Below are 72,089 nucleotides of genomic sequence, written 5' to 3' on the forward strand. Positions count from 1 at the left end.
TTTGTGCACTGATTTGCCTGTTTTAAAGGTTAGACCTCTAGAGTCAGAGCGTGAAGCTGTTGCATGCAGAGTTAAAGAAGATGCCTGACTGTGTTTGACCCCACTAAGTAATGCTTACTGCTCCTGTGCTTCTAGCAACCATGGTTGGTTTTAATTATTACTAAGTTGCTGCTCCTGCTTTTCTAGCAACCATGATTGTTTTTCATTTTGACACCAGCCAAGAAATTAATTTTTTATACCTGATAATTGTTTTGGGATGTAGATGATGGTGGACACTACCGCATACAGACTAGTAATATATGCTATGTCACTCATCTGAACAAACACTAAAAACTTCACAAATAATTTTTAAATTCAAACAGAAAAGACTGCAGGCTATTTTATTTAGACAACAGGAATAAAATATTTTGTTTTGCAGTTGATTTTATATTACTGGAATTCATCAAAACAAAAAGGTCTTCTTGGGGTGCAGCAGCCTCAAACACAGTAGATTATACTGTTTTTGGCAAATAAAGAATATGGTGTTTTATAGTGATAGATTTCATAAGAAAAAAACACAACAGTGTTTTATTTAATTTTTTTAACACAGTGTCTCAACATACATAAGAGTATTTTATTTAAAAAAAATGTACACAGTGCATCAACACACAACACAGTGCATCATAACACTCCTGTTAATGGCACACTAATTATGTTATTTTTCAACAGAGTGCCTCAAAGTGATCCCTAGTAATGGCACCCTAGTGACATTATTTTTTTAACACAGTGCCTTAACAAATAACAGTTTTATTTTAAGATTTTTTAGCACAGTGCCTAAACACAAAACTCAGTGCTTTAATATTTTTAATATAGTGCCTGAAAAAACTACATAGTGCCTTATAGTGATCCTATTAATGGCATCAAAATTATGTTATTTTGTTTAGCACATTGCCTGAACACACAACACAGTGCCTTATAGTGCTCTTAGTATTGGCACCCTAATGATGTTATTTTTTTAACACAGTGCCTAAACACACAACAATGTGTTTTATTATAATATTTTTAACATAGTGTCTAAACACACAACACAGTGCCTCACAGCACTTCTAGTAATAGCAACCTAATGATGTTATTTTTTAACACAGTGCCTAAACAAACAACACAGTTTTCTATTTAATATAGTCCTTAAATACACAACAGTGTTTTATTTTAATTTATTTTGTTAACACAGTGTCTCAACACACAACCCAGTGCATCCTAGTGCTCCTAGTAATGGCACATTAATTACATTATTTCTTAACACAATGCCTGAACACTCATCAATTGTATTTTAATGTTTTTTAACATAGAGTCTGAATACATAACACAGTGCCTCACAGTACTCTTAATAATGGCAACCTAATGATGTTATTTGTTAAAACAGTGCATGAACTCATAACATAGTGTTTTATTATAATTTTATTAACACAATGCCTGAACACAAAACACAGTGCCTCACAATGCTCCTAATAATGGCATCCCAATGAGGTTATTTTTTAATACAGTGCCTGAACAAACAACACAGTCTTATTTTTTTTAATACAGTCCGTGAACACACAACAGTGTTTTATTTTAATATATTTTTAACACAGTGTTTCAACACACAACACAGTGCCTTAAGCTGGCCACACACTAGACCAACTTACATCCAACCAGCCAACTTGTTGATTGGTTAGAATGAAAATCTGGTAACGTATGGGAGTAACTGATGATGAGCAATTTGCTCCTAAATGTCAGAAAACATGAAAATGGTCGTTCAGACAAGTTTGTTAAATATTTGAACTAAACTATTTGTTCAAACAACAGTTATGGTCCATTTTCCAGCATTTGGGAGCAAATTGCTGATTGTATTCCTTACCAGATTTTCATTCCAACCAATCAATTAGTTGGCTGGTTGGACAGATAATCTTTAGATGTGTGGCCAGCTTTATACCGCTCCTTGTAATGGCATCCTAAAGACATTCTTCTTTAACACAATACCTGAACACACAACAGTTCTATTTGAATGTTTTTTTTAACAAAGAACCTGAATACACAACATAGTGCCTCACAGTGCTCCTCTGGCATTTTTGTTTAATAACACAGTGCCACTTTAACACAGTGCTCCTAATGGCGTTTGTTGTTAATAACACAATACCCCTGTAACATAATGCTCCTAATGGCATTTTTTAGTAGCTGAAAGTGAAGTTTTTTAACTAAGTGCCCAGCTCTGCACACACAACACAGTGCATCACAGTGCTGCAGTGCACAGTCCACATCCTCTTCCTCTGATCTCCTGTGTGAAATGGTGCATGATCAGGGAGGGATTTTTCTATGAAATCCAAAAATATGCCAGGAAGATAATATATTGCCTCATTTAGGGATCCAAGCTTGGCAGGAGGACCCTAGCTGGGGCTCAGTTTGACTCATAACCCCTAAGTTATTGTGCATTCATATTCCTGGAATCTGAACCCACACATTTCTTACATAAACTATTTCTATTCTGTTCTCTTTGAAGAATTCCTGTGACTGTTCATAATAGCAGTCTCAGACCTCACAGGTAACAAATGGTTTTATTTAACAAAGTATCTTAACAATGCCTCTTTTTTTCCAAATATAGAAAGAGGAAATTAAAAATCCACAGTTTTATAATCAATATATCCAACTTTACAATGAAAATAATTACCTCCATATCCCCTCTCTGTCAACTGTAAGTCAACACTATCCATGGAACATCCATCAACAACCATCAAAAACATTCTGATAAAGAAACAAACAGTAAACATAAATATAAATAGGAAACATAAATAGGAATCTTTGGAAGTAGATGTGGTGCTGTCACAAGCCACTGCTGTGACTTATTACCTTCATACCACTTCTTCCAGCCGCAGGATCTGAAAGCCTCCCCGGTAACCAGGAAATGTGGACGCTGAATTAAGATGGAACCCACAGGTGCTGGAAAACCAAGATGCTGAATGGACATGGGTGCTGCTGGGGCTGCCAGATAGTCAGGCAGCATCCCAGCTTTCAGCTATCACCATCTGTGCACTCTCTGCCCATTGGTGCAAAATCCTATATCAGTATGTTTGGACCAGCGTCAGATTGCTGGTGATCGTTTATGCTTTATGTTTGAATCCTGGTTCCTGTCAGTCCATTCCAGTCTCTGTCTGCTGGAATCCTGCCAGTTTGTGCTAATCTGCCTTTCCTGTTACCCAAGCATTCTCAGCTATCCCAAGTTTGGTCTCAGCCTTCATCTTCACCGCACCTGTGGCATTCACCTCAAAATGGCAACCTCCATCTTAGCTTGGTGCTATCTGCATTTGCTGCTCATGCCACCTCTATCTATGGCATCAGTTTGTGGCCTAGTGCCCTGTACAAAAAAGAACACACCACTGTCTCATAGGTCATACCTCAGCCCTCAAGGCTGTTCTCCTGTCTTCAAGGCTGCAACTTGCTGCACAAGTAACAACTCAGCCCTCCAGGTTGCACCTTGGCACTCAAGGCCACAATCCAGAACTCAAGGCTGCACCTCAGCCCTCAAGGCTGTTGCATTCCAGCCCTCAAGGCCACTACCAGCCACACAAGTCACACCTCAGCCCTCAAAGCCACATCCCAACCCTCAAGTCCACACCCAGGCAATCAAGTCTACAACTTGCCACACAAGTCACACATTGTCACACAAGTTGCATCTCAACCCTTTAGTTTTCAACTCATCACTCTGGTCACAATACATGACTAATCCAGCACAACAACTACCATAGTGACCTTTATCAGCAGCTTCACATCTAGTGATCACCAAGATTGCCGTGTAGGCACCTACTGTCCCGATTTTTAGACCAGGCAGCCACCTAAGTATTGGTGAGCATATCTAGCTTTATGGGAACAGAAGGTGACTCATATTGGCAGAAGACCTTGTCGGCATAACATGATGATTGTAACGGTGCTCACAAGAAAGTACAACATCAGATAACATATTCTAAAATTTATTTCAATATTACTATACATTTATTGCTGCAAAGCATTATAAGCTGGGGTAATCAATTTTGAGTTTCCTAATTGTAGGAGAAAAATTTGTAACCAGTTTGTTTCTGGGCTGGAGAAAATTATAAACAACTTCAAAGGGTACTGATTGTCTGTTTGTCTTTTTAATATGCTTTAGCTCATTGCTAAAGAGAATACAAGCAATCATAGTCAAATACAGTAATTTCCTTAATATTTTTCCAATGGGAATCTCATATGGATAAAAGTTAAACTGTCTTCCAGGTTTAATTCTAATGACATATTGCACTAAAGTGATGGCTTTTGGCAATTCCATTTTTCTATCTTTACATATCTTTGAAAGTTTGTTTTTAATTATACAATTGAATCTCTCTACTTTTCCACTTGACTGTGGGTAGTATGGCATATGTAATTACTGTGTTTTTTGTTTATATGTGTTTATTTAAGGTTTTTCACAGTTAAAGGTGCTGTATAATTTGCAAAGTTACCACATCTTTTTACAAACAAGTCTCTTGAAATGTGTACATTGATTTGAGAAAACATTATTAGGAATAGAATATATGCACACAAAATCTTCCACTTTTTTGTAACTATTATTGCTGCAATATTGCTAGCTGTTGCATAAGCATCTACCTATACAATAAATAGTCCAACATAACAAAGTAATATGTTATCATCATAACCCCTTGAAGTTGGATATAATCTTTTTTAATCACCTAAAAACAACCAGTGGCTTGAAGGAAATGGAAAAGGAATTTTTTTTTATTGGACTTTCTGTACTCTGTTTTAAACATATAATGCAAGTACAGTGTTTAGTAGCTTGAGTTGTACTGTATAGGTACCATCCCTATTAATTTTACAAAATACACATCATAGACAATTTTACTTAACCACAAATATATTTTCTATTCCTCAGGATGTTTCACTTTGCTCTCTGTGAGCAATTATAACTTATGCTTTCCAAAGATTCCCCCTAGGGATAATATAGGATATTTTGTGTGCCAATGTTTGAGAAGTTTAGCGCTTACTTTCTTATACATTTCATGCATTCTAAAGGCAGAATTTACCTCCAAAATCTCAAATTATAATTTTCCCTTCATCCATAATTGGTTTCAACAAGCTAAATCTTTATAGTCCTGTAACCTTACTGGTATGGTAGAAAGTACTTGCAATATACTAAGAAAAAAATACTCACCTTTCTTAATAAATGTGTCACATAGCATAACTGCTAATTTATTTTTAAACTCCACTATATCACTCACATATGTTAATTCACACTCTGCTATTTTTTTAGGTTTTTTTCAATATGACTGTGACATTGATCAAAGCAATCTGTACATCTTCACCTCAAAAGCAAATCTTACCATAAACAATCATCAAGACCCACCCACTCACATATCATAACATTTGCACTACAAACTTGTGGCACACAAAAAATCTAAAATATTTAAAAAGTAAAAATAAATGAAAATCGCATTTTCCAAAGTATTACAAAATATTACCTTACAAAAAAATAGCAAGATAATGAATGTAAAGACACAAATTTGAATAAAGAGGATAGTAGAAATCAGATTCTAAGAATCAATTTCCCTATGAAATTTGGACCCCTAATATCTTCAATTTCTTCATGTTAAAAATAAAACAGATCTTGGTGGGACCTCTAAAAATGTTGTAGAAAAAACTTTAGATCAAAAACAGAACTGGTAATTTTTATTATGTATACAGAGTACAGTATACTTCAGAAAAACACTTATAGAACAGAAAGGAGACAGGCAAATATCATTCTAACTTATATTTTTATACGGATAGTGATATGGACACGTTTTAACCAATCACATCATAAAACAATATATCATTTTTCTACATCTGGTATAACAAAAATTTCTGAAACTACTCTATTCAGTTATTACTGAAAAAAATCCTGTAGTGGAAATCAAGATCTCAAGACACACAGAAAACAAATCCCAGTTATTTTACATACAGAACATACAAAAAAACAAATTTGCCTTTATAACATACATTGTATTGAGAAGAAATGTATTTAAATCAATATCTACAATTGTATATCAAATATAACCAATAAATGAATATTTAAATAATCTCAGTACTTTTTTTCAAATCAAAAATTCATAGTAATGAGTCTTACTTATGAAATTTAATGTTACATTTAATTTATTTAAGCATTTTGAACTGTCCAATTTCTAAATATTTTCTTTTTTATCAGGTAGGAAAAGCTCAATATTTTTAATAAATATATGAATGACCTGTCAAATTTTGAAACTAGTTGACCATCTGAATTGGAGTTAGCTATAACTTGTACTTCTGGCCCTCTTCACCTGGAGAAAAAATATAAGGCATGTAAGCTCTAGCAAAGTATAGTAGAGATGGGCATATGTATGTATAGTGTGCCCTCTGGAGATGTAACCTCTTCCTAAATATTTTTAGTTACTTGGACTAAAGATCCCATCAAATATGCAAAAAGTCTACTTGTCTATTGAAGTTCTAGTTTTATGTCTTTTACACCATTAATTGGCCACATAGATGGTGTTGTTTGTTCTAGAATCAGTAGAAGTTGTAGTTCTGTATCTGTGGATAGAGGTTGTACATCAGAACTAATATATAAGGGTAGTGATATCATAATATTGTATGGTGTGCAAGAGGTTCTATCTATAAGAAATCTTTAATTATATATATATATATATATATATATATATATATATATATATATATACAGTACTGTGCAAAAGTTTTAGGCAGCTATGGAAAAAATGCTACAAAGTAAGAATGATTTAAAAAAAAGTTAATTTTTATCAACTTTTTAATAAAATGATGACTATTATCACCTGTCTGGTATAATTGGTTAATCATACACCTGACTATAATCCTACAAAATCTCTGACTTTGTGCAAGTGTACCTAGAAGAATTGATGCTCTTTTGAATACAAATGGTGGTCCACCAAATATTGATTTGATTTATATTCCTCTTCTGTTCATTCACTTTGCATTTAGTTAATTGATAAAAATAAACTATTAACACTTCTACTTTGTAAAGCATTTTTACATTGCAGCATTTTTTCTACACCCACCTTCAACATTTGCATAGTACTGTATATATACAGTATAGTATGAATGCTAATTTAATGCTGCTAATGACATATTAATATTGAAATCTGTGATACACATGTACATACATACTGTCACAGCATGCTGAACACCAACACGCAATTACTCGATCTAATCAACAGCAGAGCAGCTGGCAGGGAGTCTGTAACACCAGCTACTATGTCTTCCAGATTCCTCCCAAGCAACAGTACAGGCAGCCGTGGCTTCCCTGGGAGCACGCCAACCTGTGTGAATTTAAAGGGCAGGTGTGCCAAATGTGATGTCACATTTGGTGCAAGAATTGAACTCCTCCCTATAAAAGGTAGTCTCTGGGCACTAGACAGTGCCAGAGTTTACGCTCCCAAACCATACTCCAGCATGTATAATCAATAGTGATCCCTACTGCTCATTCCTCACCTTAGCTTTGCCTTTGATCTGATTCCATCTCCTCCCTGGTACTGCACTTGGTAAATCTGAATTGGCCTGTTTCTGTCTGATCTCTGGTACCATATCATCTATTTGATTTGGCTTGTTGAGTACACCTTGTATGCCTTCTACATACATCCTACTCACTCCAATGTACACTAGCATCTGTACTAAGGAACTTCATGAGAGGGCCAAGACCTGTGTGTTGGGTGCATCTATGTCCAAACATCCTTGCGGGGGTCCCTGGTGAACACTACCAACATGTTAGACTCTGCAACTCTGTACTGGATCTTAGCAAATCCTAAGTACAGACCAGCATCCACTATATATCCATGAGTTTGTGACAGAATACTCTGGCCCAAATGGATGCTGATAATAATCTTTAAGCACACAAGATCTGCTGGAAAACCTCCTCCCCAGAGTTGAGAAACAAGATTATGCAGTGGCTACAGATGCTTATCAATTGAGTCGGTACCACCCAGCCACCTCCGATACAACCAGAACCACCTGTGTGGCGCCTTTCAAGCTGCAGGTAATTCCACACCATTATGAATTCTAAACCCTGCAAAATTTGATGGGGATCCCAAAGGCTATCAAGGCTTTCTGAATCAATGCTTAACTCAGTTCCAGGTCCAGGCTGTGGATTTCCATTCCAAAAGGAGCAGGTGGATTACATCATCTCACTGCTGTGTGAACAGGCCTTAGCAGGGGCTTTCCCATTGTGAGAGAGAAATTTCCCACTGGTCAATAATGGTGCTGATTTCAAAGCAACTTTTTATAAAGTATTGATTAATCCAGATGAGGATCCTCTGCAGCATCAGGTATTCTGCAACTGAAGAAAGGCAATCTGACTAATGGACAGTACACAGAGCAGTTCCAAACCATTGCCTCTGAGTTGGGGTGGAATAACGATACCCTGGTTGCTGCATTTATGCAAGCACTTTCAGAACAAAATAAGTATGTACTGGTATCCAGAGAACTGCCAACATCTCTGCATAACTTAAAACCTTTGTGCATCTGGGCAGACCTTCAACCAAAGAGAAAGAGCATGAGAGAGGGAACAGTCTTGTCACTTCAACTTCAAACTTGCTCCTCGATTCACTGACCCTCTTGAAAAACCTGTGTAGATCTAGAAATCATGTATTTCTACAGTGGAAAGGGAAAGGTTGTTCGAGAACAAGCTGTGCCTGTACTGTGGAGAATCATGTCACCTCCTTACTGGCTGTCCAAAACATACGGGGAACAAGAGAGCCTAACAGATTGAGGGGTAGTCAAATTTGGTGCATTTCAGCACCTTCCAAAAGAAAGTGTTTCTAACCAGTACTCTATCAAAGTGAAGTCAGCAGAAACCCTTAAGGCCATCTTGCATTCTGTCACAGATGGCAACTTCATTACAGCCAAGAAAGTCCAAAAGATAGGAATAGCTAGAGTGCCTTTGCAGTCTTCACTCTCTATTATTGAAGTGGATGGAAATAAACTTCCTGTGGCTATCATCAACTCTCAGACTGAAGAAGTCACAATGCAAGTGGCATTCTTTATAAGGAATTCATTTCCTTCTGCATACTCCCATTAGCCAAAAGTCCAATCACCCTGGGTCTTCCATGGTTACACAAACATGCTCCCACACTAGATTGGAGTAAATTCCAAATCCTGTCATGGGGATCGCAGTGCCATCAGAGTTGTTTGTCCACGATCAGGCTTCCGCATCGAGTCATTCAGAGTTTAACAGTTTCCCCAAGTGTCCCCCTGCCAGCTCCGTATCAATCTTTCAGGGACATGCTCAGTAAGAATGCCGCTGAGACATTACCAATTCATCGGTAGTGGAACTGGTCTATCAACCTGCTACCTTGAAAAATGCCACCTCGTGGAAGTGTGTTCCCTCTGCTTCTGGAGACCCAGGCAGCATCTGAATACATCAAGGAGAACCTTGATAAGGGGTTCATTAGAGGGTTCAAGTCACGCAGGAGCTGGTCTTTTTTTCGTTACAAAGAAGGATGGAGGCCTAAGACTGTGTATTGATTACCGGGGCCTGAATTCCATCATTATAAAGGACCAGTACTCACTAACCCTCGGAACTCTTTGACCGTATAAAAGAGGCAACTATTTTTTCCAAGTTGGATCTTAGTGAAGCCTACAACCTAATAAACATTTGAGCTGGGAATGAGTGGAAGATGGGCTTCAACACTAAAGATGGTCACTATGAGTACTTGGTCATGCCTTTTAGATTAAATAATGCTCCTGCAGTTTTCCAAAAGTACATGAACAAAATCTTTTGAGACCTGTTATGAAAGTACATGGTGGTGTATCTAGATGATATTCTGATATTCTTCAAAGATATAGTGAGCCATAGCCAGCACATATGTGAGGAGCTGTCTTGACTCTGGATTAACCAGCTCTTCTGCAAATTAGATAGATGCTCCTTCAAGCAAAAAGAGCTGAGATTCCTTGGATTCATATTTTGGGTTCTAGCCTCCAGATGGACCCAGATAAACTTTCTGCCATTGTCAATTGGTCTTGTGCAGAGGGGTTTAAGAAATTACAATGTTTTCTGGGTTCTGTAACTTCTACTGGCAGCTCATCAGGAACAATTTGTCTGTTGCAGCTCCCATCACTGCTCTCAACAAAATAGGGTCAAGATACCAGGGTATGGCCTTGTGAGACAGAAGAAGCCTTTGCTCACTTAAAGCAGTGTTTTAGCTCAGCACCCATTTTAAGACAGCCTAACTGTGACCAGTCCTACCCTCAGCCCTGAAACTGGCTGAAGCATTCATAAGAGAAATCTTCAGATTGCACAGGTTCCTCAAGAACATCACCTCATACTGCAGGGTACAATTTACATTTGAATTCTGGAGGTCACTATGTAAGTGCTTTGGAGATAACCTTAATTTCTCATCAGCCTATTATCCTCAAAGCAATGGTCGGATGGAGCAAGTAAACCAAGATCTGGAAAAGTGTATTCAATTGCATGTATCAGACAATCAAGATGATTGGGTATCATTACTGCCATGGGCTGAATTTGCCCACAATAATCTGTTCCATGAGACATCAGGTCACTCAGTATGGTCTGCATCCTGTATTACTAGAGTTACCAGTCCTCCAGGCAGTTTCACTTCCAGTCAAGACATAAATGGGAATTTGTGCAAAGCCTATCCTAGGTACAAACTGTTTGAGGACAGGAAGATGAAGAAGGGTCCTTTACTAAGTCCTGCTGATAGAGTCTGGTTGTCAATCAAACATCTGTGATTGAAGGTGCCCACGATGGAGTTCATTTTCAGGTTCATTTGGCCCTTTCAGATCCTCCAAGTGATCAACCTGGTGGTGTACCATCTGAAACTGTCTGGCAATTCTAACATACTGATTGTTTTCCATATCTACATCCAGAAACTGCTGGTTCTCAATTGGTTTTTGACACCTTGCAACTCTCCTTTGTCTATTCCAGTGGACCATCAAGAGAAGTATGAGGTAAAACAAATTCTAGATTCTAGAATCTCTCAAGGTACAGTTCAATTCCTTGTGAACTGATATGGTCATGAAGAACACTGTTGGAAATTCACGCACCTCAACTTCTTTGGAAATCCCATCAGAAGTTCCCTGGCAAGCCATTTGTGGGTGTTCTGTTCCCACCCCTAGAGGAGGTGAAAATGTCACAGTGTGCCAGACATCACCACTCCATCTGTACTAAGGAACCTAGTGAGAGGGCCTAGTGAGAGGGCCATGACCTGATTGTCAAGTGAAGCTAAGTCCAAACCTCCTTGCGGGGTCCCTGGTGAATACTACCAATATGATAGACTACGTGCCTCTGTACTGGGTCTTAGCCAATCCTACAGAATAGCATCCACTATCCATGAGTTTGTGACACATACATAAGGAACATACTAATAGAAGTTAAGTTAACATACCTACAAAAAGATATTATATTATCTATGCATTTTGTGAGAATATATAATTGAAAATTTGTTGTGACATAACTGTAAAAGCAAAATAGTTTGACTTATAAATCTATACATGGGGTTGATTCGGAGTTAGAAGCAAAGCAAAATAGAGCAAGAAACTTTGTACCTCAATTAAACCATGTTGTACTGCAGATGGGGGAGTTTTAAAATGTGCAGATAGATTTAGATTTGATAAGGGCATGTCCTAACTGTATTCCAGTGTACAAATTAAAGCTGTCCAGCATTTGTTGACTACATGCAAAAGCAACCAGAATTTGCCCTGAGTGCAAAATAAAATAAATATGTTTGCACCCCTTGCATTTAATTACATTTTATTTGCTTTCTTCCAACTCAGAATCAGCCCCATGGTGAGTATGGGTTATTAATAGTAGATATATGTCTGCACTGTAAAATATCACTTTGATGCAGTGATCATTGGTGGAAATGTGAATGTGTTATGTTATTTAATATGGTAAAAGGACAGGAGTAGGCAATGTTTGATAAGAAACCATTTGTAGTAAGAGTGTGAGTAAATAGTGTTTGTATAATAACATATTTAATACTCACCATTCCCACTTCATATGGTGAGCCATGGCCCCACTGTTTTAATAATGATTTGAAATTATCATATAGTGGTAAAACTACAGTTATAATACAGATCAAATTTAGTAGAGCAGAGGGGATAGATAACAGGTACTAGAGGAAGTGAAAATGTATGTGCCTCTTAGTTGTAAAATTCACAGCATATCCAAGTAGTTAATGACTACCAGGAATTACTCTGAATTGTACTTCCATTATCATTCATTATATATTATGGACTATACATTACTAATATGGTACTCATAGCCAAAGGGAGAGCCAAACTGCAATTCACCATAGTATTTGTTTGCCCTTTGAGGCAGATGCCCAGAAAATTGTTAATATCCCTATAACAGAGTGACCAACATTGCCTGGCATAGACATGGCTTTTGTGTATTGCATCTTCCATAGTATTTGCAAGCAAGCATAGGTCAAGTACAGAAATAGCATGTTTGCATAGTTAATTATATCATGAGCATGATGGATATAATATTTTAAGTTACAACTGTCTATTTCCATAATTTACATTTTCATTTGGACTACTACAGGAAAGAAGAATCCTGTTTTTTAAATTAATAAACTATATATGTGGAGGTACTTGTATTTACTTATCTGTTATTTGGAAAATACAACTTTCACACTTACTAGCACAGCAACTATCAGGATAATAACCTCTCTCATGTTAAGATAATAACCTCTCTCATGTATATGACACTGCCATGCTTGAGCTAGATGCATCTTGAGATGCATCTGATTCAACATATACATGTAAACCTTTTTTAAGTATTTGTAAATATTAAAAGTGAAAGAAGTTAACAAAGGAGAGTCTTCAAATGTCACAAACTGAACTTCTTCATAATTTTATACCCATTCAAAAAAAATCTTGATTCATACTTGTGCATATTTCCTTAACATTATAGTGGGATTAATGTATTAAAATGATGAAATATATATTTTAAAATTAACTTTTATTAGTAAAAAAAAGGTTAAATTGATAATCGGGAAGCCCAAACATCCTGCTTCCTGAGGGGTTACTTATAGTACTGCAGCAGCAGATATTTATTGGTTTATGCTGACTGTGGCTTTCTGCAGAAGTAGAGCCAGGGATCAATGGAAAGATTTAGGTACAAGAATTTTAAATATCACAGGTGAAGATAACAATTAAGTTACTGGTAACAAGATCAAGCTGTCTACATAAAGTAGCAATACTGTATGTAACAATTAAATGGCTTGATGACAATGTCATAAATACCTGCTAATATTTAATTTTGCAGTGATTCTTTTTTTTCGATAGAAGAATATTTTACAAAGCCGCTATTTGGATGCACACAGGTTGTGTAACATAAGAAAAAAAATTGAAAGTTTATTTGCTCTGAAGCAACCAATATACAAACACTTGTCTATTTATAAAATTATATTTTCCTTATTTAGAAATTAAAACTAAGTTTTTTTATATTGATTTGCTGTGCTGCTAAAAGCAGGATGGTGGCAATGATTGCTGTACATTTGTATTTGTCATTGTTGACTATCTTGCAAATGGTTTATGTTTAAATGTGTTGAGTTAGTATGTTAATTTTTTGTGGTCCATTCAGACCTTGATAAGTAACATAATGAATAGAACCCTATGGCAAACACGGTTGATATGGCTACTCTGTGCAGGTCAGCATCTGTTTGTAAGTACACAAATATACACTAAGGCCCCTATTTACTACAATCCACATTTCAAATGCTGTTGTAGTGTGATAATTTCACCTACATTTGCATTACGAATTTAGGAATTATCAGAGGAATGTATAAACATTCTCAAGCAGGGACAGAGCTTGCAAGAAAGCTCTGTCCCTGTGAATCATCACTGCAGTGCCTCCACACATGCATTGCTGCACCTATTACTATCCAGTGATCAGCTTATTTAGACCACAAGGGTCAGGATCTGCTCTGCCTGTCAGAGACGAGCAGGAGTTGGGGTACCGGGAGGAACCCTGCTTATCACCATCTCCAGATAGTGTTGTTATAGCAGGGCCCCCACCCAGTATTTTTTCACAATTCCACCTTAGTACATTGGAGTAGTAGGTTTCTTCATGAAAATGTACTCTTCCTGTATTAGACCACCCCTTCCCTCTCCTGTAAAAATTCCTTATACTAAAGCTTGTGCATGTGACAGATGTGAGTAAACTTACATATGTTTGCAGTGTTTCTTATGTTGGGGGTATGTGAAGAATTAAGTTGTGGAATTAATTTTACGTACACTTGTGTATGTAAAATTCAGCAACAGTATGTTTATGTTGCAGCAACAAATGAATCTTTATTTGCAGTATTTTATACATGACTTATATTCTGGGTTTGAAACAGCTCATGTGCCCCTATGATTTGCTCGAGCTAATCTACTATTTTATCAAAATGTTGGCATGCTAAAGCCATAAATGACCCTTGTACCAGTAGTGCCTGATTTACTGATGCACATTTACTGAAGGCTGCTGTGAGCCCAGATGTTTATTTCAAACATAACAGCTGTGAAACTTCACATGTAAGAAAACTAAAAGGGTCTATACACCATTAAGAATTACAATTATGTACTATTATATCATAGTTGCTTTGTTACATAATGACTAATTGTCTTATATTCAAGATGCTTATATACTACAAGATATTTCACCCTAGAGTGAAATTGATATTTATCAAGGCATGAACCTTTACTATGTGCCATTAAGATAGAGATGACTGGGAATTTATGTTGAACAGTTGTATCACATAGTGTCCTTGGCATCCATTAATGTCACATATTAATATTTTATTTAATTTATGTGAACTGTATTTTGGTAATAATAATGTCATAAGTTTATTGATTTGCACTTAGTGCAGTTTGTACACAAATGCTCAATTTGGTGGTTTAACTTAACTTTGATAATGATTCTACAGTTATCCATTTTTGGAAACTGTGTCTTGATTGTGAGAGATTCATACATCACTTTACAGACCAAACTCACTAGTGCTATATAAATAATTTCATCCGATCATCATTAGAACACATCCCTAAATAGAAATAAAAACATTTGAAATCTGTAACCAAATTCTTCCCACCTCTGCTTCCTGCATAAAATAACAAACAAATTTATTTTATTACTATCAGTTACTTACATTGCACTATACAATTCGGAGAAAGACTGGTAATAATAGACAGACATAGAGGTAAGAAGGTCCTACTTGCAGGCCTAAAATATATAGGAAAATAGGCCTTGATACACAAGGATAAGTGCTACATATTATATATAAGTCCAGCCAGATTGCAGAGGTTCTTTAATGGCTGTATGATCACACAGGAATATTGGCCTATGGCAGGGATGGGGAACCTCAGGCCCGGGGGCCATATAAGGCCCCCGGAACCATTTGGTCTGGCCCTCAGTGCTTTTTTCTGCTAGCCTCATCAGCCAGAATATATGCAGCAGTGCCACCTGGAACATCCTTAGGATGCTTCAGATGATCACACCACTGCCCTTACAGCTCCCTGGTGCATCCTCATGATGCTCGGGGCATTGCTGTAATCACCAGCGATTGTGGCCCCACCCCTGTGTGACCTCACACGGAGGGGGCATGGCCTCCATCCGTGCCTGCTAATAATGTTATATATATCAATTTGGCACTCGGCAGAAAAAAGATTCCCCACCCCTGGCTTATGGTCAGGAGGATGTAAAAGTGAGGAAAGAGAAAATATGTAAGTGGTGAGATGACATCAAAGATGAAACGGCAGAAAGACATTCAGTAACTCAGACTAATACAGATGTTGAAAAATCTGAGGAGGATATATACAGTATATTTGAGTATCATATGAGTACAGATGATAATGAAATCCAAAATAGCTGATAACTTTGCCAAGAGATGTGGTAAAGATTGAGAAAAGCAGATGACCTAAGACTGAGCATTGCGGTACTCCTGTAATATTGCAATTTTAGCAATGCAATATCAGTGTCACTGAATGTCTTTCTGCCATTTCATCTTGGATGTCATCTCGCCACCTGAAACTTGATATTTCTAAAACAGAATTAATTATATATCCACCAGCCTGTAACAGTTACCAACCTGATCTCTCAATCTCTGTTGATAACTCGACAATCTGCCCTGCCCCACAAGCTCGCTGACTAGTGTCATACTTGACACTGAACTGTCCTTTGTTTCCCACATTCAATTTGTTTCAAATTCATGTTACATACATCTAAAAAACATATCCAAAATTCTACCATATCTCACACAAGACACTGCTAAAACTATAATCCATGCACTCATTATTTCCTGCATTGACTATTATAATAGTCTCCTTACTGGCCTTCCCAAAAACAGGCTATCGTCATTACAATCCATTATGAATGCAACTGCGAGGCTTATCTTCCTTGACAAACGTTCATCGTCTACTGCACCACTCTGTCAGTCCCTTCATTGGTTGCCGGTTTTCTACCGTATTCAATATTAAATACTTTTACTTACACATAAGGCTATTAACCAAACCACACCAACATACATCTCTTCACTCATTTCAAAATATCTCCCAACCTGACCTCTCCACTCAGCACAAGATCTGCGTCTCTCATCCCCATGCATTACTTGCTCCCACTCACGGTTACAGGACTTTCTTCGGGGTGCACCAACTCTATGGAATGCCTTACCACGCACAATAAGACTTTCCTGTAGTCTCCAATCCTTCAAGCGTTCCCTGAAAACTCACCTCTTCAGGCAAGCTTATCAGATTCCAGAACCGCCCACATAATCTTCAAAGCTTCCATATCTAATTACATGCCCTTTCATAGTCCACACAGAACCTCACACACTGTCTTTCTTTCACATCCTCCTGATATTTGGCCAACATTCCTGTGTGACTGGATCATGCAGCCCACCAAGAAACTCTCCATTCTGCCTGGACCAAAATTGCAATTTATAGCACCTATCCTTGTGTATCAATGCCTATTTCCCTATAGATGGTAAGCTTATGAGCAGGGCCTTCCTACCTATATACCTGTGTGTTACTACCCAGTTTTGTTCTATTTATGTTTACAATTGTAAAGCACAACGGAATATGCTGCGCTATATAAGAAACTGTTAATAAATAAATAAATCAGTTGATGTGTTAACGATACTGGATTAGAACTTCTATACACTCCTTCCTATACCTTCTAATATCCTGCTTATACCTTCTAAGGATGACGCTAATTTGTGTACGCAGTTTATACAGTAAATAAAGACTCCAGACTTGAAATGTGAGGTTCTGAAGCACAAAGTATTATTCAAGTAAAGATACAGTCAGTTACACGCTATTGATCCATAAACAATTTGGCGCAAAGGAATTACACAGACCCAAGTACAGTATACATATGCAGCGCTTCTGGACTGGATGTTAGCCATCAGCAAGAAACCCTTCATCAATCAGCATTCAGCATGAAGACTAAGACCCAGTGTTGGAGCACACATATTTATACCCCCCAGAAATAGACAACACAATAGAGAAGTTTGTTGCTGATGCCATTGGTCCTCAAGGGGGATGCATCTGTTACAGAGCATTTAACAGGCTGGTTCAAATAGACACAACCCAGCCACCAACAACTGAGGGTCTCTGGTTACCCGCCCCATGCAACATCCTAACAGTTGTTCATAATATACATTTTGTTGCTTGAAGTCTCTGTGGTCCATAAGTTGAGAATGCATGATGCGATCTCCACACCGATAATACCGGAAATCTATTGAAAAAGTTTGCATCAGTACAAAACCAAACACGGCTTACTTAGCATGCATAAAACCTTAGTTACCAAATAATCTGTATTTCACAGCATTTATACTAAATGCACAAACTTAAATCTTATACCTTAAAGCTTATGGAACCTTGTATGTGAATATGTAATGTGTGAGTATGCGGGGTTTGATGTAAAGATGCTAGTCAACTTGGAGCAGATGCGTGCGCATAAAGCTAATGAACAGAGTTTTTATATAGGATCTTATGCATTCGCTAATATGCGATTAGTTACCAGCGCAATTGTGCGTATTAATGTGTGTGTGAGAAATGGTGCACTTTGATCTCACTTAAACTAAGTGAACACCTAGCAGTGTGGAATGCTGAGCCTTATAGTTCCACACACCCCCCTCTCTCAGCAGCCCCCATCCTTCCCAGGCTCAAAAGTAAAGTCCTTTGTTCTCCCAGACTCTTGTGTAGATGCTAATTAGCCCAGCTACAAGACCCAAACCTAAGATAACGCTCTTGGCTTTGAAGATATTTTATTGCAGGAAGCCTGCTAATGTAAGGTGTGTATTCGAGCAGGGCCACCTGGAGTGAGAGCAGACGTTATATTCAGGAAGCTTGTCTACACAGGCTAGTTGTCATGTGGCCATTTGCTCTGTTTAGCTAATGCAATATATCCTTTAGGGGAATTAGAATAATATACACTTTATCCAGAGCACCCAAACTACGTAAAGTCATGAAATGGGCTTTTGGTGAATCGCCGTAACTTATGGCGATGGTCACAGATGCAATCGCATGATGCTAATAGTATTATCGCCACATGTACTAAAGTGTGAGTTTTTCTTAAATGGCGCTTAGGCGGCCATTCGCAAAATGGCGTCATGTGGCCAGTCGCAAGATGGTGGTGCTGCGATTCAATTTTAAACTGATCTTGTCTCAGCCAATAATCCAGCTTCGATAGTCCACCCTTTGATAGCGAACAACATGCTATAACAGTATGCTATTAGAATTTAATTTAGGCTAACATTTACATATTATTAAGTGTTATTATGGGATGGCACAAGGTGGTTCTTAATCCATCAATAATGTGTCTCTGAGTGGGGACATAAAACTACTATTATACGCACACCACGGATCTTGGAAGATCATGTGAAAGGTGTGGGGATGCACCAGTCTTATAAAAGCAGTCTTGAAGGGGAATTTAGTCTTTACATTATCTGAGGTGTTTTAAAAATAACATTTCAATAATACATTTTATGCATGTCTAAATATAATACATTAAATGATGGTATTTCCTAGTTCAGGGTTGTAATGCAGTTCTGTATTTACCTCGGTATTCATACTGACCAACATCATAATTTCGTTCTTTTGTTTTACTCTATTTTTAGCCTGTGTTGCACCAGTTCTTTCTTATTTGCTTGCAATTCTCTCCCTGTATACCTGAATGTGTCATCTTTATGCTCAGTAATATTATCTATCAATTTAGCAAGTTCCTGAATATATCTAAAATTTAGTGTTTCCCGAGCGATCCTGGTGGGATCCAGTGCTACTAAAACTTGAAAGCCAGTTGTCTCACTAATTAACTGAGTGGCTTTGTGCACATCACCAGGTATCATATTTATTTTGCCTCTGTGTTCATATTGCGTGTGAAGATATGGTGATGGGGTGTTTTTATGTATACCAAGCATTTCAACATGTGTAAGGGTCATAACTTCTGGAACTACTCTTCCCAGGTAACACCAACCTTCGGAACTCGGTGAGAGCCATTTATACGCTTTTCTTCCACATATAAAATATACATTATCAGGGAGAACATAAGAGATGGTATGCATCAGTATCATTAAGCACATTTCTCTTGCAAACAATTCTATTTCTGGGTCTTCCATCTGGTACATGCAAGTCTCTGGCTGTATTATTTTAGCACAATAACCATCTGGCACCTTACCAATAATTTCTTTGGTGGAACTCAATGTATACCGATACCTAAAATGTTTCCCACTAGATTTAATTGAGCGTAACAGATCATGGTTTATGGACTCATTATCATGTCTTTGTGAGAAGGTCATCGTCTGATTATTCCCCGTCACTTCAAAACTCCCAGGTTTATTGGGGTTGGTTATGTTTAAACACAAAAGTGATCTATCTACTTTGAATTGATAGAGTTTGAAATGAGGTGGTTTGGATGAAAGGAGTTTTCCATCCAATGTTTTCCCTTTTTGTAATTCTAAAATTTCCGTGATATTCAGTGGAAATGGCACCAACCCTATGTTATACTGTCCCTGTGGCACATGTGAACACACCAAGCAATCAGTTTGATTTAACAATTTGCCTACCATGCTATGATAATCCTCTAAAGGATACCCACCCCAGTATGGGTTATATTTAGGTTGGCACCGTTGGATACAGTTCTCATCAACTAAGGATCCACAAAGCTCACAAATAAAGGAGTCTTCAGACGATAAACCTCCACACCGTCCCCGAGTATCCGTAATTACAGCTCTCTTAACAATAACAGTACTAAGATTGGTCAGACACTCCCCTGATTGGCATTGCACTCCTCCTGACTCCACTCCATCAGCACTGCCATCAACTCCCATCTCCTCAATCGGTCCCCCATCACAGAAACTGGATATCCCTGAACCTACCAGGATGTTGAACACTCTAAAAGAGAATATGAAAATGAACACAGCAGGCCCGTCCATTGTCACAACAAGACCTGCAAATTCCTCTCAGTTCAGGTATCTCACTACGACCTTTTCAATCCTCCTGGAACAAGCTCGCGAGCGACAGGTCCATGCTATCAGCCTTGTCTCCAACTTGTTTCTCCACCGGTTGCTTGACCTTTTTGCAGTGAGTGGAATGGCCCCAGGTATCTCTCTCGGCCACCTTCAAAGATGTGGTACTTGTTAGCAGCACCTGGTATGGACCTTCCCACCGATCAGTCAAACAACCTGAACACAAGAAATTTCTGATCATAAAATATTCTCCTCATTCAACATCATGACAGTTAGTTTCAGGCATATCATTAGACAACAATTTCAGTTTCTGCTGCTGTTGCTTTAACTGCTTACTCATTGATATAAGATACTTTACAGTTACCTCGTTGTTACCCTTCAAGTCTTCCTGTGGACTTATAATCAAATGAGGTTGTCTACCAAATAGTATTTCAAATGGGGACAGATTTAGAGGGCGTCTAGGAGTGGTCCTTATGCTTTGTCGGACCAAAGGTAACGCTTCTGGCCATCCTAGTCCAGTCTCTGCCATAATTTTACTTAACTTATTTTTAATAGTCCCGTTCATCCTCTCTACCATGGCACTGGCTTGCGGTCGGTAGTGGGTATGAAGTCGGCTATTAATACCCATCAGCTTACACATATTTTGAAAAACATCACCTGTGAAATGAGTACCCCTGTCACTCTCGATGATTTTAGGGATACCGTACCTGCATACAAATTCCTGAACTATTTTCTTGGCAGTAAATGCGGCAGTATTAGTGGCCACTGGGTAGGCCTCAACCCAATTAGAAAATATATGTCAGTGCACACTAATACATACTTAAGATTCCTGCAGGGTGGTAATTGGATGAAATCAATTTGTATCACCTGGAAAGGTCCATCAGTCGGTGGAATGTGGGATGGTTCAGTAGGGATCGCTTTCCCTATGTTCTTCCTCAAGCAGGTCAGACAGGACATTGCTATCTTTTCTGCTTGTGTAGAAAAACCTGGTGCGCACCAGTATGCTCTCACCAACTTGCACATACCTTGTTTTCCCAGATGAGTCAGACCATGTGCTGCCTCCACCAGGCTGGGCTAATATGCCTTGGGGGCTACTGGTTTACCTTGTCCATCCCTCAAGAGCCCAGAGGACTCTTGCCAACATCCCTTGGACTTCCAAATGGATTTTTCCTGAATTGAACACAGATTTTGCATCTCAATTAATTTCAGCATATCAATTGTTTGGAAAGACATAATTTTTTCAGTTGGAGAAAACATTTTTAACCCTGCTGCCAATTTTGCAGCTTCATCGGCTCTGTTGTTGCCCAGTGACACCGGATCATCCTCACATGTATGGGCTTTACATTTAATTACTGCCACCACTTTGGGCAGTTGGATTGCTTCTAAAAGATGTTTTATGTGTCTGGAATGTGCAACTGGTGTGCCTGCTGCTGTCATAAAATTTCTCAGATGCCATAGAGCCCCCAAATCATGCACCACCCCGAACGCGTACCTCGAGTCAGTGTAAATGTTAGCAGATTTGCCTGCTGCCAGTTCACACACTCTAGTTAGTGTTACTAACTCTGCCACTTGGGCTGAGTGAGGAGGACCAATAGGTTTTGCTTCTATGATGTCTGTGTCATTTACAATAGCATAACCTGTACATAACTCACCTGTGTCTGTTTATGACAACTCCCATCCATGTAAAAAGTCACATCTACATTCTCTAAAGGTGTGTCATGTATGTCAGGTCTAGCAGTAAAGGTCTGATTCAGATATTTCATACAATCATGTGTATCATTATGTCCGCTGAACTCACCTCCTGCCAGCAACTCGTCTCCTTCCACCCTTTGTACTTCATGTTGTACATATGGTAAATACGTTTCTGGGTTCAGCGTGTTACAAAGTTTAACAGTGATGTTTGGTGGTGCAATTAGAGCTAGTTCCCATTTGGTAAATCTAGCTGAATGGACGTGTCTGGTTTGAGCTGAGTTCAACAGAGCAGATACAGCATGAGGAGTGTAGACAATCATATCATGACCCAGTACTACGTCCTCACTTTTACTCACCAATAGAGTGGTAGCTGCTACACTTCTCAAACAAGTGGGGAGTGATCTTGCTACAGTGTCCAATTGGGCACTGTAGTACGCTATGGGCCTACTGGCATCACCATGTTTTTGTATAAGGACACCTGCAGCACAACCATCGGCTTCCGTACAATACAAATCAAAAGGTTTTTCATGTTCAGGTATTCCGAATGCAGGAGCTTTTGTCAGACTATCCTTAAGATTAAGGAAAGCCTGCTCTGATTCCTCTGTGTGTATGATACGATCGGGCTTTGAGGAAGAGACTAATTCCTGTAAAGGCAAGGCCAAAATAGAAAAACCTGGGATCCACATTCTACAGTATCCACACATCCCCAAGAAGGTACGAATTTGTTGTTGATTCTGCGGCAGTGTCATGTTTTGTATGGCCTGGATTCTATCATTCGTAAGATGTTATAACCCCTGGGTTAGGCAGTGTCCCAAAAATTTTACTTTGGATTGGCATGGCTGTAGTTTGTCCTTAGCCACCTTGTGTCCTGTATGCGAGAGATGAAGTAACAAAAGTTTAGGATCATTCAAACATGACATAAATGAGTCAGAACATAGCAATAAGTCATCCACATATTGATTTAGAACAGATCCATTGGCAGGTTGAAAAGATTGCAAACAGTTGTGCAATGCCTGGGAGAAGATACTGGGGCTGTCTATGAAACCTTGGGGTAACTGTGTCCTTGTATATTGTACACCTCTGTATGTAAATGCAAATAGATACTGACAGTCAGGGTGGAGAGGCACAGAGAAGAAAGCAGAACAGAGGTCAATCATATCCCTTATGGGGATGTCCAGGTCTTCCCTGATTTGGGGTTCCTACTCTTTTTACTGTACAGTTTCTACTTAAGTGTCCTGTTTGTTTACAATTAAAACATGTTCGTGGATCGGGTGAAGACATGTGTTGTTGTGAGGTTTGAGCAGAGGGTAATGGTGGTGGATATGGGTAAGGATAGGGAGAGTAAAGGTATTGTGGGGGATATGAGGTTTGTGAGTAGTATGGGACCTGTGGTTGTATAGGGTTTGTGGAATAGAGCTGTGTTTGTTGTTGCATGGGGTTAGTGAGGGCATATAGCTGTTCAGGTGTAAGTGTGTGTGCAGGTGTGAGTGTGTCCATTGGCTGTGATGTTACCATCATTCCCTCCAGAGCTTGGATACTGACAGCCATTAGTTTTTCGCTCTGGGTCTCTCTCTTCTTTGAGATTTTTTTATCATGTTCTATGGCAGATTCTATGAGTGTATCTATTGTGGCTCCCCTCCAGCCTGGTTGTGAGGTCTGAACCCGAGTTTTTAAATTTTCTTTAAGACAGTCCATGAGTACTGTGACTATCATTCCCCTGTGGTGAGTGCTATCTTTAATATGTTCTAACCCAGTGTACCGGGCGATAGACTGCAGAGCCCGATCGCAATAATCTTCTGCAGATTCACTCTCCTTTTGCTTAATGGTGAAAATTTTGTTCCAGTTAACTACTACTGGAAAATATATACCCAATTGAGTTACAATGCGGGAAATGTTACCTTGGTTTACTTGGTCTGTTAAGGGAACGTCACCATCCAATACACAATCCGTGATAAATTTTGTCACATCGGTATTGCGTGGTAGACAAGCCCTTAACACCACATGCCAATCTTTATTAGTTGGTTCATGTGAACAACCCAAATTTCTCAAAAATCTTTGACATTTGGCTAGTTCCTTTTTGGAATCGGGGAAATCATTTATGATGGAATTTAGTTCTGCTCTTGTCCAAGGACAATGCATTACTACTTCCCTCATGGGCACTACACCGTTCGCATCTGCATTTCCATTCGGAACAGTTATTGTCTGAATGGGATGCAGACCAGCAGCACTGCTACCTTTGACCTTGTTACCTGGCTGGGGGTTTAATCTGTTGCTGCTACGTATGGTATTAACAACTTCCTCTACGGGTGCAGAGGGTGTTAGCACTTCCCTTGCTGTTACCGATGGAGATGGCGGCACCACTCGTGATTGTGGTGATGCAGCATCTATCATTTGCACAGCATGGGAAATGGCAGACATTATAATAGGCTCATCATCCACATCATGAACATTTTCTTTATGGTTGCTTAAGAGAGGGTACAAGTTGCTTGTTACATTTTTATGGGTATTTTTGGTAACTGTACTTGCACCTCCATCCACATAAGGTGGGGGAGGTGAGCGTGAACTGCTGGTAATACTCTCCACAATGCTACCTTGCCGCACGTGCGCGCCATTTTGCAGCTCGCCCATATTGCAATTTAGCGTCGCGGATGTATTCTCTGGCAATGCACTCGTGACGCTAGTTTGCGTCACTTGCACATTTTTAAGCCACACATCACCTTCATGCTGCCACAATTTTAAACATTCATAATATTTGACCTTTTTCTCTCGGGAGCGCATCAGACTGATGTGATCCCGGACATTATGTAGTATATTTTTATCAAAACTACCAATTCTGGGAAACGGTCTAACACTCTTCATCGTCATTTTAAACCATATATCACAATACCTTATTGCATAAGTACCGTACTTAGTATGCATAATACGAAGGGCCGATCCAATCGGCGCTTTCATTAGCAGCACATCATTGTCTAACATCTCTACTGTTTGCATGGCTCCCATTCTGAGACAACTCCTATGCTTTTCAATAAAGATTTAAACAGGTGAAAGACAATCAAGATACTTTCACTTACCTGTGGACGATTTAAACGGCAGCGCCCACACACCTGGATAAGATTGAAAAAGGCAACTTCCACACCCGGATAAGATTTAGAAAGGCAACTTCCACACCTGGATAAGATTTAAATAGGCAACTTCCACACCTTCTCTAGTACCTTCTAGTATCCTGCCTGTACCTTCTAAGGATGATGCTAATTTGCGTACACAGTTTATACAGTAAATAAAGACTCCAGACTTGGAACGTGTGGTTCCAAAGCACAAAGTATTATTCAAGTAAAAGTACAGTCAGTTACACGCTATTGATCCATACACAATTTGGTGCAAAGGGATTATAGAGACCCAAGTACAGTATACATACGCAGCGCTTCCGGACCGGATGTTAGGCATCAGCAAGAAACCCTTCGTCAATCAGCATTCAGCATGAAGACTAAGACCCAGTGTTGGAGCACACATATTTATACCCCCCAGAAATAGACAACACAATAGAGAAGTTTGTTGCTGATGCCATTGGTCCTCCCAGGGGGATGCATCTGTTACAGAGCATTTAACAGGCTGGTTCAAATAGACACAACCCAGCCTCCAACAACTGAGGGTCTCTGGTTTCCCGCCCCATGCAACATCCTAACAGTTGTTCATAATATACATTTTGTTGCTTGAAGTCTCTGCGGTCCATAAGTTGAGAATGCATGATGCGATCTCCACACCGATAATACCGGAATTCTGTTGAAAGAGTATGCATCAGTACAAAACCAAACACGGCTTATTTAGCATGTATAAAACCTTAGTTACCAAATAATCTTTATTTCACAGCATTTATACTAAATGCACAAACTTAAATCTTATACCTTAAAGCTTATGGAACCTTGTATGTGAATATGTAATGTGTGAATATGTGGGGTTTGATGAAAAGATGCTAGTCAACTTGGAGCAGATGCGTGCGCATAAAGCTAATGAACAGCATTTTCATATAGGATCTTATGCATTCGCTAATATGCGATTAGTTACCAGCGCAATTGTGCGTATTAATGTGTGCATAAGAAATGGTGCACTTAGATCTCACTTAAACTAAGTGAACACCCAGCAGTGTGGATTGCTGAGCCTTATAGTTCCACACACACCCTCTCTCAGCAGCCCCCACCATTCCCAGGCTCAAAAGTAAAGTCCTTTGTTCTCCCAGACTCTTGTGTAGATGCTAATTAGCCCAGCTACAAGACCCAAACCTAAGATAACACTCTTGGCTTTGAAGGTATTTTATTGCAGGAAGCCTGCTAATGTAAGGTGTGTATTCGAGCAGGGCCACCTGGAGTGAGAGCAGACGGTATATTCAGGAAGCTTGTCTACACAGGCTAGTTGTCACGTGGCCATTTGCTCTGTTTAGCTAATGCAATATATCCTTTAGGGGAATTAGAATAATATACACTTTATCCAGAGCACCCAAACTACGTAAAGTCATGAAATGGGCTGTTGGTGAATCGCCGTAACTTATGGTCACAGATGCAATCGCATGATTCTAATAGTATTATCGCCACATGTACTAAAGTGTGAGTTTATCTAAAATGGCGCTTAGGCGACCATCCGCAAAATGGCGTCTTGCGGCCAGTCGCAAGATGGTGTCGCTGCAATTCAATTTTAAACTGATCTTGTCTCAGCCAATAATCCAGCTTCGACAGTTTCCTCTTGCATCTTTGCTGCATACACCACGCATGGTACGAGGAGTACACGCCATGAATGATGCGAGGCATGCACCCACAAGCAGATACGTACACTGCATTTTCAGCCGCGACTCCATAGGATTGCATGGTGTGATTGCAGTGCGTGCTAGAGCATACCATAGCATATGCTGCTGTGTGCAATCTCATGGTGTGATGTGTGTGCATGTTTGTAGTACAATAGACAAGGCTGTAAGAGGACACATCTGCATATCATATGAATCCACTTACGCTTATACTCTTCTATGTAAAGTATACAAAGGAGGATTGATAAATAACACTTCTCAACAAAATGTAAAGAATTCTCTGCACCTGGCATGTGAATGTATGTTTTCACCTTATTTAGGGATGTTGAATCTACTGGAAACAGTTTCTCTATTGCATCAAATTTATTAGATACACACAAATAGCAAAACCTCTAATAGCTAGGTATCAAAAAAGTAATATAACTGAAAAGTTCAATTGATCTCTATTAAATTTAAATATTCTCATCATACGGTATTAATTTATAAAATACTAATAAAATTACAGAAACGCTTAAAAACTGCAGAAGCTAAACTTCAGAAACACTTAACAATTCATATTATCTGTAATGAAATTGTTAATAAAAGATAACATGTAAAGTCACTTTGTTTTATGGCAGGGCAGACACTAGCAACTGTTTCCGTAACACAGAGGGCCTGATTCAGAGCCGGACACTCTGAACGAGCGCCCCCTCTGAATCAGGACATGTTTTTTTTTTTCAAAGCGGCCTTTTGGACGCTCGCATAGCTGTGGGTTACCACCCACAGCTTATGCGAGCGTCCATGATGATGGTCACGATGGCCAAGACCATCGCGACCATTGGGCTTGCGATGAAACCCTGCAGTAGGGTCTCGGTGACCGCAAGCCCTGGAGTGATTTTGGCTCTATCAGAGCCAAAATCACTCCCACTGACATCACAGTGGGGCCGGACCCAGACGGTAGGTGTTCCATTGGGAACGCCTCTGTCTGGCAGCCACGCCCCTGGCACGCCCATCAAAGGGGGCGTGCTGTCACTCACCATCGACAGCACACCCCCTTTGGTGCGAGACCCATAACAACGACTACCCCGTCGTTATTCGGGTCTCGCGCATGCGCACGACAGAGCTCCCTCCGTTGTGCGCATGCGCACTAGGGCACCATCGACCCGCTTGCGAGTGCTCAGCGCTCCCGAGCGGGTCTGAATCAGGCCCAGAGTGCAAATGCTCTGTAGCTGGTACCATCGCCCCCTTCCCCCAGCCCTTGCTCCTGGACACCAGGGTGCCTGGAATAGCACCCTGCAGCCAGGATTGCCACTGCAGCATCCAGTGGACACACCAGACAGGCACCCTGCACAGCACATGCAGCTGATTGGATGTCCTGAGCACTTACTGAATCTACCGGTCACGTCCTCTTCTGCACGACATAAAGCAGCCTTTTTTAGTAGACAGAAAATTAACATTCTCATTTAGTTTCAATGAGGTTATGTGCTTGTGGACTACCCAATCCCCAATTTTCTTGTCCCTCCTATAGCCTGGCAGTAATCTTGATTGCTTCAATGCAGGTAAATCTTTATCTGTGCTTAATATAGGTCATAAAGATTTAGCTGATTTCATCGTGTATTACAATAATTAATCCAGACAATTGAATTGGACAAGCCTTTCTTGCTTTTAGATTTAAAGGTGTCTTCACCCAGGATTGAAAATACCTTCTGCTTAATATTCTTCAGCTCTTTAGGACTATAGCCTCTGCAAAAAAAATTTTTGATCATAATGTTCATTTGTGTTATGGTCTCCTGTAAGTTATCGGTGAACTCTTAACAGAGGAATACCAATATATATGTACACATGTAGAATCCCCAAAAAATGGATAGATGTGTACAAGAACACTGGCGCACCCACCCTCATATAAATATGAATATGTAAGGAAAAGATGGCACTACCACTTTAGTGTATAAACTAACCAATGTAAATGAGTTTAACTAGCAGTAATGAAAATGAATAGATGTTGGTAAAAGTAATCCACATTTATTTTGTTGTTTAAGAAATGGAGTCACAGTGCTCCAGTGTCCTGTGCGCAGATGCACATGTGGGTGGTATATAAATCATAATATACCTAAAAGATGACCTGATGAATGCTGAATGAAAGTCACTGAATGGGGGATGAGAGTATGGATGGGTAAAATGTGTAATGCAGTCAATATGGTCTGATGATACGTGAGGTGTGTGGGTCGTGTCTGGTGGGGCGGCGTCCCGTATCACCCAGGTGCACTAGACTCACCCTCAGCATCCTTTGTGTCTACCTCTTTGTAGACTCTGGATGCAGGAATGAAGCCTTGGAAATCCGATATCTTTGTCGCCGAATGGTGCAGCGCGCCATCCGTGCACTGTTGGGCGGATCACTCCACACTGCAGGGGCACGAGACTTCCGGGTCCCGCGATCTCGTGAGATGTCATGGGCACCAGGCTCAGCATCCTTGGCAGTGGCTGCACTCAGTCGTAGTGCTGAGGAGACTGTTGGAGAATATTGCTGGGTTGGTGAAGGAGATGTGCAAATGGTGATGGTCTTCAGAAGTCAGATGTCCAATGTATTTCAGCCTTCTCAGAGGCCTTTGTCAAGGATGCAGTATTGCATATGGAAGGGCATGTCAGAATCAGCACTGGACTTTCTGGGTGAGCAGCATTCTTCATTGGCCAACCATGACCATTTGCACATCTCCTTCACCAACCCATCAATATTCTCCAACAGTCTCCACGGCAGTACGACCAAGTGCAGCCACTGCCAAGGACACTGAGCCCGGTGCCCATGAGATCTCGCAAGATCGTGGGACCAAGAAGTCTCGCGCCCCAGCAGTGTGGAGTGATCAGCCCAGCAGCGCACGGACGGCACGCTGCACCATTCAGCGACCAAGACATCGGATTTCCAAGGCTTTGTTCCTGCATCCAGAGTCTACCAGGAGGTAGGACACAAAGGACGCTGAGGTTGAGTCTAGTGCACCTGGGTGATATGGGATGCCATCCCAAAAGACACGACCCATACACCTTGCATATCATCAGACCATATTGACTGTGTTACACATTTTACCCATCCCTAATCTCATCCCCCATTCAGTGACTTTCATTCAGCATTCATCAGGTCATCTTTTATATATATTACGATTTGTATACCACCCACATGTGCATCTGTGCACAGGACACTGGAGCACTGTGACTCCATTTCTTAAGCAAAAAAATAAATGTGGATTACTTTTACCAACACCTATTAATTTCCATTACTGCTACTTAAACTCATTTACAACGGTTACTTTATACACTAGAGTGGTAGTGCCATCTTTCCTTATATATTCATATTTATATGAGGGTGGGTACGCTGGTGTTCTTGTACACATCTATCCATTTTTTGGGGGATTCTACATGTGTACATATATATTTTCTAGAGTAGCACTACGTGAGTTATAGGACCACTCACACCACCAGGCTGCCCCTTTTCTCTAAATTTTCTGTCATATACCTCATCTCTATCCAATATTGCTACAGAGCACTTGTCCCTTTATAAATATAGAGGAATACCAATACCTTGTTTAAATGGTGCATGATGGTAACTGTCAGCTTGGAGTATTGTATTCTGGTCTGTCAGTTTAGTGAAATGTGTGGTGTGGAGAACATTACATGTCAGAGTCACCTGGACATCCATAAAATGTTATGGGACATGTGTTGTTATTAGATACAGTGTTCTCTGTTCTATCTCCAAAATATTATTTAATATTTATTTAACATGTCAGCCTATGTACATTAATCTGACTCAGAAACAAATTAAAATTATTTGTGGTGACATATGAAAGACCCCTATTGAGCACACTGCATTCAGCTGGAGAAAGGACTCTGGAGGATAAATTATAAATTGAGTCTTCTTTTTTAGTTGTATTTTGAGTGACCTCACAGGCTAACCTCTGAGTCTGGTATCCTTTCATCCACTGGTTGTTTTTGTGCTCTGGTTTTTACTCCAGCGGGTGGTTTGCCTAAAAAATGTTTGCTACTTGGATTAGCACATTCGGATTTGCTCTTGACAGTGTAACACCCGCTAGTCAATTCATTATCAGGTGGAATATGTGCAGAACTTCTCGGGGATCTGAATTTTGGTCTTCTGTCAACAGATTTATGGTTATAAACCCAACTCTTCACTTCAGCATAGCCTCTGTTTACTATGGCTATTTTTTTCTTTAAAATTTTTATATGTATCAATTTACATTTGTTGCTTTTCAATCCCATTTATAGAGGTGTCAGATGACAGTTTATTCAAATAATGTAGGTGCAGTTTCTACCTGATCCATGCATGTAGCATTATTGCAGTTCTGAAAAATCCCCTGAGTGCTGCCAGAGTGGGTAAATATATATATATATATATATATATATATATCTCTACTTGTGCGAACCGGCACTCAGGGTCCAAAAAAGTAAAACAGCATGCCCGGGTGCCCTCCTGATGGCTCTCTGTATATGTAGTATAGTCACCCACATGAATGACTGAGGTGGCACTCTGGGACTTGAACAAAGAAGTTTACTGCATAACATCAATGTTTACAGAGCTCTTTTGTCAAGGCACATATATATGTATGTATATATATATATATATATAAAAAATCATAAAAAGAGCCAGCACTCCGTAGCAAAAAACAAATACTTGCCCAGGTGCCCTCTGTAATTTATGAAAACTATACATATAGAAACATGGCAGCGGCACTCACAGCACTCAAAATCAGAAGAATGACACCATGCTGGGGTAGTGCAGTTCAAAGTTTCAGTCTAATGACTCTTATCACGGTGTTCTTGAACTGAACTACCCCAGCGTGGTTTCATTCTTCTGATTGCAAGTCCTCTGAGAGCTGCAGCCATGTATATATATATATATATATACAGGGCTGGATTAACAATGGGGCTGATGGAGCTACAGCTCCAGGCCCACCATCAGAATAGGCCCACTGATGCAGCTGCTAAGTATGCTGCTGTAGTTGGGAATCTATTTTTCCTTAAGCCTGTGCTGGAAGTAGCCATCCGAGGCCACGCCCCCCGCCCGTGAACACACCTCCGCACTCCCCTGCACGCTGCTCAAAAGCATAAACGTGCTTCACTGTAGCCCTCCCAGTACCAGTAACGCAGTGTCAGTAGTGACTCAGTGGTTATACCGCCGCTGCCCACGTGACTACATGACATCACATAGGTGCTGCCGGCACCACCGCACCCTAAACAAACAGCCCGCCTGGCCTCAGCTATGTCCACCAAGATAGGGCAGGCCCAGCAGCACAACAGCTCCGCATGAAGGTGGCCTGGCAGCAGCAGAGCCAAGGTGAGGTACTTGTCAGGCCTGGCTGCTGGTGTATAGTAATATACCTTTTATACATAGTGAAGGGTGGTCAAAGATAGTTCTGAAAGTTTAAGAATTATATATATTTTACATTTATAATATGTACACATATTTCAAATATATATATATATATATATATATATATATACACACACATACTGTGTGTGTGTGTATATATATATATATATATACATACACTGTACATGTATATAATAACTGTTTACATATATATATATATATAGTATATGTATGTATACAGTATATATATATATATATATATACATAGTACATATGTATTGTATATACATATGTACTATATACATATAGTACATGTATATGTGTGCATGTATAATATATACTGTATATATACAGTATATCTATATGTACAGAGAGAGAGAGAGAGAAAGTGCTGCTGCAGCTGGATCAATGAAGGGTGAAGATCATAATAATCAGTCCCCTTTAGCGGTGTCACAGGCCACAGACTACAGTTGTGTGTTGGCCTCCTGCCTTGGCTCTGCTTCAACTGCACGCAGCCGCAAGCTCAGTGTGTGTGTGTTGACACACTGGCAGCAGTGCACATGGTATGGAATGAGATGGGAGTGAAGTATGAAGAAGATAGCAGGGCTGCATCTAGGGAGGGTGGGCTAGAGGTACACGTGCATTGGGTGCCAGAATGTAGGGGGTGAAAATAGGCTGACTCACGGTAGCTTGGCTGCAGATTAAGAAAATGCCATCCAAAAATGGCCGCTGCCTAGGAGGAGACAGATGCTAGAGGTCCTTACTGGACCTCTAGTGTCTGTCTCCTCCTTGGCGGCAGCCATTTTTGGATGGCCATTTTCAGCAGATTCCATGCGGACTAGCCGTCCACATGGACTCTGCTGAAAACGGCCATCCAAAAATGGCTGCCGCCAAGGAGGAGACAGACACTAGAGGTCCTACTGGACCTCTAGTGTCTGTTAGGCCAGCGCAAGTGTTGGGAGAAGTTGCTGAAAGCTGCATCTTCTCCCATGAAACCCCCTGGCAATGAGCATAAACCCCATGGCAACGAGAATAAACCCCATGGCAATGAGCGTGAAACCCCCTGACAATGAGCATGGGACCCCTGACAACGAGCAGGTAATTTTAAAGCAAAGTAGAAGCCTTACTGTGGGGCATAAAATGGTGTCAGGCAAATATGTAAGTGGCACTTTGGTAATAGGCATTACCGTGTGTGGCATAATGTGTAATGGACATTCTGGTGTGTGGCATAATGTGTAATGGGCATTCTGGTGTGTGGAATAATGTAAGTCACTATACCAGGGACATCTGACTAGTGCACTGCCTTAAGGAGGAGCAAGAACAAAATCCAGGTACGGGAAGGGAGGGGGCGCAAAATTGCTGCCTTGCACCGGGTGATAGATATCCTAGTTTCGGCCATGGAGATAGGCGGGCTCGGGTCTGTGCTGTATTATCAATATAGATCTGTCAACTGCTTGCTATCTGATTTATCCCATTTCAGTGGCCATAGTGTGTGGCTGTGATGTACTCTGTATTTTTCTAGTGGTCGTTGGAGTTCTCTGTATTATATGGCACTCATTGCAATGATCTTTATAGTGTATGGCGGCCACTTGGATGCTTACTATATGGCGGGCACTGCTGTTTTGTATTATATGGCACTCACTGCAATGCTCTCTGTATTGCTCTCCGTATTATATGGTGGAGATTGCGACGCTCTCTGTATTATATGGTGGTCACTGCAATATTTTTTGCATTATATGATGGTCACTGTGATGTTCTCTGTGCTATATGGAATGCCCTCAGCATTATGTGGTAGTCCCTGTATTGCTCTCCATAATATATGGTGGTCACTGTAATGCTATCTGTATATATATATACATATATGGAAGAAATCCTACTAATGCGCATGAAGTCTTTTGATTGAAATGTCCAGAAATTATCTGTTCTGGTATATATGTAGCACAGCTGCATCCCAGCTCCAAGCCATGGAGCGATAGATTATAGAGGTGAGCAAGTTGAAACGAGAGCGCACTCGTGATTATGTGAAAAATAAAAATTTTACTTATAACATTTGCTCACGTACATCAAAGTTTAAAACATTAATCTCCTCCAGATCCTGGTGTAATCGACAGGCCACTCTGCAGACATCAATATAGAGGAATCTACAAGGACATCTAATAAAATAGATCACATAACTGCTACTGCATGAATGTTTATAATTGACTTTGAATTTCTTGACAGAGTGCTGTTGTACATAAATGTCCCCTCTCTCCAAATAGCCACACATTGTGCATCCGAGACACCTCACACACACTTTGCTGCATTATAGAAATTTATTATTTTCCACCACTTACCAGGAAAGATATTTTTATGGACCACCACAACACCAATATTTTGACCATGTCTGTAACAAGGTATCAACTTTGAATCTACCAGGTTGTTACCTTGTTACAGACGCGGTCAAAGTTACCCCTTACTGCCCTGGTCAAGTATTGCCATTATTTTCTTTTTAAAAAAAGGCAACACCTAAGAAGGCAGTTAATTTATTAATTTACTGCAGTGGCTAGGGATCTGAAATGAAAACGTATACAAATATGCCAAAATCAGTGAACAATTATTCTAGCAGTCAAGGAAAGGCAGACCATACAGTTCTCACCATTTCACAAAAATAACACAAAAGTTTTCTTGTTATAGCTTAAAGTGGTTGAAGGTAGGTGCCAGATATGTCCCCCATGGAGATAGCCACACCGCCTGTGTAGACCACACCCATGCACTCACCTCCATATCACTAGTCACACAGACACAGCACTTGGCACACACACCTGTGGCGGCACACAATAGGCCTTCATAAATTTCAGCTCCAGGCCCATGTGGACCTTAATCTGGCACTGTATATATATATATATATATATATATATTCAATAGACAAACAACCTTACGGTTTCACATGCCCCGTTAAGGCTGCTTAGACATGATCTGAAAATTCACAAAACCTATTGATTTTCTGCCACTCAAACTTCAAAAAGCAATGAAATTGTGATCATTAAGGCTGACGCCTTAATGGACGTGTTCCTTGCGCAATATGGATATGGTATGCCATCACACCCTGTTAACTGCAGATTCAGCACTCTCGCAGAATGCAGAATGAGATTGCTGTCACTCACAAAATGGTGGAGCTGATAATTCACAGAATTGTGTGCTCATTAGAATACACACATGCAGTCTAAGGAACTGAGGTCAAAGCAGAAAATAGAGATGTGCATACGGGATAAAAGTGGTGTGGATGGGGGAAGGAGACAGCAGCGTGGATAGGTAAGACACAAAGGCGTGTAGAGGAGGGAAGGTTAAGCAGTAGAGAGGGGGGGTAGCCAAAGTAATGCAGATGGGTGGAAAATAGTGGTGCGGATTGGGGGAAACAGAGTGGCACAGTTTGGGGGGACAGCAACGTGCACTCACCATAATAACTAACAATAATAATAATAATAATAATAAACATAATAAACAGTGGGGTATTGGTTGTGTGCTCTGTGTTCAGGTCAGCTGCACTTCTGGGTTTGTGGTGCACATAGTGTGTGGCGGCTGACGTCATTGTCATGTGATGCCGGCATCACTGGTGTGCGCCCTGCCTGGCAATGCTGCTGTGTTCGTCAGGTAGGACACTAAGTTCTTCACTATTTAAGGTAAGATTTGTCACCATGTTTGTTATATGCCTTGAAGAAAGATGTAATAAACATCTGAAATGTTGCTGTCAATTAGCTTTTGCTTGTCTGTTGTTTGTGGATTGCTGCCTAAACCAAGTCTTGTATTTAGTGTCTGCCCCTGTGCCAGGCTCTCTAAGGATTCTGTGTACCCCGGCTTTTTTGAAGATTTGAACCAGTACACGTGAGTGCCGATCCCTTGCATTGTATATACTGGAGTGGCTCTAGAAGTGCACTCGATAAGGCAACTGTATTGTTTTATGTTCTTCTGGTGGACTATTTTTAAAATTTTTATATATATATATATATATATATATATTCACTTTGCACTTTATTGATCATTTGGATCGTAATGACTGTATTGCTTGCACTTTCCTGCACTGCACTTTGGAATATCTTTGCTCTAAGAAACTTTTTTCTGATCCCTAGCGTTTTATATATATTTGACAGGCTGCGACTGTTTTTGTATAAGTCTCCTGTCCTATGACATTACTTCATTTGGTTCAAGTATTTGGACATATTCATTCCTGATATGAAGAAGCACTAAGATGGCAGAGATGGAGGAATCAAATGGCTTTACTCCTATTTTATTGCCCATGGGGCAGGTCCTCAGTTTCTCAGATTCTGAGGCTGACTTAGTACTTATCAAAACACTCTTAAAGAAGCAGCAGGGAGTGATTTTTTTTTTGCAGAGGATATTTTTAATACACTTCTAAAATTGAGAAAGAGGGAATGTGATTCTTTTCTCCATGGCGTCACCTTGTCCGACTATTATAGATATCATAAAATACCCAGGGGCTTCCACATCAGGAATGTACCTACCATTGGTAGGAACAATGTTGAGTTCTGCCTCCATTGGGTGGCAGTTCTCAACAAATGTTCCTTTGACCTTATGCTGTTGGTGGTTGAGAGTCCACTAGGGAGCTCACTGAATTAAAAAAAAAAATATTGGATTTGGAAACAACATCCAAACAACTGTTAATTAATGATGTCTCTGTTGATTGGCTTGAGAAATTGAGTAGTAGTGTGGAAACATACAAAAAAACTTAGTAGCTTTTAAAAAAAACAAATTAATGATTGTCAATAGAGATTACCAAGAACATCTGGTATATGCATGGGCGACTGGAAAACAGCCCCTTTATAAACCACACACATTTAGGTGTAGACGCCAAAGGAATATTGTCACTGAGTTCGATTCATCAACTGGTGATAACACTTCCCAGATTGAAAGTGATACAGCAAACACTACTACAACATCACGTCCCCCTTTAGGGATTGCTACCTGCACCAGGGGTGCAGTAGGACTAGAGCCAGTATGCGTCGTGGTAGCCAGGGGCAGAGGTGCAAACAGGGGAAGATGTGCACGCAGACAGCGGATGTAGTCGTTAATCTTTCCACACATATATTGACTGCCGCAGAAACATCTTTACTGAACAAAGGGTTGTCTTTCATCCCAAAATAGAGTTTCAATTAATTTAATTGGAAGATCGAATTAAATAAACATTATCGTAACCTCAAGTTGAGGGATTATGTTGATAACAACCCCACTATTGTGGAGTCTGTGGCTCCTTTAAACCTGTTTAGGGCCAAGTCACAGTTTGAGCCACTTTTTCAGAACAGCACCATTAAGAACTATATCAGGGTATTGGATTCCTCTGTTACATACTTTGCTAAAAATATAACCTATGCATGTTCTAATTTAACTAATGAGGAATTTTTTGCATTATGTTTGCTCAGCGCCAATGCCAAAATAACTATCAGAAGTACTGACATTGGTGGCGCTATTGTGTTGCAGGACACTGAGCAGTATAAGAATGACATCTATAGGAAGTTGCTTGACACTGCTGTATATTTAAAATTGGATGGAGATCAGACTATGCTTTATTAGAGTGAAATTGACAAGTTACTTTTGACAGCACATGAACATGGTGTTATCGATTCTGTTAGTAAGAAAGCATTAGTTGTGGAGCACCCAAAGGTGCCTTTGATCTATTCGTTACCGAAAATCCATAAAAGTTTGGTCAACCCGCCCGGACGACCAATTATTGCTGCCAGTGATTCCCTGTTTGCCACAATTTCCAAATATCTGGACTTTTTTTTTGCAGCCGGTGATCCAGGCTGAATCCACTTATCTCAGAGACACTACTGATTTACTATTGAAGTTACGTACATTGACAAATTTGCCTAAAAAAATTCTGCTATGTAGCATTGACGTAGTTGCCCTTTATACCAACATACAACATGCTTGTGGTTTAAAGGACATCAAATCATTATTGAACAATCCTATGTATAAAGGTCTGGAAATTTCATTCTTCTTGGATCTATTGGAGAAGACATTGATTAGGAATTATTTTTATTTTGATGGATTTTTTTACTTACAGCAACAGGGCTGTGAGATAGGGTCAAATGTGGCCCCGGCATTCGCAAATGCTTACATGTACAAAGCGGAGCGCAGATTGTTTTTGACCAATGCAGCATTTTCTGTCAAACTTATTTTCTTCACCTGCTACATCGATGATATATTGGTGTTGTGGGCAAGAGAAATTAGTGAGTTCACAGTTCTCATGAAGGTGAATAACAGTATGGATAGTACCATCAAGTTCACATATACATGTAGTGAAGATTTTGTTAATTATAACGATGTAAAAATTTCTAGAAAAGATGATGCCTTGAATACTTGTATATTTAGCAAACCTACTGATATGAACACGTTGTTGCACACACATAGCTATCACCCAATAGCCATGAAAAAAGGCTTGCCTTTCTCCCAATTCTTGAGAGTTTGGAGGATCACCTCCGATGAGGAACAAGCCTTAGTAGACATTGATGTGATGCTCAATAAATTTCTGGCCAGGGGTTATCTTAGGGGTGATTTGTTAGTAGCCAAGCAGAAAGTTGGTTCTATTCCTTGGGTTCATTTTTGGGGCGTGGGTTCCATTGCATTGCTTTGGTTGATCTGCTTCAGTGCACCGCAGTATAACACATTTGACTTCAACACATTTTAACGCTTCACTGTCTGTTTTTTATATATGTATTTCACTTTTTTATTTGTATTCTTTATATGCAGCTGCGGCTGCTCTTAACTATTTCCTTTACACTTCACTTTTCTTATTATAGCTGTGCCTTGGGGTGACTTAGCTGGGCTAGTCTGGGGGTGTCCTGCACTCTGGATTTGAACCCTAGTATGTTAGGAACCTAACCTACAGAAGTTACCCGGATGTGGTGAGTAGGCCCATAACCTTGGCCAAGATTGTGCCAAAAACCTCTATTTACTGCAAACATTTATTTATTTATATATAATCAGTTAATTTGGAGTTGTGCACTTGTATTTCTTTTCAGGAACAATTGTTTCAAAGTAATGTACTCAACCGCCATGGCCTGTTTGCATGCTCACCACGCAAGACTCAATTGCTGAAGAAAAGCATGTTGAAGCTCGTTTAAAGTTTGCTGCTAAACATTTGGACAAGCCTGTGAAATACTGGGTGAAAATAGTTTGGTCAGATGAGACTAAAATGTAACTCTTTGGATGATATAATACACACCTTGTTTGGAGGAGAAATGGCACTGCACCCCAAAATCACCATACCAACAGTGAGGTTTGGAGGTGGGAACATCATGGTGTGGGGCTGTTTTTCAGCACACAGCATACTTCATATGCTTGAAGGAAGGCTGAATGGAAAATGTACCAAGACATTCTTGAAAAAATTCTGCTGCCATCTACCAGAATATTGAAGATGAAATGAGGGTGGACATTTCAGCAAGACAATAATCCCACACACACAGCCAATGACACTCTCAATTGGTTTCAGAGAAAGCTGCTAGAATGGTCCAGCCAATCACCTGACTTGAAAATCTATGAAAAGAACTAAAGATCAGAGTTCATAGAAGAGGCGCACGGAACCTTCAAGATTTGAAGACTGTGTGGAAGAATGGGTCAGAATCACACCTGAGCAATGCATGTGACTAGCTCTCCATACAGGAGGCATCTTGAAGCTGTTATTACCAACAAAGGTTTTTGTATGAAGTATTAAATAAATTTCAGTGTGTTCAATACTTTTTCCGTGTGTCATTTAACATTATTACACATAACTTCATTTATGGACATCTATGGTTTAATTTCTTTGCATGTGTGGATTGCATGGGTTGTTGCTGACATTTGATGGAAATTTAATTGCAATAGCCCCATTACAAATATATTTAACCAGTCTGCCAGCACTCACATTCTAATCAGCCTGCTCCAGTGCACAATACAAGATAATCATGCATTATATGGATTGATGGCACTTGGAGAAAACAAAGTTGCAATAAAAATTTATATTAGTCAAACGTTTTCATGTCATCAGCCCCGTCATTAGTACTATTCATAACACTATACTGCATAGCTAACACATATTCACTATAAGCATTGTATGGCAATACATAAGGATAAGGCATCTAAGTATAGGAAGAGAAGATATTGTATCAGTTTGGAAAACTGACCATACACAATATTAGTCACTGCATTGTTTGATACAATTTGCTACTTCCTTCTAGGAGCTGATGAAGGCATTTAACCTAAGAAATAATTATTTCTAACATAAATAACAGAATAAACTATAATAAGTAATGAACCACTGTGCTACTAAACACTGATTATATTGAAATAATTAAAAATTGACAACGGTTTTGTTTTGCATATTTTATTGTGCACATTAATTTTCATCTCTTTTGCACAATTCTATCTTTTATATTTCACCATCTTAGCAAATTTAATATAGTGAGATTTGAATGCATACCTATTAAAAATATTACAGTTTAAATGACCAATGTGGGTCCCAGTGCACCCATTAGAGCTATTTACTTTTCTTCTTTGTATATGTGATTACTTTTTTGGCTATCTACCCAACTGCCATACTCGATAATTTACTAGAATTATGGCCTCTATTACCTTATAAGGGCCTTGCCCTTGTGCACACAATTTGTCCCCTTTTGTGGGTATCTGGACAAGCACCTTATCACCTGAAATAAGGGTGCATGTCAGCTTAGGTACCATAACTCCCTTTATTTCACCTCTGTGCTTTCTTTAAGGGCTGTCTCACTATTGGAGCTTTGGATAATTGGAGGAGGTACCAGCATCAGGATTAGGGACCGTCCATTGGCAGACTGTGCAGATTTGGAAATACCTCTTGACTACTATGCAGATGCCTGGCCAGTAACACCTGTGGAGCACCCATTTGATATTTTTTTCCTCTCCCAGATGCCCTTCATTGGGGTATATATGGGCAGATCTCAACACCAGTGAAACGTGTACCTGTAGCACCAAGAGATATTTAATTTTCCTCTCTCTCTTATACCACCGCTAGGTCCATACTGAGAAAGACATACCAAGCAGAGCAGCTCGTTGTTTACTTATTTAATCTTTAAAAACAAAAGACTTGGATATACGAAATTTGGACATTCACTTTTAATTAGCACAGGATAAGGGATAACGTTTTTTAAATAAATATATATTAGTTACCCTGCAGTTGCTGTGTGTATGGTGCTCTCCAGAATTCTTACTGAAATGAAGCACATTTATTAAACAAAATGTCATACCATCCTTATCAACCATTCAGTTCATAGACAAACCTTCCCAAGGAATTCACAGCATGGCAGCTACAGCAAGTGTAGCATCAATATGGAAGCATTGGTACAGCTACCACATATAGATATATATATATAGATATAGTTAGATACACATGTGCATTAATATGGCTCATTTTATCCCTTATATAACCAACCCCAATAAATCTGACATGAAAAATATGAATGTCAATTAAAGGTTGCACTAAATTCTTAGAAAGAATTGTATCATTCCCTGACATTTATTTGACCGCAAATTACCTTTTTCCTTGCTATTCCTCTTTTTAGAGTTTATGGGGACAGATCATTTGCAGCCTGCTTGAATTCAAATGTATGTCTTTACTTGGTCACCCTACATGGTAAACAAAATAATGAGTCTTTGGTGAGTTATTAAAAAATTATGGTATACTTAGAAAAACACAGAATAATGTATTTCATTAGTTTTGTTTTTCAATGCAATATAAAAAAAACCTACAGAAAAGAAAATGTATTCAGGTAAATAACCCCTTCATGACCAGAGGTGGGTTATACATCAATAACACTGTGCAACAGTGAAAATGTTTTTGACATGAAAATAGTTACCTCTAATTGATCTCAGAATGTGAAGAACAAATATGACAAAACTGTCAATTTGGTCTTGGTTCTGAGATATAGCCAATTTATGATGATGTAGGGGTATTTTGTTAAATACTAGGGAGTATTGGCATCTTGAAAATATATAGTTTGGCAAACCTGAATACGGGAATGCTGACTCAATAGGCCATGTTATGGTTGTTGTTTGCATATAGCTTGCATTAAGTGAAGGTTATGAGTGATGTTCTTTCATTTGTTTGAGTTTTTGTGGTTGTAATTTACATTAAAAGCAAGGATGCCAAGTAAATGTGTTAACATTTCTAACAAGTTTGTGTAATGTGTGTGGTGATGTGACATTTTCCACCCAAAAATGCCAAATTACTCCACTCAAGATAGCCTACTATACATTTTTTGGTGCCAAGGTAGGGGAACAGTTCAAACCCTGTGCGCCTTATATTTTCGGCAATACATGTTCTGTGAATCAACATGGATGATTGAATAAAAAAATATTTTGGAAAGAGCCTTCAAATCATACAGATAACTACGTTGTACCTCCTCTTCAGAATGGCATGTCAAGAAAAAAGAAGAGAAATGTGAAAAACACCAAAATTCTGTCAGCTATCTGACTAGAGCAACATGGGGGTGATCTGCCTGTACCTCATCCTCCAGAAGAGTGCAGTCTGCAGGCAGATTAAAATGGGGTCAGAGTGACTCAGGTAACACCTTAGCCTGCAAAATCACAGGATCCTGATTTTGTTCCACAACTTGATTCACCAAGCGAGCCACAAACAGGAGAGTTACTCAGGGTGAGCTATTTTGAGACCTGGGCTTATGAAAACACAAAGCAGAGCTTCTGGAATCAAGCGTCAAGCACTGTAATCTTCTACAACCTAATGTCAAAGTTTCTGTGCACAGGAGTCAGCAAAAAGATTTTATTCCATGTTTTAAAAATGAAAATAACTTTGTTGTCTGCTGTAATGTAAATGGTTTTATGACCGCTTTGAATGTGGAGCACAACCCACAGAACTGGAGGCTGTTGATAGACTTGTCAAAGCTTAGTTTAAATACTGTGTTGCTGCATAATGGCAAGTCTCTTCCTTTAATTTCTGTAGGCTATGCTATCGACATGAAGAAAACATATCGAGAAATACTTCAGGGAGCAGTTATGTACTAAGACCACCAATAGCAGATTTGTGGCAACCTGAAGGTGACTGCAATACTGTTGAGGCATGTAGTTGGGATACATCAGGTACTGCTGTTTCCTATGTGAGTGGAACAGTTGTGCCCTAGGGAAAAAAATGTCCATCACAATGTCCTCTGGCTGATCAAAGCAAAATTCTGCTCCCTTTACACATCAATTTCTGACTTATGAAGAACTTTGTAAAGGGGATTAACAAAGTTGGGCAAGCTTTTCCTGGTAGGAATATTTCCACTTCTGAGTCATGCTAAAATGAAGGCAGGGATCTTTGTTGGTATGCAATTTCATCAACTTCTTAAGGATGAAAACTTTGACCAAGTACTCGAGGATAACAAGAAAATGGCTTGGAAAGCATTTACAGGTGTTGTGCATGGCTTTTTGGGTAATAGAAGAGCTGGAAACTATGTTGAGATAGTGAACAACCTTCTAGAAAAGTATCTTCAATTAATCTGCAACATGTCACTCAAAATCCATTTTCTTGACTCTCATCTGGATCTCTTCCCTGACAGTGAGTGAGGAGCACAGGAGCACAGTGAGCTATTCCACTAAGACATTTAAGCAATGGAGATGCCCCAGAAGAGGAGTACAAGTGACAGACAAAGAGAATGCACTCTCATGAATAGACCACTTATTGAGATAATACTTTTGGTTGCTAGATGTTGTTTAATTTTTGTGTTGTTATCTGCGATTGATTGAATTGAAACAACTGTTATTTATGTTGTGTAAAAAAAATATCAGATATTTTAAAATTGATTTTTACTATGACTATGAAGTACATACAGCACAAGAAGTGTAGATCAAAAACTAAAGCTAATAAAAACCTTTTAAAGTCATATTTGTTTTCTTGACCTCAAATTAGTATAGTATTACTATTTTTAGAAAATAAACAAATTAAAAGTATTTCTTTGCTGTACATTGTAGTTACAAATGTGTCTTTACTTATCTTTGCTGCAGTCTCGCCAAACAGCCCCTCTCAGATCTTGTGAGACTTTACTAGTGCCTGGAGCTTTATTCTGTATTTGTTTTGCCGAGGATGCATCTAAGTCCCAATGCGATGCAACTAGGACACACCAGGAGACTGCTGATTAGTTTGGTATGCAACACTTTTATATCTGTGTGTGACTGAGTCTCTCAATCAGCATGCAAAGTGCTATGATGCAGCACCCACAGCTTTCTTCCATGCCAAATTTACAGGTTCAGTTGCACTCAGACAAGTGTCACGTATCAAATTAATCAGCACAGTCTTCACATTGTGACTAAGAAGCATGTTTGACAAAAAAAAGACACCCGATGCTAGCAGAATAGCATGGGACCAGGCAGCTCAATCATGCCAGGCATATTGCGCTGAATGGTATATTGAGGCTAGATGAGCAATGACACATCTGTAGACTCTTGTTCATGTTTTTGGTTTATGGCCATTTTCCCAAGAAATAACTTTAATTTCCTTCCCTGAGTTTACACCAGCACCACTTCTCCTATCCATTACAAACCTCCCCTTTCTCTCCAGTACTGTACTTTTTCTCTTATGTATCACAAACATCCTTACCCAATGACTAAAATCAAAGTCAAAATGAGCTTCCTTATTCAATTACCAAAGAAAAACTAATGTAACGTAAGTCTACAAACCATGAAATACAAGAACAACAATAATAATAATAATAATAATAATATCAATTAATAATGATCATTCAATATTACTAAAAAATATATATCAATAGCAAAAACTAACTAATCAATCTATGCCATAGAAAGAGAAATGTCCCAAATATTTTCTACAGATAATACTGGATATGAAGGAGTCCTGAGTATCTCACCAATTAATTTGGTAGCAGATCCATCCAGTGTCCAAATGACTTGGATGCTAAGTGATAATCACAGCTCCACAGTACAACTGGTAATCTCTGGTATGTTTATGCAGGGATTCTACAAGTATAATCCCAATTTGTAAATTACATATGCAAATTTCATTTCACCATGATAGTTCATCTGTGCTGCTCCCGCCTTGGGAAACTCACTTTCACATCCTATTAGATTTACCAGTAGTTTCCAAGGCTTCAAAAAGCACCTTTTCATTGAAGCTAATCAGCTCTCCTAACTATTCCCATTCAAAATTTGTCTTTGTCGTTATAAAGAACAGCAGAGTTCCTCTTTTGCTAGCATCTGATATTCTAATTTATTCCATTTATTGAAATTTTAACATATTATTATAAAACCTTGCATGCATCTTTTCTTCAATTACAGAAGTAGATTTGCACCAGAAACTAAGAGAAAGATAGAGAAGTTAGTAATACTTCATCTAACCACACAAAGTAAGAAACAGTAGTCTAGCTACATGCACAAAAGGTAATTTCAGCATTGATCTATTTGTAATGATTTCATTGGGAGGCCTGCTTCAAGTCTTTTATGCAACTAAAAGTGTCACCCTTCTTCTAAGATGTCATGACATCTTTTCCAGTCCATTCCCACATTGCCCTGCACCGAGAAGCCATTAGGATGGCCACGGCGTTGGGGAGGGCAGTCAGTGCCAACCCGCCCATTACAATTAAAGCTCCACACTAATGATGGCACTACCGCCGCCAACAATCCACTGCCCCACCGCTGCCACCAGTCCCTGTGCTAAGGAAGGCTGTGCTGAGGAAGGCTGTACTGAGGCAGTCTGTACTGAGGAAGGCTGTGCTGAGGAAGGCTGTACTGAGGCAGGCTGTACTGAGGAAGGCTGTGCTGAGGAAGGCTGTACTGAGGCAGGCTGTGCTGAGGAAAGCTTTACTGAGGCAGGCTGTGCTGAGGAAGGTTGTACTGAGGAAGACTGTGCTGAGGAAGGCTGTACTGAAGCAGACTGTACTGAGGAAGGCTGTGCTGAGGAAGGCTGTACTGAGGCAGGCTGTACTGAGGAAGGCTGTGCTGAGGAAGGCTGTACTGAGGCAGGCTGTGCTGAGGAAGGCTGTACTGAGGAAGGCTGTGCTGAGGAAGGCTGTACTGAGGCAGGCTGTACTGAGGCAGGCTGTACTGAGGAAGGCTGTGCTGAGGAAGGCTGTACTGAGGCAGGCTGTGCTGAGGAAGGCTGTACTGAGGCAGGCTGTGCTGAGGAAGGCTGTACTGTGGAAGGCTGTACAGAGGCAGGCTGTACTGAGGAAGGCTGTGCTGAGGAAGGCTGTACTGAGGCAGACTGAGCTGAGGAAGGCTGTACTGAGGCAGGCTGTGCTGAGGAAGGCTGTACTGAGGAAGGCTGTGCTGAGGAAGGCTGTACTGAGGCAGGCTGTGAAGTGAGGGGCTGTGGTGTGGAAGGCTGTAATGAGGAGGGCTGTGATGAGGGGCTGTGAGGAATGCTATTAAATGAGAGGGTTTTTTTTTGCTGTTATTAATGGGCAGATAAAGTTAATATAAATATAGAGAGGGAGTTTGGGGGGGCAGTAAATCAAACAGTAATATCAAAACATGGGGGGGCAGTAAAATACTTTGCCCCTGGTGACAGAAATCCTAGTTGCGGCCCCGATGGTGAAGTATTTATAAAGTAACATGACTAACTTGATGTGAGTGTAATGTTCCACTAATGAATGGATAGAGCTTATCTGCATTTACTTATCTCTTCTAGGCCCGTATTCAATTTGAGGCAAAAAGTCAGGATCCGCGATACTTTTTCGCCGATTACATCATTTTCGCCTGTTTTGCTTTTACCCCGTATTCAATTTGAAAGACTTTCCGCCTAGGTCGGAAAGTCAATGCAATGTAATAGGCGAAAAAGTTTCGCCAATGAATAGCAGGCGGAAAAAAGTGCAGGATTGGGGTTTTGAGGTGCAACGTTGCGGGAACCCACCTGCAGTCTTCAGATAGTCCCCCAAATGTAAACTGTGTAAAAAAATTTTTAAAAAACCACTTAAGAACACCCCAAAAAATCACTTTCATTTTGGTGGCAAAAAAAAATGTTGGGGGACAAAGTTAGAAACTAGCGAACTTGACTCTGGGGAGTCACCAAGTTTGCCCCATGTGTTTTTTTGATTGCAGGTTTTTGTGGCAGGTGCATTTTTCACGATTTTCTCAACTTCACTTTAGCAACTTTTAAATATGCTGACCCCATTTTCAAGTACCCCAAATTTGATGGGATAACTTATTTTCTGGAAAAAATACTCCTGAATACTATTCTGCACCACGTACAGAAAAATGCTATTTAGCAGCGATTGAGCCCGTTTAAAAACACCAAATACCTTCAGCAAACCAAATTGGGAGGCACCATAGGGATCCCCCATCTCAGAGCATCTTTTGGGGGGTGTCAGGCTGATTTCCAAAAACTGACAGTACTTTCCGCCTGTTCAAGTTTTGCTGGGTCCCATTTTCGTGTACTTTCAAATTGAATACGGGGTAAAGCGCGCACGCGCACGATACTTTTCTGCCTGCAAAACAGGAGAAGTAGGTGAAAAGTCAGGGATGTGAAAAAGTGTCGCTGCTCGGCTCAAATTGAATACGGCTCCTAGTGTAAGTTGTGTTGGTGTAGTTGTAGTTTCAAATCCAGTCAACAGACTCAAATATACATTGAATCTGTGTCCATTTGCAATCCAATTCATGTAAAAATAAATTAAATATGCAATAGTTTTATGCCATAAAACACATAGTTTAATAATACATTTGTTTCTTGGATTGTACATCAATAAAATAAGCTCTGAGCTTTTCTGAATTAATAGAATCCACAAGAAGATATATCCATGGTACAGTATATCCCATTGACTCCAGGAACACTGGAAGTGTAAGATAAAGTTAACTACATTAATCCTGAATATAATTCCAAAGCACCTATTGGATCCTGTCTCAGCATATTTCTTCAGAGGACAAGGGCCCTCATTCAGAGGCGGTCGGAGGATGCAAGCAGTCGCTCAGAAACTGGGCGGCCACTTGCATCCTGACCGCCCGCCTCTGTTTCGGTCATTAGGCTGTGGGTTTACACCCACAGCTCTAACGACCGCTCGGGTGATGGTCGCAATGGTCAGAGACCATCGTGACCATCGGGGCTTACGACGAGACCCTAGGGTAGGGTCTCACTTGTCGTAAGCCCCGGAGAGCTTCTGGCTCTATCAGAGCTGGAAGCTCTCCACTGACATCACTAGTGATGTCAGTGGGGCCTCCCCCAAACGGTAGGCGTTCCCATGGCTGCCACCCCCCCCGCCCGCCTTCCAAACGGGGAAAGAGACCCGCTACCACCGGCGCTGTCGGTCGTAGCGGGTCTCACGCATGCGCACGAGGGAGCCGGCTCCCTCGTGCGCATGCGCACTGGCCAAACATCGAGGCGGCCATGCGGTCGTAGACCGTACGGCCGCCTCTGAATAAGGTCCAAAGTCCTTCAAGGACCCTGTTATGTGATAGGAGTTATATTTACTTTTGAAGCTCTGTATACAAACACTTGTCATTGTTAGGAGTTTATTCTTTTCCAGGCAATGTGCACATAGTGCTTCCACAATGGTCATGGAGTGCTCTATGCAACCATCCATCTTCACTGAATTTTCTTGGCAAATTATAGAGGTGCACCGAAAAATCAGCAAAGATTTGCAATTATAATAGAATGTAATGCGCCCAACCGCACATCACAGTGTAACTGAAACTCACCTTTAATCACTAAAATATTAGTTCCCCCACCATCTTTTCTTTAGTTTATAAATGTCTATAAATGTTAGTTTGCATAAATGTGTAAACTATAAAACACCATCAGTTATTCCAAAGTTAAGACAGAAATACACTATTGTGTAAAATAACAGCTAAACAAAAAAAATATATCTGTGTATTTATGTCACATAAATTCCCATTGTAAAGTTAAAGGTATGTACTAAAGTATTGTGAAAACTGACATACATTAATCCAAGTACTGTACACAGAGGCCTACATAACATGCCTGTGTGGGTTTCTTGAATGTATAACCCTGGTTCAAATTTCCCAAGGTAGCTCTTGTACTTTATGGATGTTTATATGTTTGGTTCAGTCTAAATAAATAACAGTAGGAAGTTCTCCATGTGAAGGCTACAGCCTCCGATTAATGTTTAATAAATTCACCATTCGTTAAAGGTTAAAGTCTTTTCATATATCATTGCTTACATATTACATTGAGCAGGCATAAATGATTTGCATGATTAAGTTACAATACAATTTGATGAATAAAGTATACCTGACATTCAGTAGCGCATAATCAAAGATAATTCTAGGCTAAAGTTACTCTTTTAGCCTCATTGAACAGATGTGATTCATGAATGTCATGATAACACACATAGAAACCTATAAAAGTAATAGACAATGCTCTATTTCACTTGTATAATAACGAACACTAAACAAAAAATATGTTACTGAAGATGGCAAGCAGCCTCTAGATTCATAATCACATAATGATGGCTTTGTTGTTGCTGTAGCAAGCAAAACACAATTAAGAAATCCACCTACCTATGAAAAACATGAAATAAAATATCTTTTTATCTGTATTGTTCTCATGGTAACAGAAGCATGGAATATACACCTGCTTTGAAATGTTCCTACAGAACATTTCAACAAATCCGTGTTGTAAAACTTATGGCTAGATTGTTATTTACAGTTGACATTTTGCAGCATCTGGAAGAGAGGTGCATTGCACATTCCATAGACAGTACAATTGAATTTTTTTTTCAGGACCATATCTGTCAACACTAAAACAGTTCCTGAAGCATAATCTTAAACCAGAAATTGAACTACTTCCCGTCTTTCCAAAACATACAGAGGTTAGTTGTCAGCTTGCAATAACATACCTCTCCCTTAACAGCATCTCTCATTAAATCCAAGTAAAGTATGGTTCCCTCATGCTATTTTTGGAAATGTTAGACTAGATTCAATGCCAGACAGCATGAGAAATAATTAGTAAATGATTGCTAAAGTTGCTGTAAAAAAAAGAGATAGAGGGGAACCATTAGTGTCAAATAGCCACAATTTTCATATCATTTTCAATTTAATTTCATCTTTTCAAAACCATCTAATACAAGCAATAAATACATCTACAGGGAGAGTGGAGACAGGAAAGGTAAATAGTATCCGATACAGCGTTTGATACAGCAATATCTGACCTCATTTTATTCTACACTTGTGCTTTATCTACTTAAAGCAGCATTACAATAATGCACCTGTTATCAGTTTTCACCTAGTGAGAATTCTTACATGCCAATTTATTTCAGAGACTTAATGTCTGTATTTTATGGAAACAATATGTCTCTACCTTTTTGGATACATGTATTTTAGTTTTTCATGCAGCACATTAGTATACAAGGTTGTAACACTGTAGACAAAGTCAATATTTCATAATGTCAAACTGCTAAATGATAGCCCCAGAAACATTGATTCACAAATCATTGATCGAAAGCAACTTCATATGAAGGCCGCAGTGTTTTCACGGGTTGTTGTCCTTCTGGGAGATAATTGCTAGAAAAAAAGCTTTCATTACAGGGAAGCTCATTCACACAAAGTACCGTAAGCTGACATAATTTGACTCTTAAATCAAAGGATATGCTTTGTAAACAAAAATAGTGCTTTTTAGTTGCTGGTGTGTCTCAAGAGATTAAGATTGTGTTCGTTTTGTTTAATAGGAAAAATAAAGGTATGCTTGGCACCATTGATGCTGATGTGTCATACAGTCCTAATAGTTATGTGTGGAGAGGTCCAGCCAGCTCTTTCAATCTTTCCTTGCTTTGGTGCTGAGTAAGCACCTCACGGGAATAAACAGTTCACTCTTCTAAGTTGTTGTTCAATATGGCACAAAACACTAAAAGAAGCAATGCCAAACTTTATCCAGACACTATTAAAAATTTAATCATATAATTATTTTACAGTAAGACTAAAACAGAAAAAAAAGAGTTTATTCTTAGTTCTTCTTCTCCCCCTGTAGACTCATATTAAAGATATGCTATAGTCACACAACGGGATTTGCATGACACTTTATAATTTGCTAAAGCAAAAAGTACTGTAAATTGAAAATGGACTGTTAAAAATTTAATAATGCAAATGAAAGTGGTAAACTTGTCAAATGTTTTATTTTAAATTATTTCATAATTGCACAAATACTAGTTTTACTATAAATGGTCTATGGCAAAGCAGTGGCTTTTATTTAGACTAATGCATAATCTGGTGAGCACCAACACCAGGTGGATGAACTGGATCACTTTGAAGTAACTATTAATATATAGTTACTCTTTTTGATTATATAGATAATTTTTTTTGCCCCAAGTTGTCTAAAGCCAGTGCAGCTGCAACTCATCCCAAACTCAGGAAGGTTCCCAATTTTGGATACATTAAAGTGCACAGATAGTGCTGTTGCAATATTCATTATGCTGATTGATGCTGCTAATTGGCTGCCTGGCGAAGAAGAATGTCATATCAAAGAGTGTACTGCCCTGCACTAAGTGTCTGACAAATTTGGAGCAGCCAGCATAACCAATACTCTGTCTGTCTTCCAATAATCCAGTCAGATGTGATCTGAAGAACTGAGTTTATTATTCGATAGAGAAACTTGCATGGAAATGATAAGTAATGTGATGAGATGAGTGATGATAAGTGATGATATGTGATGATATGACAAGTGATGTGATGATAAGTGATGAGATGATAAGTGAAGGCAAGTGGTGAGGCGCCCATCCCCGGGACAATAGCAGGGAGTCGGGGAGGGGCGCCTCACCTGCCTGCACAGCATGGCCCTGGCTACCTACTCTGCTACTCCACAGCCCTGGTATAATGCTGCCTCCCAAATAGCCCACTCCCGCCGCCAGCAGCAGCAGCCCCGCACTGGTACCTCCGGGTGTGTATGTGATGTGATCATCCCCATGTAGCTGATGCAGCTATCCCCCACCCAGAACCACCATGATGGCTGAGACTGGATTCAGAGACAGAAACCGAAGCTGCTAGGATTTTGTATCAAAACCTGTTTCTTGCAGTTTTTTGTGGTTTCGGTATTTGCGGAAGAGAAGACCTTCTTTGTGGAGTTTTACCACATCACTTGCCATCACATATCATCTCATCACTTATCATCACTCATCTCATCACATTACTTATCATTTCCACGCAAGTTCCTCTATCGAATAATAAACTCAGTTCTTCAGATCACATCTGACTGGATTATTGGAAGATAGATTATTGGTTATGCTGGCTGCTCCAAATTTGTCAGACACTTAGTGTGGGGCAGTACAGTAAAACTTCGGGTGTTATACCAGGTTGAGCATATGTAATGATGACTGTCTGGGACCATGTGAAAAGGAAATATGGCTGCTTACAGCTCCTTTAGCAGAATGCATTGCTAGACTGCTATGGAATGCTAAGAAGGTCAAAATGGATCAGATTTAAACTGATGCTGTCCTGACCACTAGGTGGGGCTGCTAATGTGATTTAGTGTAACATAACAAACCCTCTGCTGAAGGCATGACACTCCCCGTCTGGTATCGTTGATACCACAAATTTAAACTCTAAGTAGGTAACAGTAAAAACAGTTCAGACACTGGTCTGAGAAACAACTTAGTCTCTCCTTGCTTGCTTGATCTCGACCTTACAAACTTTTCCATCCTTGCTCGGGAACGTCTTGGTGACAATACTCAAAGGCCACTCATTACATTGTGACTGGCAATCTCTGAGAAGCACAATGTCACCAGGTTTTAGGTTGGGTTTGGCAACTTGCCACTTGGTCCTTGACTGCAGGGTAGCAATAAATTGTCTTTTCCACCTGTCCCAAAAGGTGTTTGCTAGGCTTTGAACTTGCCGCCATTGTCGTTTGAATAAGTCTTTGTTGGTGAACTCTCCGGGAGGAGCATAGATAGTCCCGGTCTTCTGAGTAAGAAGAGTAGCAGGAGTAAGTAGAAGCTGATCTTCTGGGACATTAGAAACTGAAGTCAAAGGTCTAGCATTGACGATAGCTGAGATTTCAGCCATGAAATACTACAAGTAGGTACTGCAAGACGCTCGTGAGTAAGTCTTGCAGTACCTACTTGTAGGAATATGGAATCAAGGATTCTGCATATGATGCCATTCATCCTTTCCCATGTACCTCCCATATGAGAAGAATGAGGTGGATTGAAAGTCCATATACAACTTTGCTCACTGAGGTATCTTTCTACACCTTTAGTGTTGATGTTTGAGTGAATTTGTAATTCTTTGGTTGCGTAAATATTTTGGCAGTGATGCCAACCTTTACATTCAGTCACTCTTAGAAATTTGGCACATTTAAATGAACGGGCTGTATGAGTTAGGCAGGTAATTGGTCTAAGAAGTGATTTCCAAGTTGAGATTCTTTGGAATCTGTGTGGGTCAAGTTGACAATTTGAGATCATGTTATGGATCATTGTCACAGCTAGCACTGCAGCACAAAGTTCTAGCCTGGGTATGGTATGCTCTGGAAGTGGTTCTAACTTCGCTTTGCCCATGACAAACCCAATATGACACTGGCCTCTAATATCCACAGTTTTAAGATATGCAACAGCGACAATTGCTTGGATTGAAGCATCAGAAAACACACATAGTCTCTGGTTTTGTACTTCTGTAGTAGGCACAGGAGCATATGAACGTGTAATATAAAGGTTGGTTAAGGTGGACAGAGAACTTTTCCACTCCTCCCACAAATCTCTTTTCTGAGGAGACAGTGGCGAATCCCAGTCAGATGACTCGCAGGTTAGGTCTCTGAGCAAGGCTTTACGTTGGATAGTGACAGGAGCAGCAAATCCTAAGGGGTCATATAAGCTGTTTATAACAGACAAGACACCTCTGTTGGTGTAGAGTCTTTCCTCACTGTTCACTTGGAAGGTAAAGGTATCAGATTTTAAGTCCCATAAGAGTCCAAGGCTACATTGAGCTGGTGGAGAATCAGTTCCTAAATCTAAGTCCCTTAAGTCACTGGTAAGATCTTGAGAAGGGAAGGCTTCCATCACTCTTTTGCTGTTGGAAGCTATTTTGTGAAGCCTGAGACTAGAGCAGTCAAGCATTTCCTGAGCTCTCTTGAGGAGGCTGATTGCTGTCTCATCCGTTGGCATAGATTTTAAACAGTCATCTACATAGAAATCTTTTTCCACAAGTTGTCTAACATCAGAACCATACTCTAGCTAACCCTCTTGAGCTGAACGTCTGAGTTAGTAGATGGCAACTGCAGGGGAAGGGCTGTTACCAAAGATGTGTACCCTCATGCGGTACTTTGCAATATCTTTAGAGGGATCATTGTCTCTGAACCAAAGGAATCTTAGGAAATTCCTGTCACTTTCCCTCATGAGGAAGCAATGAAACATTTGTTGAATGTCAGCTGTGAAGGCAATAGAGTACTTGCAGAAATGTATGAGTACTCCAAGGAGTTTGTTGTTTAGGTCTGGTCCTGTCAGGAGAACATCATTTAAGGAGATGCCTTCAAACTTGGCACTGGAATCAAACACGACTCTGATCTGACCTGGTTTCTTTGGGTGGTATACTCCAAACATTGGTAAGTACTAGCTAGAATTCATCTGTGTCTTTAAGAATGGGAGCTATCTCAGCATGACCATTCTCAAATATTTTTTCCATGAAAGAGAAGAAGTGATCTTTCATTTCTGGCTTCATGTGGAAGTTGCATTTTAGTGAAGAGAAGCTTTTAAATACTTGTTCTCTGTTGTTAGGTAAGCGCCATCTGTGTGTTTTAAAGGGTAGAGGTGCAACCCAACTGTTGACATTATCTTTGACTAGTCCCTTTTTCATTATTTCCAGGAATAGATTGTCCTCTATGGACATTGCAACTTGATCATCCCTTTTTGTTCTTTGGAAGACGGTGCACCCCAAATGTTTTTGGTAGCTGTCACAGATGTGGTTGTCACTAGGAGAGTTTATGACAGTGCAGTGTGGTAGTTCCTTTATGAGGAAGTGATTGTGACATGGTTGAAATAGAGAAGGGCATCCATTTTCTAAAGTACAGGTCAGCATGCTGTTCACAGTAACTGGTTTATGCACATTTCCAAGACATACTTCTCCTATTATGACCCATCCTAGGTCTAATCTTTGAGCATAAGGATTGTGTGAACTGTTAATCTGATTTCTGACTTTGTGGACTCGGAAGATATCTCTCCCAATGAGTAGAATTATCTGGGCTAGTGGGTCCAGTTCTAGTATCAGATGTGCTATACGTTTCAAATGTGCATGATGGATAGCTGCATCTGGTGTAGGGATTTCACAGCTATTATCAGGGATCTCATTGCATTCAGTGATAGTGGGTAAAGAAAGGCATGTCTTACTGTCTAAGGACTCAACTTGATAGCTGATTGCTCTTCTCTCCATTGTCTCAAAACTCCCTGCACAAGTCCTTAAGGAGTATGGAGTTCTGGGTACTTTGATATTAAAGGTCTCAAAGAATGTTGATCTAGCTAGAGACTTGTTACTTTGGTCATCTAGGATTGCATAAAGTTTGACGGCTTTCTCTAGTTGGCCGGTAGGGTAGACTCTGACTAAACAGATTTTGGAGCAAGATTTGCCACTAATAGTGTTTTAGCAGACTTAAGTACATTGTGAAGTTATCTCTGGTATGACTGCAGTAGTGTCTCTTTGCTCCACACTGAGCTCCCGCCATGCTCTGTGTCAATGGGGAAGGTCCAGGGTGTAGAGCTGTGTTGTGTTCTGTGCTGTGACATTCTACACAGTTAACACTAACCTTACAATCCTTAGCAAGGTGGGTTGTAGAAGAGAGCACTTGTAGCAGATGCCGTTTTCTCTTAGGAATGCTTTGCGGTTCTCCAGGGACTTTTCTCTGAAGGCTCTGCATTTCAGGAGAGGATGCGGTTTGTTATTCAGGGGACACTGCTTGGCATAATCTTTATCTTTGTTCTCTTGACAAGTAGAATAGGTAGACCTGTGGGAAGAATCTGTATAATGCACATTAGTCTTGTGAACTGCGACTGACATTTTGCGGGGGTTAGGTAGACTAGGGGTTGAGCTGATCAGTGTAAAGGCAAAACTAGGATCATTCCTGGTCTTAGCTTGTTGGTGCATGAAGTCCACAAAAACAGAGAATGGTGGAAATGGCATGTTGTGCCTCTGCTTATATTTGGAACCATGGATAAGCCATTGCTTCTGCAGATTGGAAGGTAGCTTTTGCGCTATAGGGTTAATGCATCTGGCTGTGTCGAGGAAGGTGAGTCCTGGTAAGTCTCCCTCACACTTGGCTACTTGAAGCTCCATTAGTAAGTCACTTAATTCTCTCAGTCTCTGATAGCTTTTGTTAGGTAACCTAGGGAAATCATCAATTCTTTTGAATAGTGCACTTTCTATTATCTCTGGTGAGCCGGAGCACTCATTTAATCTAGAACAAGCAGAAACTGCGCTAGTATACACAAAGAATTAATTAGGCATAAATTTAATATAAATCAGATAAAAAAGACATATAAAGATATACAATACACAATCAAATAACACATGTAAAATGCGAGCAATATGAAGAGTAATAGGAGCAATAGAATATGAAAAAATGAAATAAAAAATGAGATATATAATTGTAGAAAATTGTTATATATTGGTAAAATATTCTCCGCTGAATATAAATGTCCAGCTGTGCTGTATTCCGGAATAAAGCAAATATTGTACAGCATGCAAAAATTTAATTGTCACAGTTGAAAAAGAAGAGGGGGTTTATTTGTTGATTTTGTTTGAGTCCCCCCATTAAATAACTAATAATATGAATCTTCACTTCACCTCCACTTTTAGTAATGTTTCTGTTGATATTTCCTTGATGTCACTCTTTCCATTGAGGGTAATAGAATTATTTCTACTTTGTATACTAAGACGGTTGACTGCTGCTCCTATTTACATTATAGAAGTGGACATCACCACCCATGAGTGAACAATATACCCAAGAGTCAGATAGGTCGCAATTTTAGAAATTGTACGAAGGAGGTGGATTTTGAATTTCATGCCAAAAGACTAGAAACTAGTTTTTTGGATAAAGGATATCCTTCAACACTTAAGGAAGCTAAAGCACATGCCCTTGATAGAGGAAAGAATAAGACCAATTCTAATACAACTACTAATGAGAATTTAGAGACAACTAATAATAGTAATGAGAAATTGGTGGATAACTTGAAAATAGATTCCTCCATTCTTTTTATCTCCCAATTTAATAATGAGTCTAGATGTATTCGATCCATTATTAATAGAAACTACACTTTATTGTTTAATGATCCCATTTTGTCTAGATGTATTAAGCCCTCACCAACCATTGTGTTTAAAAAGAATCGTAATCTTGGCAGTTTTATGGCACCTAGTTTGTTGAAACCCCTACAATCGACCCAGGAGGCTATCTCTACTTGGCTTCCAACTCGTCCGATTGGCTGCTATCGTTGCAACCGATCAAGGTGTCTCACTTGTGGATTTATTTGTAATAAAGTAAAAACTTTTTCCTCCATAACGAATGAATCTGAATACACTATAAAAGATTTTACCAATTGCCAATCAGAGTATATTATATACTGTATGTGCTTAGTTGCACATGCCTGAAACAATATGTTGGACGCACTACAAGATCTTTGAAAGAGAGGTTTAGAGATCACCACAATAACATTCTGAAGGGCCTATTAACACATAGTGTTCCACGCCACTTTGTGGAGTATCACAATAGCCGATCCTAAAGAGATCTCTATCTTGGGGATACAGGTTGTCAAACATATCTCTAGAGGTGGTGATCGATACAGGAAACTTTGTCAGGCAGAATCCAAATGGATATTCAAACTTCAGACATTAGCCCCTGATGGGCTTAATGAAACTCTGGAATTCCTGGACTAAATCACCTGTGGCGGGTGGTTGCCATCCGCCATCCGCATGTACTGTCCAGTCAGTTGATGGCGCACTGCATCCACTTGCCATTGGCCTTAGACCCCTCGAATAATTTCTGTTCCTTCCCTCTCTCCTCCTTATTCTTTTACTTGCCTCAGATTTTTCCATTTGTCTTAGTTTATTCATCCTTTAATATATATGTAACTATATTCTGGATCTCTGCAATTCATAAAGATTAGGACTTGTATGTGCAATCAACAATTTGATTGCATTTTTGTGCGCCTATTGGTGCATGTCATTTATATATTTATATACCTATGTCATTGTAGTATTTTATTCCATTTAGGTTTAGCCTATTTTTATTTTTCAGTTGGTAATGATCATTATTAGATCCTTACTATTAGACCATTGGATTCAACAACTACCATTATTTATCCCACTAGCACAGTGTTGGCTAACCTTGACACTCCAGCTGTTATGGAACTACATAACCCAGCATGCACTGCTACAGTTTTGCTATTAGGGCATGCTAAAACTGTGGTAGGGCATGCTGGGATATATAGTTCCACAACAGCTGGAGTGTCAAGGTTCACCAACACTGCACTAGCACTTTGTTACTATCGTCAGTTTTCCTCCATTTATTCATGAAGATATTTATATATGTGTGTGTATGTGTGTGCATGTGTGTGTGCTTGTCTGTGTGTGTTCATCATGTGCATGGCGTTATTATTATATGTGTGTATGTATATGTATATATATATGTGTGTGTGTGTATGTACTCGTGTGGGTATGCACAGTTACATATAAGTGTAGTTTAGTATACACACACATAGATGATTATTTTTTTGTTCAGTATGTTTCTATTTAGGACCATCACCTATCCATCCAATATATATTCATGTATTCATTTATTTTTAGTAAAATTTGGGTGTTTTTTGTCTCCTGACCATGATGATTCCTGTCAATCCTTGGTTTTGATGATTCGATATAATAACATCAATATCGATGTTTTTTTAGGATAATTGTTAATGCCTTATAAATATATAAGTTTGAACTGATACTTTTAATCCATTATTGGAATATAATGGTCGTCTTCTGTCTCCTGAATATGATGATTTTTAGTTTTGATGATTAGTTATTAATAACATCGATACTATATCAATGTTCTTCTAGAATAATGTTAATATTCCTATATAAATACATTTTTAATAATTCTGTATTGACACTGTTTATTCATGATATGTATTGATATTATTTATTTATGATACAATGTGTGCTTTTTTATATATTATAAATTACATTTCATTTTATGTGAGTTTAAATTTATAAATAAATCCATTCATGTTTTCATTTAGATTAATATATTATATACGGATTTATTATATATATATATATATATATATATATATATATATAGTCCAATATACTGCACTCACACCTTAAAAAGTTATATGTTCAGGGTGCTCTCCAAACCCTTGGGTTCCAAAATATAAGATATATCTGTGAATTTCTCAGATGAAGGCACTCACTTAAAAAATATTGATTTTAATTTTTTAATCTATCTAACCAGTTTGTATTTTTATCATCCTTCAGGGTGGGTATAATAGTAATGTTGGCTTGTTCGATCTCACTCTTAACTTTCTGTAGTTCTCCATTTACCTCTTCAATAACCAATATAATAAGATCTAATGAACACTTATTAAGTATTGCACACCAGCGTGAACAGAATACAGGATTGGTTCTACCCAATGTGGGAATATTATGAATGCGGAATCCCCTGGGAATATGTTTACGTCTATGAAACTCAGACAAAAATTGACCATGTAATTGAAGGTCGACCTCCCTTCTTTGTAACTTCAATAGTCGATAAAATAAATCAGCCGAGGACTCTGCTGGCAAGGATTCGATGTCCAATTTATCAAAAAGAACTTTGTCAATCTCCTCATCTGTAAAAGATATAGCTCCTGTTTCCGCTTGAGATAACAATTCTTCATCAAAAAAAGCAATACCACCTTGAGCCATTTTGAGTATTAATTATTTTAGATCACTTAAGAACAGTCACACAAAACACAATATTGATCGAACAAGCCAACATTACTATTATACCCACCCTGAAGGATGATAAAAATACAAACTGGTTAGATAGATTAAAAAATTAAAATCAATAATTTTTAAGTGAGTGCCTTCATCTGAGAAATTCACAGATATTTCTTATATTTTGGAACCCAAGGGTTTGGAGAGCACCCTGAACATGTAACTTTTTAAGGTGTGAGTGCAGTATATTGGACTATATATTTTTGGTTATTGACTTTGGTCGGTAACCTTTACTGACACCCACCGCGTCATTCAATATTGTGTTTTGTGTGACAGTTCTTAAGTGATCTAAAATAATTAATTCTCAAAATGGCTCAAGGTGGTATTGCTTTTTTTGATGAAGAATTGTTATCTCAAGCGGAAACAGGAGCTATATCTTTTACAGATGAGGAGATTGACAAAGTTCTTTTTGATAAATTGGACTTCGAATCCTTGCCAGCAGAGTCCTCGGCTGATTTATTTTATCGACTATTGAAGTTACAAAGAAGGGAGGTCGACCTTCAATTACATGGTCAATTTTTGTCTGAGTTTCATAGACGTAAACATATTCCCAGGGGATTCCGCATTCATAATATTCCCACATTGGGTAGAACCAATCCTGTATTCTGTTCACGCTGGTGTGCAATACTTAATAAGTGTTCATTAGATCGTATTATATTGGTTATTGAAGAGGTAAATGGAGAACTACAGAAAGTTAAGAGTGAGATCGAACAAGCCAACATTACTATTATACCCACCCTGAAGGATGATAAAAATACAAACTGGTTAGATAGATTAAAAAATTAAAATCAATAATTTTTAAGTGAGTGCCTTCATCTGAGAAATTCACAGATATTTCTTATATATATATATATATATATATTATCTATGCTTTCTTTTTATTATTGATTTTTGTTTATACTAGTACTTACATGTATGTATATACACTTGTTTTTTTATTTTAATCTAATGAGCAATCAATTGACACACTGCTTTGAGCTCTTGGGATTTGTTTATTTATTTATTTTGTTCATATATCTGTTTTCAATTAAACTGATGAGACCTGCAATGCTCCCTATATAAGGGAGGGACTTTTACCATGGGCACCTAGTTTGAAAAAGTCTCGAGATCAGGACGAAATGCGTAGCTGCCCAGTTTTGCTCCACTGCTGTTGCTGTTACCGGTCTTAACATCAACCTGTCTGTTCAAGCACCCGCTGCCTTTCCATCTCCTGGATACTATTAAGTCGCAGCCACGCCTTCCAGCTCTTGGTAACTTCCCAGCACCTCCCAGACATGTGGGTCCTAATGGCATTCCTATACAACGAGTGAGTACAATCCTCAATACAAGCCGGTTTTATTTACCTACCATCTATAATATTCATGCTCCGAATTGAGGTGCTGTGATGGCTGATGGGAGGCTTTGTGGTTGCCAGCCTTTAAAGCAGCTCTTATGATAACTTCTGACACTGCAACAATCTAATTGAAACAGACCATGATATGGACAGCTGATATATTGTATCTACCATAGGCAGTTGATTGATTTTAATTGGGGGACTCAAACAAAAACAACAAATAAACCCCCTCTTCTTTTTCAACTGTGACAATTTAATTTTTGCACGCTGTACAATATTTGCATTATTCCGGAATACAGCACAGCTGGACATTTATTATCAGTGGAGAATATTTTACCAATTTATAACAATTTTCTTCAATTATATATCTCATTTTTTATTTCATTTTTTCATATTCTATTGCTCCTATTACTCTTCATATTGCTTGCATTTTACATGTGTTATTTGATTGTGTATTGTATATCTTTATATGTCTTTTTTATCTGATTTATATTAAATTCATGCCTAATTAATTCTTTGTGTATACTAGCGCAGTTTCTGCTTGTTCTATGACCATATGTGGGGTTGCAATATTCCCTTTTTTTAACTGCTGCAGATACACTTTAATAGTGTATGTCAAAGTGCCTTGGTACTTTTTCTGTACTCATTTAATCTATCCCAGATTATTATTATTATTATTAAGGCCATTCTCAGGGTGGTTAATATTGATCACTCTTATCTTGCATGTTCAGCGGCTTCATTCCCAAGCCATTTGATTAAAAGGTCTATCTCTTCGCTATGTGAAAGGCCTAACCTTCTGATTACATTTTGGAAAGAGGATTGCCATGCGCTGAAACTTTCAGGGCGATCATTGAACTTTGATAGTCTGTTTGTGACCAGCTCACGGCGAGCAAGAAACTTGGCAAAGTCTAATGTGTCTTGATTGGCTCTAGAAGATGCTGTTTGTGCATTAACATGGCGAGTAAATGGTGCGTGGTCATACCTGTTAGGATTGTATGGTTCCTGTTGGCTTGTATCATACCACTTGTGTGTGCGGGTAGTTGTGCCTTTGTTGTAGTTTGCAGATTCAGACACCTGGTGTGGGGGAAGGTTGTCCCTCATGGGTTCCCTGTGTCTAGAATTCTCTTGTTTGCAAGTTTGCAGTTCACTGTTGACTAGTTGGGGTGCTGCATAGTGTGTTTGGCTTGTTTCACTGACAAAATCTGAATGCATGCTTTGGACTGATTGAGGTTTGCTGTCCTTTTTGGATGCTTGATTTACATATTCTGATGTGCGTTGCAATGAATTCTGCGATCCAAGCTCTGCATCAAGCACATTGATCTTCCTTATATTAAGAAGTTCTATGGACTCTTAGAATGCTGCTTCAGCGACAGCAGCTGCTGCCTCCTTCTCTGCAGTGAGCTTCTCACTAATTGCTTCTAGGTGTTGTTTCTCCATAACTCTTTCTACATCCAGAAGTGACCTCTCCATATCTCTTTCTGCATCCAGACGTGACCTCTCCATATCTCTTTCTGCATCCAGACGTGTTCTCTCTATTCCTTTCTCTGCATCTAAATGTGATTTTTCTATTTTCAATTGCATCTCTTGTTCAGCAAAGGTGGCCTGCACTTTTGCAACTTCTGCTTTTGCACGTGCCATTATGGCTGCATTGCTGATAGATAAAGATTTGGAGGAACTAGAGACTAGGGACCTTGTTTTGTATGAATATGTCATTTTCTGTGACATGATGATGGAATGGAAATGCTTGACTGAGTAGAGGCTGCTGTATTGTAATGTGCAGATAACTGAGCTGACACTGTAGCAGGTCTCTGAGTAGTCAGGGTCTTGGGACTGTTGTTAGGCTGTTTTACTGTTCAGGGACTGTTGTCTAGCCATATGCAGGTGGCTGTACTGATAGTGTGAAATTCCTGTGTAGTCAATGGTGGTACTCCTATTCCTGAGCTGCCATGGTTAGACTGTATAGAAACTCTTGTGCTGTCATATGCAGATGGCTGTACTGACAGTATGAAAATCCTGTGTAGTCAATGGCAGTACTCCTATTGCTGAGCTGCCATGGTTAGACTGTATAGAAACTCTTGTGCTGCCATATGCAGATAGCTCTGGCTGGCAGTGTAAAAGATCTGTGAGTCGGTATGTATCCCAGTTGCTGACAGAGATATATGCATCACACGCTGGGAGCCCAATGTTTTACTGTACTGCCCCGCACTAAGTGTCTGACAAATTTGGAGCAGCCAGCATAACCAATACTCTATCTTCCAATTGTCATGATTGGTGCCTGTGAGTTACCTGTCTCAGGTGATGAACTGGATTCTTTGGAGGCCGACTGGACTGGAACCAAGGGTGATGTAGATAGCTCTATTTACAAGACTTGTGTGGCAGTGAAAACTGCCTTTGATGATACATGACAGGAACTGGAGGGACCGAACTGGGACCAGCTGGAAGACTTGTTGAATTGAACTGATGAGCTTGGAACTTGGCTCTGGACTGGAACAACGTGGACTGAACTGATGAGCTTGGAACTTGACTCTGGACTGGAACAACGTGGATAGAACTGATGAGCTTGGAACTTGACTCTGGACTGGAATAATGTGACAATGGCTGAAGGGAAGTCAGGTAATGCTGAGATGAGGGCTAAACAGGGTAATCTGGAATTTCTATGACAAAGGCTGGATTGGATAATTGGGTATAACAGGTTTCAGGAAGGAATGGGTAGGTTTGGGAAGTTTAGGTTCAGGGAGGGAGTAGGTAGGTAAAAGGGGCAGGAGTTGATCCACAGCAGGAAGCAAGGCAGGGTGACACGATGCAGGTTTACAGAGTGCCAGGGACCAACCAGGAGTAGGACTAGCAGCACAGCACAGGCCAGGTATTGCTATAACAGGACGTCTGGATGCCAGGAATTGCTGTAGCAGGTTTTCGGGATGCACCAGGGGTTGCTGTCAGCAGGCTTACTGGATTGCCAGGTTTAGCTGTAACAGGTTTTCTGGATGCACCGGAGGTTGCTGCTAGCAGGTTTACTGAATTGCCAGGTATAGCTGTAACAGGTTTTCTGGATTGCACCAGGGGTTGTTGTAGCAGGTTTCAGGGATACACTTGAATGCAGAAACAGCATGAACCATACACCACGGGAAGATGAGATGTTCAGGCCCAGAATGCTATCAGGGGAGGATATATATATACCCTGGGTCTGGCAGCAATTGGTGGATACGGACAGGTGGTCTGGCAGTAGCATTGTGAGTGGTGGAAGGCACAACATGCAGAGGGAGTATTCATCTCTGCAGCTCTGAGAATCAGAACCACACCTGCGATTCCAATCAGGGCTAGCAGTGCTCACAGACAGAGGAGAGGCCAGGTGCAATAATCAGAGCAAATCCACCAGGCAAATTACACACACAGATCCATGGGGCAGCTGACAGGGGTAAGTCTCGCGGCAAAAAGGTGACAACTAGACAGGGTCATGACACCAATAATCCAGTCAGATGTGATCTGAAGAACTGAGTTTATTATTCGATAGAGGATGTACACAGATCGATGCATATAAACAAATGTGCACTTGTGTGCATGTGTGCGATGCAGGGGACATTTATAAGATTGTTTAAATACTCTATTAAATGGAGCTGGGTAAACTTAATTTGCACACGGAGAAGTGGCTATTATTGACTGATAAAGAAATTGGATCTGGGAGGGAATGGGTCACTGATGCCCTGCAAAGTTAATTGGGACTGTATGGATATTAGTTGCACACCGTGATATGAATTGGTACTATTTGGGAGATGCTATTGAAACTTAAGGTAACAATCTGACACTGAATTGAGTGGAAGAGCTAATGTAAAAGTGTAAAAATTATATGATTTGCACAAAAGTGACTAAGCTACAGTATTTGAGGCCTATAGGCTATGCTATCATTACCTCTTTTGGCCATTAACCAAACAACTGATGAATTTTTTTTAAAAAACAGCTCCAAAATTGTCAGGTCTTTTAAGAGTGAAATATGGAAGGAACATCTATTTGGACTTATCCAAAACAATTTAATAAAAAAAAAAAATCAAATTTTTTTTTAAACATCAGAACCACCATCGGAAACATTGGAAACATCACAACCATGCTGATGTTGAATTTGAGACTGGTTTCAGGCACCAGATACTCTAGGGGGGTGAGGGGGTGAGGTTAATTTACTTTTTCCCAGCGGCTGCTAATCTTTGCAGCTGCTTGGTGGGTGGTGCTACTTTGCTGACCGATCAGCAGTGATTGGCAGCACATCAGACAGAGGGGGAGAGGATGCTGGCAGAGGGTTCGGAAGGTCCCTCTGAGAGCAGCAGCAGCTGTGGGAAGATTCTCTTCCTGCAGCAGCCCTCATGTTTATCTGACTGGTCAAAATTTTGCGACCAGAGAAGATAAAGAACTGCCAGGTGTGGTCAGAAAATTACAACCATGCCAGGCAAGTGGTTAAATCAAGACATCCTTGTGTCCTTGTGTAAATAAGATATAGTAGGAGAGTAGATATGTATTGATATGGAGAGGCAAAGGTATGCAGGAAAAGCTGGGAGAGCACATATTGTACATTGTCAATAGATATTAGCATAAAAAAATTGAAGGGCAAATATTATTAGGATATTGGAAGAAGGTAAAATGTTTCTGGACAATGCACTGCACTGATAAATCCCAGGTTATCAACTGTCTATCAATTCACCTCCAGGCCTGGCAACAGTAAATAAGGTGGGGTTGGAATATTACTGTCTCAACTTTTCACATACGCAGTTGTATACAGTATGCGGCCGGCGTTTCAAATCCCGGCAGCAGCAGCCCGACAGAGGAGGAAATCCCGATCATCCTAAAGGTAAGTATAAACTTACCTAATTCTACCCCTAACCCTCCTTTAGGGTGCCTAACTCTAACCTTCCCCCCTGTGCCTAACCCTAATCCCCCTCTAAGTGCCTAAACCTAACCCCCCCCTTCCCCACCACCTAAACCTAAGTCCACCGGGGGGGGTGCCTAACCCTAACCTCCCCCCGGGGGTGCCTAACCCCCCCCCTCCCCTAGCCTGACCCTAACCTCTCAGGGGGGTGACTAACCCTAAATCCCCCCTGGGAGCCCGAAACCTAACCCCCCCCATGTGGCTGTCCGCACCCGGCATTCCTTTTATCGGGATGCCGGGCGCCAGTCTCCCAGTGTTGGTAAAATGACAGGCATCTAGATTTAGGCACCTGTCATTTAATCCTTGCCCGGATTAAGCAGAGGGGAACCGGTGGTCGGCATTTCAACCACACAGTTTTATCACAGGTTCCATCACTCACATTTGCATCTTTTGAAGTACAGGTTGAGTCTCCCATATCCAAAATGCTTGGGACCAGGGGTATTTTGGATAACGGAATATTCCGTATTTTGGAATAATTGCATACCATAATGAAATATCTTGGGAATAGGACCCAAATATACACACAGAATGTATTTATGTTTTATTTACACCTTATACACACAGCCTGCAGGTAATTTTATACAATCATTTCAATAATTTTGTGGCTCAAACAAAGTTTGTGTACATACATACAATTAATTTATGTTTCATATACACCTTATACATAAAGCCTGAAGGTAATTTTATACAATATTTTTAATAAGTTTGTACCTGAAACAAAGTTTGTGTATATTAAACCATCAAAAAGCAAAGGTTTCACGCTAAAAATATTCCATATTTCAGAACATTCTGTATTTCAAAATATTTGGATATGGAAGACTCAACCTGTACATTCTTTCAGGATTTTCAGCCCTTTCTCTCTGCATGTTGCTGCTATCTATCGCCCACGTGGGCCACACCAACAAGTTCTTGAACATTTTCAGCCTGGCTCCCTCATCATCCCTATTAATAGCCCACAATTTCCTTGTGTCTCCCAACTACTCTCTCTTACCTCCTCTCCCAATTGACTGACTCCTCTACTCATAAGGATGGCCACTGTCTTGATGTTGTATTCTCCAGACTATTCCATCTCTGAATTCACTAACCCTTCTTTCCCTCTTTCATATAACAAGATTATCACCTGCAAAATCTAAACACAGAATAAAGTTGACCTTAGCGCTTGGATAACTCTGTAGAAATGGATACTACCAATACTCATTATCAAATCCATATACACCTCTAATGTCTAAAAAAGTTGTAGTAATGTGGGTCATCTGTTTCCTAAACCTATGTGCCCATAAAGGTTTATTTTCCCAGTGTTCACCAATTTTGTAGTGGATACAGATATCCCATTGTTTCAGAGGTAACCAAAAACTAACTTACATTTAGCAGCTTTCTACTGTTCGCATAAAGCTTCAGACAAACCAGGGCTTCTAGCTTTCTTACCTTTCTATGAACCACTGCGGTCACTCCCATTTTACCTAATTTATGGGGATATTGTGTCATATTTCACGGACAAGATTGATAACATGCTATGCTCTTCCTCATCCAGTGACCAGCTCATTCGCTACCTGAACCCTCTGGCACACAAATAAATTCCCTACCTGAACCCTCAGATCACACAAAGATGACGTATCTATACTATACATACTACCTCTCCTCTTGATCCTCTTGATTCTAGACCCTCTAAAATCAGTAGAGCTCTATCTCCTGTGCTTACCCCATCCTTAACTAAAATCTGTAATCTCTATCTCTCTACTGGTATCTTTCGATCACTGTTTAAGAATGCAGTGTTTACTACTATTTTAAAAAAAGAAAATTTTAACCCAAACTGTCTCTCAAATTATCTTTCCCATCTCCCATCTCCCATGCTCCTTCAAACTACTTGAAAGACTTGCCTACACTTGCCTCACTTGAGTTCTTCACTCACACAGCTTATTGAATCCACTACAGACAGGCTTTCATTCCCTACACTCCGCTGAGACAGCACTGACTAAGGGCCTGATTCAGACCCACTCGCGAGCTCTTAGTGCTCACAAGTGGGTCGATGTTGGCCCAGTGCACATGCGCACGATGGAGGTGGCTCTGTCGTACGCATGTGCGAGACCCGGATAGCGACGGGCAAGCCATCACTCTGGGTCTTGCTACAAAGGGGGCATGCTGTCGATGGTGGGTGACAGCACGCCCCCTTTGGTGGGCGTGCTGGGGGCATGGCTGCCCAGACGGAGGCATCCCCATGGGAAAGACTACCGTCTGGGGCCGGCCCCACTGACATCATAAGTGATGTCAGTGGGAGTGCTCTCAGCTCTGATCAAGCCGAAAGCACTCCAGGGCTTGCGGCAATGAGACCCTACCACAAGGGTCTCATCGCAAACCCGATGGTCGCGATGGTCTTGACCATCGTGACCATCTTCCTGGCCACTCGCTATAGCTGTGGCTGGTCACCCACAGCTATACGAGCGGCCAGGAGGCCGCTCTAAAAATTAATAGGGACGGCCCTGATTCAGAGCGAGCGCTCTGTCAGAGCGTCCGGCTCTGAATCAGGGCCTAAGTTAGTAAATGATCTTGTCACTTATGTAAAGGTCATTACTCACTTTTTATTCTTCTAGATCTCTCTGCTGTATTTGACACTGTTGACCACTTTCTTCTCATACAAACACTACAATCCCTACAGTAAATGTTCAGAATACAGCCCTGGCATGGTTCTCTTCTTACTTATCTATTCGTTCTTTCAGTAATCGTTTCTCTGAATCCATCGCTTCTAAGCTACTTCTTTCAGATGGAGTACTGCAAAGTTCAGTTTTAGGTCCTCTATTTTTCTCAATCTATACCACATTTCTTGCCAAACTTCTCAGCTCCTTCAGATTTCAATATAATCTGCAGGTGATACTCAAATCTACATATCATCCCCAGATTTATCACCATCTGAATTGGTCCGCATTACTAGATGTCTCTCTGTCATTTTATCTTGGATGTCATCTCACCACCTCAAACTTACCATTTCCAAAACAGAAATAATAATATTTCCACCGGCCAATAGTAGTTACCAACCTGTTATCTCTATCACTGTTGATAACTCAACAATCAAACCCACCCCACAAGCTCGCTGCCTAGGTGTCATACTTGACTCTGAACTGTGTTATGTTCCCCACATTCAATATGTCTCCAAATCATGTTACATACATCCAGAATACAATGATATATTACACAAGACACTGCAAAAACTCCCATTCATCCACTCATTATCTCCCGCATGATTGTTGCAATAGTCTCCTTACTGGTCTTCCCCAAAACAGACTTTCACCAATACAATGCATTTTGAATGCAGATGCAAGGCTAATGTTTCTCATTAAATATTCATCATCTGCTGCTCTGCTCTGCCAGTTCCTCCATTGAATACCTGTTTTCTACCGTATTCAATATAAAATAGTTTTACTTACATATAAGGCTATTCACCAAACTACACCAACATATATCTCTTCACTTATATCAAAATATCTCTCAACCCGACCTCTTCCCTTAGAACAAGATCTAAGTCTCTCATCAACACCATTACTTGCTCCTATTCATGGTTATAGGATTGTTTTTGGGCTGAACCAATTCTATGGAAAGCCCTCCCATGCACAATATGACTTTCCACTAGTTTCAAAACCTTCAAGTGTTCCCTGAATACTCATCTCTTCAGACAAGCTCATCAAATTCCATAACCACCCACATAATCTTCATAAGCTATCCTGCCCATTTACATCTACACTTATCCTTGTGTATCAATGCCTATTTACCTGTAGATTTTAAGCTTGCAAGAGGGCCATCTTACCTCGATGTCTGTCTGATATTACCCAGTCTTGTTTTATTACTGTTTGTTCTCAATTGTGATGCGATATGGAATATGCTGTGTTTTATATGTTAACTGTTAATAATATTTAATAATAATAATAATTTAAGTTTTAGATCAATGCTTCTATTTTGAACATCATTTATATGGATTGTCTGCACAATACCACTTTTGTTTAAGGAATGGAATGGGTTAAATACTGTAGTTATTTTTAATATTACTGTTCATAATTGTAGATAAATAATTTGGACAATAAAAAAAAATCTTAATTTAGAATTTATCAAAATTATGTTAAATTTAAATCAAAATTCTTTTTCATGAGCTCTATGGAAATATAATTGTTAAGTAATATGTAGCACAATTATAGTAATGAATAGGGCTTTATTTCACATTAATTTTAGCCCTGAAATTTGCTGAGCTAGCTGTGCTACAACTCAATATGTTCCTGTAACTTAGTTTACAAAGAAATTAAATATCAGCGCCCGCATTCTGATTGGTTGTTTTCACATTATTTTCTATTTTCAATTTGATAACTAATTCATAATCCATAAATCAATAAGATGTTTATATTAGGTTATGCAAAGGTGCAGAAACAATGCATACATTATTTTGGTATTGTGTATTTTCAGTATAGTCCATGTAGAATGCATAGGTGGAGTAATGTAGAAAGTTGGAGTAGGGATGTTCACGAGCTGGATCTTGTGGCATAATATGCTAATTGTGGAGCCAAATATGGGAAAAACTGTTGCTGTTGCTCACAGATCCCCTCTCGAAAATAGAATGTTTGTACTTGATTTGTCATTTCTGCAAATAACTGTATCGGCACTTACAAGAAGATAAAGCATGTCTATGTTTTAAACATTTTAATCTATATATGTATTGCATTGCTTTAAACACTGGTCCATGGGAAGCCATATATATCTTTGTATTCAAGCTCTCTATATATGCAGATGATTAGGAGTTTCATTTTCCTACTGTTTTTAGGGAAACATCACCATCATCATAGTTGCCATCAGCACATTTCTAATTATTTATAGAAAGTTATGCACTATTTTTGTGTTGTTTTCATTTAACTTTTTTTATACATTTGAATTTAATATTATATTGTTGTTTTTAAGTATACATGTAATGTATAAATGTTGGAAACATTATACCCAGCAATACAAACATTTCTAAATATATATAAATTATGATCCTACTTATTGTTATAGTACATTATAAGCCAGTGGTCGAACTGGGAATTTTATGGTCATACTTATGCGCTGGAAAAGGGTTGTGGTCACTCAAAGTGGTGTCCTTAAGACATGCTCCCTTTTCATCAGTGCCCCTAATACACATTATGCAACACAATAGTAGTTCCCTTTATAACACATTATTCCATGCAATAGTAGTGCCCCTTATGCATTATGCCACACAGTAATGCCCCTTACACATTATGCCACAGAGAGTAATGCCCCTTATAACACATTATGTCACACAGTAGTGCCCTTTACAAATGATGTCTCACAGTAATGTCCATTACAAGTGATGCCACACAGTAATGCCCTCTACAAAAAATATGCCACACAGTATAAGTGCCCCTTACACATTATGTCACACAGTAATGCCCCTTATATTATTATGCCCCACAGTAAGGCCTCCTCCCTTAATCCTCTTGCCACCCTGTGTCCCTTCAGCAGCCTCTCACCTCCACCTCATAGGCAACCAGCAGCAGTCTCTGACCTCCCACAAAAGTGCCAGCAGCAGTAGGTATGGATTTGGTTCTGGGCATGGCAGGCATCCATGGAGAGAAAGTGGCACAACACTGCTATCATTGAAT

This window comes from Taudactylus pleione, unplaced genomic scaffold, assembly GCF_031769625.1.
Source record: "Taudactylus pleione unplaced genomic scaffold, aTauple2 ptg000062l, whole genome shotgun sequence".
Lineage (NCBI taxonomy): Eukaryota > Metazoa > Chordata > Amphibia > Anura > Myobatrachidae > Taudactylus > Taudactylus pleione.